Source organism: Oncorhynchus nerka, linkage group LG15, assembly GCF_034236695.1.
Source record: "Oncorhynchus nerka isolate Pitt River linkage group LG15, Oner_Uvic_2.0, whole genome shotgun sequence".
NCBI lineage: Eukaryota > Metazoa > Chordata > Actinopteri > Salmoniformes > Salmonidae > Oncorhynchus > Oncorhynchus nerka.
In genome coordinates this window covers 13,573,954-13,645,507 of record NC_088410.1, presented here as the reverse complement: position 1 = coordinate 13,645,507, position 71,554 = coordinate 13,573,954, and the positions used below count along the sequence as shown (strand labels likewise).

Genomic DNA, 71,554 nt, shown 5'->3' with positions numbered 1-71,554 from the left:
ACCATTACATCTGAGGGGCTTTTCACTTGTTTTCCTCCGTTCTTTCAATCCTCAACTCCCCAGGCCAACACAGCTTCGCCTGTCTGCCTGTCTCTGTCTGTCTGTCTGCTTACTCTGGAAGGACATAACAGGAGGTTCCAGAAGTCTCCCCTGGATGACCCTTGAACCAGAGTGAGTAAAGGCTGTGTAATAACATGGACAGGGTTCAGATAGAAGGGAATGATCATGGCTATTCCCAATATAGTGCACTTCTTTTACCAGAGCCCCATGGGCCCTCCTCAAAACTAGTACACTATAGGGCATAGGGTGCTATTGTTGCTGCAGCCCACAGCTCTACTCACCCACACTAACAAAAACACAGAGATATTCAATACACTATTATCAACCAGGGGACTTCCTCATGTTGTCCAAATTCTCAATGTTCATTTGGTGTGTGTGTGCGTAGGTGTGTGCGTAGGTGTGTGCGCGTGCGATGGATGGTTGAACCCTGCCTGCTCTTCTAACTCAGTAGTTTGAGAACAGATCTCTCCGTCCAGCCCAGCAGAATCCCATTACAAAGCCCAGGACCATTCCACTAGTCAGCAGAACGTCACACCAGGCACTCATATCCTAAATGTTACCCTATTCCCTTCGTAGTGCACTGCTTTTGCTCAGGGCCCATGGGTACTATAGTGCACTATAAAGGGACTAGGGTGCCATTTGAGACGCAGAGGGAGACATTCAAAGAGCTAGATCATCATGTGTTTCACACTCCAACTCAGAAGAACACACTCGGTGTGTCACTGTCAATGTGACAGTTGAGTGTTCTGTTGACATTTCCGTGTTGGTCTCCCACCGACTGTCAGGACAGTGTTTCAGAGAGCTGGACCATCATCCAGACTGTCAGGACAGTGTTTCAGAGAGCTGGATCATCATCCAGACTGTCAGGACAGTGTTTCAGAGAGCTGGATCATCATCCAGACTGTCAGGACAGTGTTTCAGAGAGCTGGATCATCATCCAGACTGTCAGGACAGTGTTTCAGAGAGCTGGACCATCATCCAGACTGTCAGGACAGTGTTTCAGAGAGCTGGATCATCATCCAGACTGTCAGGACAGTGTTTCAGAGAGCTGGATCATCATCCAGACTGTCAGGACAGTGTTTCAGAGAGCTGGATCATCATCCAGACTGTCAGGACAGTGTTTCAGAGAGCTGGATCATCATCCAGACTGTCAGGACAGTGTTTCAGAGAGCTGGACCATCATCCAGACTGTCAGGACAGTGTTTCAGACTGAGCTGTTTCAGATCATCATCCAGACTGTCAGGACAGTGTTTCAGAGAGCTGGATCATCATCCAGACTGTCAGGACAGTGTTTCAGAGAGCTGGATCATCATCCAGACTGTCAGGACAGTGTTTCAGAGAGCTGGATCATCATCCAGACTGTCAGGACAGTGTTTCAGAGAGCTGGACCATCATCCAGACTGTCAGGACAGTGTTTCAGAGAGCTGGATCATCATCCAGACTGTCAGGACAGTGTTTCAGAGAGCTGGATCATCATCCAGACTGTCAGGACAGTGTTTCAGAGAGCTGGATCATCATCCAGACTGTCAGGACAGTGTTTCAGAGAGCTGGACCATCATCCAGACTGTCAGGACAGTGTTTCAGAGAGCTGGATCATCATCCAGACTGTCAGGACAGTGTTTCAGAGATCATCATCCAGACTGGACAGTGTTTCATCATCCAGACTGTCAGGACAGTGTTTCAGAGAGCTGGATCATCATCCAGACTGTCAGGACAGTGTTTCAGAGAGCTGGACCATCATCCAGACTGTCAGGACAGTGTTTCAGAGAGCTGGATCATCATCCAGACTGTCAGGACAGTGTTTCAGAGAGCTGGACCATCATCCAGACTGTCAGGACAGTGTTTCAGAGAGCTGGATCATCATCCAGACTGTCAGGACAGTGTTTCAGAGAGCTGGATCATCATCCAGACTGTCAGGACAGTGTTTCAGAGAGCTGGATCATCATCCAGACTGTCAGGACAGTGTTTCAGAGAGCTGGATCATCATCCAGACTGTCAGGACAGTGTTTCAGAGAGCTGGACCATCATCCAGACTGTCAGGACAGTGTTTCAGAGAGCTGGACATGGATCATCATCCAGACTGTCAGGACAGTGTTTCAGAGAGCTGGATCATCATCCAGACTGTCAGGACAGTGTTTCAGAGAGCTGGATCATCATCCAGACTGTCAGGACAGTGTTTCAGAGAGCTGGATCATCATCCAGACTGTCAGGACAGTGTTTCAGAGAGCTGGATCATCATCCAGACTGTCAGGACAGTGTTTCAGAGAGCTGGACCATCATCCAGACTGTCAGGACAGTGTTTCAAGAGACATCATCCAGACTGATGTTTCAGAGAGCTGGATCATCATCCAGACTGTCAGGACAGTGTTCTATGGATCATCATCTGTTTCAAAGTCTATTCAGATTGATCATCATGAGACTGTCCTGTTTCAGAGACTGGATCATCATCCAGACTGTCAGACAGTGTTTCAGATGCTGGACCATCATCCAGACTGTCAGGACAGTGTTTCAGTGAGCTGGATCATCATGATTTTTTCCATCATCCAGACTGTCAGGACAGTGTTTCAGACCTGGACATCATCCAGACTGTCAGGACAGTGTTTCAGAGATGGATCATCATCCAGACTGTCAGGACAGTGTTTCAGAGAGCTGGATCATCATGACTCTCAGGACAGTGTTCTCAGAGCTGACTCATCTGACTGTCAGGACAGTGTTTCAGAGAGCTGGATCATCATCCAAATGGTACCCTCATTCTGTCAGGACAGTGTATTCAAGAGCTGACCATCATCTAGACTGCACTAGACTGTTTAGACCAGGGCCCTATTCCCTACATAGTCTCTAAAGTAACTACTTTAGACTGAACAGGGTTCCTATTGACATAGTGACGTGTAACTAGTGTTCTCAATGACTCTGTGTGTGTTCCAAATGGTACCCTATTCCCTATATAGTGCACTACTTTAGACCAGGGCCCTATTCCCTACATAGTGTAACTACTTTAGAACAGGGCCCTATTCCCTACATAGTGTAACTACTTTAGACCAGGGCCCTATTCCCTACATAGTGTAACTACTTTAGACCTGGGCCCTATTCCCTACATAGTGTAACTACTTTAGAACAGGGTCCTATTCCCTATATAGTGCACTACTTTAGAACAGGGTCCTATTCCCTATATAGTGTAACTACTTTAGACCAGGGTCCTATTCCCTATATAGTGCACTACTTTAGAACAGGGCCCTATTCCCTACATAGTGTAACTACTTTAGACCAGGGTCCTATTCCCTATATAGTGCACTACTTTAGAACAGGGCCTTATTCCCTATATAGTGTGTAATACAGCCCAGTACATCACAGGGGCCCCGGTCCCTGTCATCCAGGACCTCTATATCAGGCAGTGTGAAAGGAAGGCCCGGTAAATTGTTAAAGACTCCAGCCATCCAAGAAATAGACTGTTCTCTCTGCTCCCACACGGCAAGCTGTACCGATGCACCAAGTCTGGAACCAACAGGACCCTGAACAGCTTCTACCCCCAAGCCATAAGACTGCTGAATATCTAACATAATGGCTACCAGACTATCTGAGTTGACTCTTGTATTTTACTTATTTGTATTCTTGTATTTAATTGTAATTTTATGCACACAGGACTCTACACACTCAAGCACACTGACACTCCAACACACACACTGATTTCATAATTTGCTCACACCCACATAATATGCACTTACATTTATACTGACTCTACACACACACACATATATAAACGGCTGCTACTCTGTTTATCATATATCCTGATGTCTAGTCACCATACCACTATACATATCTACCTCTATAGATCCAGTATCCCTGTACATTATAATATGGTACTGGAACTGACCCTGTATATAGTATGTTTACCCCTATACATATCTACCTCTATAGATCCAGTATCCCTGTACATTATAATATGGTACTGGAACTGACCCTGTATATAGTATTCTTACTTACTTGATTGTGCTCTTAGTTCTTTTTATATCTGTGGGCTTTTGTTCTACCTTGTGTTTCTCAGTATTACATTGTTATTGATTACTGCATAGTTGGGGTTAGAGCTGAGAATGAAAGGTATTTCACTGTACTTGTGACGTTAAAAGTGAAACTAATAATACTGTATGAGAGGGGAGTGGATAGTGAGTCTCTTCTGATGACAACAGCCGAGTCTGTTCTCTCTTCCTTAAAGAACTGCCCTGCCTAACGAACCACCTCTTCTTAATGAGCATCTCTGGGTAATGACTGTTTTGATGTTGCCTCTCCTCCCACACACACACCTCATTACCACAAACAAACTCCCACCGACACACACAAGGCCCATTACCTACTCAATCACAGTAAATTATACGGGTAAACAGTATCTTCACGCTCCGGTGCCTCGCTAAACGCTAATTAAGACAGCTGTCATGACGGGCTGGCGCTCCCGTTCATCACCACCGTTTAACAGCACCGGGAGAGACGGCACATATTACCGTTGAAGAGGAGAACGCCACAGTAGCTACCGTACCGTTAGCATAATGTGAGGAGAGTTAACAGATACAATGCTGTTTGTGGACTTGTTTTCCTATCTTGTCAGGACCAGAATTGAATTTTTTAACATTTTATTTCAATTATATTTAACTAGGTAGAGTTGAGAACAAGTTGTCATTTACAACTGCGACCTGGCCAAGATAAAGCCAAGCAGTGCGACACATCAACAACACAGAGCTACACATGGGAAAAATACATGTAGAGTCAATAACACAATAGAAAAGTCTATATACAGTGTGTGCAAATGTAGTAAGATTAGGGAGGTAAGGCAATAAATAGGCCATGGTGGCGAAATAATTACAATATAGCATTAACACTGGAGTGATAGATGTGCAGATGATGGTGTGCAAGTAGAGATTCTGAGGTGCAAAAGAGCAAAAATAAATAACAATATGGGGATGAGGTAGTTGGATGGGCTATTTACAGATGGGCTGTGTACAGGTGCAGTGATCGGTAAGCTGCTCTGATAGCTGATGCTTAAAGTTCGTGAGGGAGATATATGTCTCCAGCTTCAGTGATGTTTGCATTTCGTTCCAGTCATTGGCAGCAGAGAACTGGAAGGAAAGGCGGCCAAAGGAGGAGTTGGCTTTGGGGATGACCAGTGAAATATACCTGCTGGTGGGCGTGCTATGGGTGGGTGTTGCTATGGTGACCAGTGAGCTGAGATACGGTATGGCTTCACCAAGCAAATACTTGTAGATGACCTGGAGCCAGTGGATTTGGCGACAAATATGAAGCGAGGGCCAGCCAACGAGAGCATACAGGTTGCAGTGGTGGGTAGTATATGGGGTTTTGGTAACAAAATGATGGCACTGTGATAGACTACTTCCAATTTGCTAAGTAGAGTGTTGGAGGCTATTTTGTAAATGACATCGCCGAAGTCAAGGATCGGTAGGATAGTCAGTTTTACGAGGCTATGTTTAGCAGCATGAGTGAAGGAGGCTTTTTTATGAAATAGGAAGCCGATTTTAGATTTAATTTTGGATTGGAGATGCTTAATGTGAGTCTAGAAGGAGAGTTTGCAGTCTAACCAGACACCTAGGTATTTGTAGTTGTCCACATATTCTAAGTCAGAACCGTTCAGAGTAGTGATAATAGATCGCTGTCCCCCCGACTAGCGAAGAGCATGCATTTAGTTTTACTAGCATTGAAGAGCAGTTGGAGGCCACGGAAGGAGAGTTGTATGGCATTGAAGCTCATCTGGAGGTTAGTTAACACAGTGTCCAAAAAAGGGACAGAAGTACACAGAATGGTGTCGTCTGCGTAGAGGTGGATCAAAGACTCACCAGCAGCAAGAGCGACATCATTGATGCATACAGAGAAGAGAGTCGGTCCAAGAATTGAACCGAGGCACCCCCATAGAGACTGCCAGAGGTCCGGTCAACAGGCCCTCCGATTTGACACACTGAACTCTATCTGAGAAGAAGTTAGTGAACCAGGCGAGGTAGTCATTTGAGAAACCAAGGCTGTTGAGTCTGCCGATAAGAATGCGGTATTTGCCAGAGTCGAAAGCCTTGGCCAGGTCGATGAAGACCGCTGCACAGTACTGTCTTTCATCGATGGCGGTTATGATATCCTTTATTATGACCTTGAGCGTGGTTGAGGTGCACCCAGGAACAGCTCGGGAAACCAGGTTGCATAGCAGAGAAGGTACGGTGCGATTCGAAATGGTCGGTGATCTGTTTGTTATCTTGGCTTTCAAAGACTTTAGAAAGGCAGGGTAGGATAGATATAAGTCTGTAACAGTTTGGAGCTAGTGTTACCCCCTTTGAAGAGCGGCAGCTTTCCAATCTTTCGGGATCTCAGACAATATGAAAGAGAGGTTGAACAGGCTAGTAATAGGGGTTGCAACAATGGCGGTGGAAAATTTTAGAAAGAGAGGGTCCAGATTGTCTAGCCAGGCTGATTTGTAGGGGTCCAGATTTTGCAGCTCTTTCAGAACATCAGCTATCTGGATTTGGGTGAAGGAGAAGCGGGGGTGGAGGCTTGGGAAAGTTGCTGCGGTGGGTGCAGAGCTGTTGGCCGGGGTGGGGTTAGCCAGGTGGAAAGCATGGCCAGCCGTAGAAAAATGCTTTTTGAAATTCTCGATTATCGTAGATTTATCGGTGGTGACAGTGTTTCCTAGCATCAGTGCAGTGGGCAGCTGGGAGGAGGTGCTCTTATTCTCCAAGGACTTTACAGTGTCCCAAAACCTTTTGGAATTTGTGCTACAGGATGCAAATTTCTGTTTGAAAAAGCTAGCCTTTGCTTTCCGAACTGACTGTGTATATTGGTTCCTAACTTCCCTGAAAAGCTACATATCGCGGGGGCTATTCGATGCTAATGCAGTACGCCACAGGATATTTTTGTGCTGGTCAAGGGCAGTCAAGTCTGGAAAGAACCACGGGCTATATCTGATCTTAGTTCTTTTTTTTTGAATGGAGCATGCTTATTTAAGATGGTGAGGAAAGCACTTTTAAAGAATAACCAGGCATCCTCTACTTACGGGATGAGGTCAATATCCTTCCAGGATACCCGGGCCAGGTCGATTAGAAAGGCCTGCTCGCTGATATGTTTTAGGGAGCTTTTGACAGTGATGAGGGGTGGTCGTTTGACCGCGGACCCATTACGGACGCAGGCAATGAGGCAGTGATCGAGTTACCAGAATGTCCTGACAAGTCACCAGAATGTCCTGACAAGTCACCAGAATGTCCTGACAAGACACCAGAATGTCCTGACAAGACACCAGAATGTCCTGACAAGTCACCAGAATGTCCTGACAAGTTAGCAGAATGTCCTGAGAAGTCACCAGAATGTCCTGACAAGTCACCAGAATGTTCTGACAAGTCACCAAAATTTCCTGACAAGTCACCAAAATGTCCTGACAAGTGACCAGAATGTCCTGAGAAGATAGGAATGTCGGGACATTTTGCATGTCCTGAAAAGTAAAAGGGTTAGGTTTAGGGGTTTGTGGTGAGGGTTAAGGTTTAGGGGTTTGTGGTGAGGGTTAAGGTTTAGGGGTTTGTGGTGAGGGTTAAGGTTTAGGGGTTTGTGGTGAGGGTTAAAGTTTAGGGCTTTAGCAAAATTGGAATATGAATGGGAATACATTTTTACTCCCCCCAAAAATCGAAAAGTAACGAAAAACTAACTCTAATGTTTACTGAAACAACACAAAATGAAAGTACGCTATTGAAAATCTTTTTTTCCTCCGTACTATGGCTTTTCCCCAGTGTATGTTTTATAGAAGCTTCCACCCTACTCAGCAATAACACTGGAGGGTGTGTGTGTGTGTGAGAGTGATGGGGGAACGGGTGAGACAGGAACAAGTGGACTAAGGGTTGGGTTCACCTCAAGGTCAAAGCACACACACACACACACACACACACACACACACACACACACACACACCTCCACCTGTGCCTCAGTAATCCCTGGTTAGCCCCAGGGGTGAGGGCCTATTCCGGGGAGAGGAAACCAGGGAGGGCCCTTCCCTCTGGGTATCCAACAGACAAAGACTGGCTCTGGGTGTGGAGCTACCACAACACAGACACACACAAAAGACAGGATACACACAGAGAGAGAAAACAACAGGGAGAGGGGATGGAGAGAGAAAAAGGAGAGGCAGAGAGAACGATGGAGGGAGAAGGAAGGAAGAAGGGGGGATGGAAGAAGGATATAAGTGAGGGAGATGTTGTGTGTATTCCTCTCCTCCTCCTCCCCCTCCTCCCTGTGTGTTAGCATGTTGTGTGTATTCCTCTCCTCCTCCTCCTCCTTCTCCTCCCTGTGTGTTAGCATGTTGTGTGTATTCCTCTCCTCCTCCTCCCTGTGTGTTAGCATGTTGTGTGTATTCCTCTCCTCCTCCTCCTCCTCCCTGTGTGTTAGCATGTTGTGTATTCCTCTCCTCCTCCTCCTCCTCCTCCTCCCTGTGTGTTAGCATGTTGTGTGTATTCCTCTCCTCCTCCTCCTCCTCCCTGTGTGTTAGCATGTTGTGTATTCCTCTCCTCCTCCTCCTCCTCCTCCTCCTCCTCCCTGTGTGTTAGCATGTTGTGTATTCCTCTCCTCCTCCTCCTCCTCCCTGTGTGTTAGCATGTTGTGTATTCCTCTCCTCCTCCTCCTCCTCCTCCCCCTGTGTGTTAGCATGTTGTGTATTCCTCTCCTCCTCCTCCTCCTCCCTGTGTGTTAGCATGTTGTGTGTATTCCTCTCCTCCTCCTCCTCCTCCTCCTCCTCCCTGTGTGTTAGCATGTTGTGTGTATTCCTCTCCTCCTCCTCCCTGTGTGTTAGCATGTTGTGTATTCCTCTCCTCCTCCTCCTCCTCCTCCTCCTCCTCCTCCTCCCTGTGTGTTAGCATGTTGTGTGTATTCCTCTCCTCCTCCTCCCTGTGTGTTAGCATGTTGTGTATTCCTCTCCTCCTCCTCCTCCTCCTCCTCCTCCCTGTGTGTTAGCATGTTGTGTGTATTCCTCTCCTCCTCCTCCCTGTGTGTTAGCATGTTGTGTGTATTCCTCTCCTCCTCCTCCCTGTGTGTTAGCATGTTGTGTATTCCTCTCCTCCTCCTCCTCCTCCTCCTCCTCCTCCCTGTGTGTTAGCATGTTGTGTGTATTCCTCTCCTCCTCCTCCTCCTCCTCCCTGTGTGTTAGCATGTTGTGTGTATTCCTCTCCTCCTCCCTGTGTGTTAGCATGTTGTGTGTATTCCTCTCTTCCTCCTCCTCCTCCTCCTCCTCCTCCCTGTGTGTTAGCATGTTGTGTGTATTCCTCTCCTCCTCCTCTTCCTCCCTGTGTGCTGGCGTGTTTCAGAGGAAGAGGTCTGCTGGGACTGAGGCTTTATGATGTCCATCAACACAGCACGGAAACATCTCCCTCCCTGTTGTGTGTTTACTGATTGATTGAACATGCCAAGTCCATCTGGTGATTCCCTGATGGGAGCGACAGTGTGAAATTGCACAATAACAAACAAGCCAACCCAACCCCACCGTCTCCCCCCACACACACCTTTCCCTCTCTCCTTCTCTATCCCCTTTTCTCTCTTTCTAACCCACCTATGTTTCTATCACATTCTCTCCATCTCCCTTTCAACAACTACTCTTCTCTCTCTGAACTCTGTTAGAGCCCATAATCCATCCATCCATCCACACCAACACACACATACACACCTGTCATGCTGGGATCAATCAATCGGATAATTAAAGAGTTACTCTGTGTTTGCTTTTCTCTCTCTCTGTCACTCTCTTTCTCCGTCTGTGTTTGTGTATCTGTCTCCTAGTGTCTCCAAGCAGTAGCACAGAAACCCAAATACCCCCCGTTCTCCTCACCACACACACATAACACATACCCAGACTCGCTGTGTTCACACACACAGCACACACACACACATACCACATATCCAGACTTGCTGTGTTCACACACACAGCACACACACACTGCTTAGCCCCAAAATGCTGCAATAAACCACCATTGGCCAGCAAACCACCATTGGCCAGCAAACAGCAAACCCTCTGGAAGGAAAACTGTAAGACGTAATAGAGTGAAGCTCGAAAACACATGTTGTTGTTGTTGTTGTTTTGGCTCTGTACTCCAGCACTTTGAAATGATACAATGACTATGAGGTTAAATATGCATTTTTTTTATCCATACCAAGTAAACGTTCAGAAATTACAGCCCTTTTTGTACATAGTCCCCTCATTTTAGGGGACCAAAAGTATTGGGACAAATTCACTTATATGTGTATTAAGTATTTGGTTCCATACTGAGAAAGTTACAGACGCCCAAATATCACACCTCTTTTACTGGGCACAAAATAATCTGAAACAACCAAAACAAACAGCAAATGTATCCAACAAGTCTATAGAGTCATAAGCTTGATGTAGTCATTCCATGCTGTGAATATGAGACCAAATACTACACTTTATACTACTTCAATACAGATATAAGTGAATTTGTCCCAATACTGTTGGTCCCCTAGATTGGGAGACAACGTACGAAAACTGTTCACCCGATATGGATGAAAATACCCTTAAATTAAAGCTGACAGTCTACAATTGAACCTAAACGTCATTGTATCATTTCAAATCCAAAACAACAAGAAACGTGTCACTGTTCCAATACTTTGGCAGCTCACTGTATGTAGAGGAGAACCAATATGGAGTTGGACAGGGAGGGAAGTGTGGTCCAGTCCTGTATAGTGTACAGGGTGGTAGAGTAGTGTACAGGGTGGTAGAGTAGTGTATAGTGTGGTAGAGTAGTGTATAGTGTGGTAGAGTAGTGTATAGTGTACAGGGTGGTAGAGTAGTGTACAGGGTGGTAGAGTAGTGTATAGTGTGGTAGAGTAGTGTATAGTGTACAGGGTGGTAGAGTAGTGTATAGTGTGGTAGAGTAGTGTATAGTGTGGTAGAGTAGTGTATAGTGTGGTAGAGTAGTGTATAGTGTGGTAGAGTAGTGTATAGTGTACAGGGTGGTAGAGTAGTGTACAGGGTGGTAGAGGTGTATAGTGTAGAGTAGTGTATAGTGTGGTAGAGTAGTGTATAGTGTGGTACAGGTGTATAGTGTACAGGTAGTAGAGTAGTGTATAGTGTGGTAGAGTAGTGTATAGTGTACAGGGTGGTAGAGTAGTGTATAGTGTGGTAGAGTAGTGTATAGTGTACAGGTGTATAGTGTGGTAGAGTAGTGTATAGTGTGGTAGAGTAGTGTATAGTGTACAGGGTGGTAGAGTAGTGTACAGGGTGGTAGAGTAGTGTATAGTGTGGTAGAGTAGTGTATAGTGTACAGGGTGGTAGAGTAGTGTATAGTGTGGTAGAGTAGTGTATAGTGTACAGGGTGGTAGAGTAGTGTATAGTGTGGTAGAGTAGTGTATAGTGTATAGTGTGGTAGAGTAGTGTATAGTGTGGTAGAGTAGTGTATAGTGTGGTAGAGTAGTGTATAGTGTACAGGGTGGTAGTGTACAGTGTAGTGTGGTAGAGTAGTGTATAGTGTACAGGGTGGTAGAGTAGTGTATAGTGTACAGTGTGGTAGAGTAGTGTACAGTGTACAGGGTGGTAGAGTAGTGTATAGTGTACAGGGTGGTAGAGTAGTGTATAGTGTACAGGGTGGTAGAGTAGTGTAGAGTAGTGTATAGTGTGGTAGAGTAGTGTATAGTGTACAGGGTGGTAGAGTAGTGTATAGTGTACAGGGTGGTAGAGTAGTGTACAGTGTATAGTGTGGTAGAGTAGTGTATAGTGTACAGTAGGTAGAGTAGTGTATAGTGTGGTAGAGTAGTGTATAGTGTACAGGGTGGTAGAGTAGTGTACAGTGTATAGTGTGGTAGTGTGGTAGAGTAGTGTATAGTGTACAGGGTGGTAGAGTAGTGTATAGTGTGGTAGAGTAGTGTATAGTGTACAGGGTGGTAGAGTAGTGTATAGTGGTAGAGTAGTGTATAGTGTACAGTGTGGTAGAGTAGTGTACAGTGTACAGGGTACAGTAGTGTATAGTGTGGTAGAGTAGTGTATAGTGTACAGGGTGGTAGAGTAGTGTACAGGTGGTAGAGTAGTGTATAGTGTGGTAGAGTAGTGTATAGTGTACAGGGTGGTAGAGAGTAGTGTATAGTGTATAGTGGTGAGTACAGTGTATAGTGTACAGGGTGGTAGAGTAGTGTATAGTGTGGTAGAGTAGTGTATAGTGTACAGGTAGAGTAGTGTACAGTGTACAGGGTGGTAGAGTAGTGTACAGGGTGGTAGAGTAGTGTACAGTGTACAGGGTGGTAGAGTAGTGTATAGTGTACAGGGTGGTAGAGTAGTGTATAGTGTACAGGGTAGAGTAGAGTAGTGTACAGGGTGGTAGAGTAGTGTATAGTGTGGTAGAGTAGTGTATAGTGTACAGGGTGGTAGAGGGTGGTAGTGTACAGTGTGGTAGAGTAGTGTATAGTGTACAGGGTGGTAGAGTAGTGTATAGTGTGGTAGAGTAGTGTATAGTGTACAGGGTGGTAGAGTAGTGTACAGTGTACAGGGTGGTAGAGTAGTGTACAGTGTGGTAGAGTAGTGTATAGTGTACAGTGTACAGGGTGGTAGAGTAGTGTATAGTGTACAGGTAGAGTAGTGTATAGTGTACAGGGTGGTAGAGTAGTGTACAGTGTACAGGGTGGTAGAGTAGTGTATAGTGTGGTAGAGTAGTGTATAGTGTGGTAGAGTAGTGTATAGTGTACAGGGTGGTAGAGTAGTGTACAGTGTACAGAGTAGTGTAGAGTAGTGTATAGTGTACAGGGTGGTAGAGTAGTGTATAGTGTACAGGGTGGTAGAGTAGTGTATAGTGTACAGGGTGGTAGAGTAGTGTACAGTGTACAGGGTGGTAGAGTAGTGTATAGTGTGGTAGAGTAGTGTATAGTGTGGTAGAGTAGTGTACAGTGTAGTGGTAGGTAGTGGTATAGTGTGGTAGAGTAGTGTACAGTGTGGTAGAGTAGTGTATAGTGTACAGGGTGGTAGAGTAGTGTATAGTGTACAGGGTGGTAGAGTAGTGTATAGTGTACAGGGTGGTAGAGTAGTGTACAGTGTACAGGGTGGTAAAGTAGTGTATAGTGTACAGTGGTAGAGTAGTGTACAGTGTGGTAGAGTAGTGTACAGGGTGGTAGAGTAGTGTATAGTGTATAGTGTGGTAGAGTAGTGTACAGTGTACAGGGTGGTAGAGTAGTGTATAGTGTACAGGGTGGTAGAGTAGTGTATAGTGTGGGTAGAGTAGTGTATAGTGTGGTAGAGTAGTGTATAGTGTACAGGTAGAGTAGTGTATAGTGTACAGGGTGGTAGAGTAGTGTATAGTGTGGTAGAGTAGTGTATAGTGTGGTAGAGTGTATAGTGTACAGTGTGGTAGAGTAGTGTATAGTGTACAGGGTGGTAGAGTAGTATAGTATAGTGTACAGGGTGTGGTAGAGTAGTGTATAGTGTACAGGGTGGTAGAGTAGTGTATAGTGTACAGTGTGGTAGAGTAGTGTACAGTGTGGTAGAGTAGTGTACAGGGTGGTAGAGTAGTGTACAGGGTGGTAGAGTAGTGTACAGGGTGGTAGAGTAGTGTATAGTGTGGTAGAGTAGTGTATAGTGTACAGGGTGGTAGAGTAGTGTATAGTGTACAGGGTGGTAGAGTAGTGTATAGTGTGGTAGAGTAGTGTATAGTGTACAGGGTGGTAGAGTAGTGTATAGTGTACAGTGGTAGAGTAGTGTACAGGGTGGTAGAGTAGTGTGTACAGTGTGGTAGAGTAGTGTATAGTGTACAGGGTGGTAGAGTAGTGTATAGTGTGGTAGAGTAGTGTATAGTGTACAGGGTGGTAGAGTAGTGTACAGTGTACAGGGTGGTAGTAGTGTACAGTGTATAGTGTGGTAGTGTATAGTGTACAGGGTGGTAGAGTAGTGTATAGTGTACAGGGTGGTAGAGTAGTGTACAGTGTACAGAGTAGTGTATAGTGTGGTAGAGTAGTGTATAGTGTACAGGTGGTAGTGTATAGTAGAGTAGTGTATAGTGTGGTAGAGTAGTGTATAGTGTACAGGTACAGGGTAGAGTAGTGTATAGTGTACAGGTAGAGTAGTGTATAGTGTACAGGTAGAGTAGTGTATAGTGTACAGTAGTGGTAGAGTAGTGTATAGTGTGGTAGAGTAGTGTATAGTGTACAGTGTGGTAGAGTAGTGTACAGTGTACAGGGTGGTAGAGTAGTGTATAGTGTGGTAGAGTAGTGTATAGTGTACAGGGTGGTAGAGTAGTAGTGTATAGTGTACAGGGTGGTAGAGTAGTGTATAGTGTACAGGTGGTAGAGTAGTGTATAGTGTGGGTGGTAGAAGTAGTGTAGTGTACAGGTGTACAGTGTACAGAGTAGTGTATAGTGTACAGGGTGGTAGAGTAGTGTACAGTGTACAGTAGTGTACAGGGTGGTAGAGTAGTGTATAGTGTACAGGGTGGTAGAGTAGTGTATAGTGTACAGGGTGGTAGAGTAGTGTATAGGGTGGTAGAGTAGTGTACAGTGTGGTAGTAGTGTACAGGTAGTAGTGGTAGAGTAGTGTATAGTGTACAGTGGTAGAGTAGTGTACAGGGTGGTAGAGTAGTGTATAGTGTGGTAGAGTAGTGTATAGTGTACAGTGGTAGAGTAGTGTACAGGGTGGTAGAGTAGTGTATAGTGTACAGGGTGGTAGAGTAGTGTACAGTGTGGTAGAGTAGTGTATAGTGTACAGGGTGGTAGAGTAGTGTATAGTGTACAGTGGTAGAGTAGTGTATAGTGTACAGGGTGGTAGAGTAGTGTAGTGTACAGGGTGGTAGAGTAGTGTATAGTGTACAGGGTGGTAGAGTAGTGTATAGTGTGGTAGAGTAGTGTACAGGGTGGTAGAGTGTATGTATAGTGTACAGGGTGGTAGAGTAGTGTACAGTGTACAGGTGGTAGAGTAGTGTATAGTGTACAGGGTGGTAGAGTAGTGTACAGTGTACAGTGGTAGAGTAGTGTATAGTGTGGTAGAGTAGTGTATAGTGTACAGGTGGTAGAGTAGTGTATAGTGTATAGGGTGGTAGAGTAGTGTACAGGGTGGTAGAGTAGTGTACAGTGTACAGGGTGGTAGAGTAGTGTACAGTGTGTGTAGAGTAGTGTATAGTGTAGAGAGTAGTGTATAGTGTACAGGGTGGTAGAGTAGTGTACAGTGTACAGGGTGGTAGAGTAGTGTATAGTGTACAGGGTGGTAGTGTACAGTGTACAGTGTGGTAGAGTAGTGTATAGTGTGGTAGAGTGTACAGGTGGGTGAGTGTACAGTGTGGTAGAGTAGTGTGGTGGTAGAGTAGTGTACAGTGTACAGGGTGGTAGAGTAGTGTATAGTGTGGTAGAGTAGTGTACAGTGGTAGAGTAGTGTACAGGGTGGTAGAGTAGTGTATAGTGTACAGGGTGGTAGAGTAGTGTACAGTGTACAGGGTGGTAGAGTAGTGTACAGTAGTGGTAGAGTAGTGTATAGTGTGGTAGAGTAGTGTATAGTGTGGTAGAGTAGTGTACAGTGGTAGAGTAGTGTATAGTGTGGTAGAGTAGTGTATAGTGTGGTAGAGTAGTGTATAGTGTACAGGGTGGTAGAGTAGTGTATAGTGTACAGGGTGGTAGAGCAGTGTACATTGTACAGAGTGGTAAAGTAGTGTATAGTGTACAGTGTGGTAGAGTAGTGTGTACAGTGTGGTAGAGTAGTGTATAGTGTACAGGGTGGTAGAGTAGTGTATAGTGTGGTAGAGTAGTGTATAGTGTACAGGGTGGTAGTAGTGTATAGTGTACAGGGTGGTAGAGTAGTGTATAGTGTACAGGGTGGTAGAGTGTAGTAGTGTACAGTGTACAGGGTGGTAGAGTAGTGTATAGTGTGGTAGAGTAGTGTATAGTGTGGTAGAGTAGTGTATAGTGTACAGGGTGGTAGAGTAGTGTATAGTGTGGTAGAGTAGTGTATAGTGTACAGGGTGGTAGAGTAGTGTATAGTGTGGTAGAGTAGTGTATAGTGTACAGGGTGGTAGAGTAGTGTATAGTGTACAGGGTGGTAGAGTAGTGTATAGTGTACAGTGTGGTAGAGTAGTGTATAGTGTACAGGGTGGTAGAGTAGTGTATAGTGTGGTAGAGTAGTGTATAGTGTACAGGGTGGTAGAGTAGTGTATAGTGTACAGTGTGGTAGAGTAGTGTATAGTGTACAGTGTGGTAGAGTAGTGTACAGTGTACAGGGTGGTAGTGTAGTGTACAGTGTGGTAGAGTAGTGTACAGTGTACAGGGGTGGTGAGTGGTAGAGTAGTGTATAGTGTACAGGGTGGTAGAAGTGTAGTGTATAGGGTGGTAGAGTAGTGTACAGTGTACAGGGTGGTAGAGTAGTGTATAGTGTACAGGGTGGTAGAGTAGTGTACAGGGTGGTAGAGTAGTGTATAGTGTACAGGGTGGTAGAGTAGTGTACAGTGTAGAGTAGTGTATAGTGTGTAGAGTAGTGTATAGTGTACAGGGTGGTAGAGTAGTGTACAGTGTAGAGTAGTGTAGTGTAGTGTAGAGTAGTGTACAGGGTGGTAGAGTAGTGTATAGTGTACAGGGTGGTAGAGTAGTGTATAGTGTACAGGGTGGTAGAGTAGTGTATAGTGTACAGGGTGGTAGAGTAGTGTACAGTAGTGTATAGTGTATAGTGTACAGGTGGTAGAGTAGTGTATAGTGTGGTAGAGTAGTGTATAGTGTAGTAGAGTAGTGTATAGTGTACAGGGTGGTAGAGTAGTGTATAGTGTGGTAGAGTAGTGTACAGTGTACAGGGTGGTAGAGTAGTGTATAGTGTACAGGGTGGTAGAGTAGTGTACAGGGTGGTAGAGTAGTGTATAGTGTATAGGGTGGTAGAGTAGTGTACAGTGTGGTAGAGGGTGTATAGTGTATAGTGTGGTAGAGCAGTGTACAGTGTACAGGGTGGTAGAGTAGTGTAGTGTACAGTGTGGTAGAGTAGTGTATAGTGTACAGGTGTACAGTAGAGTAGTGTACAGTGTATAGGGTAGTGTATAGTGTACAGGGTGGTAGAGTAGTGTACAGTGTACAGGGTGTATAGTGTATAGTGTGGTAGAGTAGTGTATAGTGTACAGGTGTATAGTGGTAGAGTAGTGTATAGTGTAGAGTGTACAGTGTGGTAGAGTAGTGTATAGTGTACAGGTGGTAGAGTAGTGTACAGGGTGGTAGAGTAGTGTATAGTGTACAGGGTGGTAGAGTAGTGTATAGTGTACAGGGTGGTAGAGTAGTGTATAGTGTGTACAGGGTGGTAGAGTAGTGTATAGTGTATAGGTGGTAGAGTAGTGTACAGTGTACAGGTAGAGTAGTGTATAGTGTACAGTAGAGTAGTGTAGAGTAGTAGTGTACAGGGTGGTAGAGTAGTGTACAGGGTGGTAGAGTAGTGTACAGTGTACAGGGTGGTAGAGTAGTGTATAGTGTGGTAGAGTAGTGTATAGTGTGGTAGTGTATAGTGTACAGGGTAGAGTAGTGTACAGGGTGGTAGAGTAGTGTACAGTGTACAGGGTGGTAGAGTGTATAGTGTATAGAGTAGTGTATAGTGTACAGGGTGGTAGAGTAGTGTACAGGGTATAGTGTACAGTGTGGTAGAGTAGTGTACAGTGTACAGGGTGGTAGAGTAGTGTATAGTGTGGTAGAGTAGTGTATAGTGTGGTAGGTAGTGTATAGTGTACAGTGTGGTAGAGTAGTGTATAGTGTACAGGGTGGTAGAATAGTGTACAGTGTGGTAGAGTAGTGTATAGTGTACAGGGTGGTAGAGTAGTGTATAGTGTGGTAGAGTAGTGTATAGTGTACAGGGTGGTAGTGTACAGTGTACAGTGTACAGTGTACAGGTATAGTGTGGTAGAGGTGTATAGTGTGGTAGTAGTGTATAGTGTGGTAGTGTGTACAGTGTACAGGGTGGTAGAGTAGTGTATAGTGTGGTAGAGTAGTGTGGTAGTGTACAGTGTACAGTGGTGTGGTAGAGTAGTGTATAGTGTACAGGTGGTAGAGTAGTGTATAGTGTACAGGGTGGTAGAGTAGTGTACAGGGTGGTAGAGTAGTGTACAGTGTACAGGGTGGTAGAGTAGTGTATAGTGTAGAGTAGTGTATAGTGTACAGGAGTAGGTGTATAGTGTACAGGGTGGTAGAGTAGTGTACAGTGTACAGGGTGGTAGAGTAGTGTATAGTGTAGGGTGGTAGAGTAGTGTACAGTGTACAGGGTGGTAGAGTAGTGTACAGTGTAGAGGTGTATGGTAGAGTAGTGTACAGGGTGGTAGAGTAGGGTGTAGTGTATAGTGTACAGGGTGGTAGAGTAGTGTACAGTGTACAGGGTGGTAGAGTAGTGTACAGTGTACAGGGTGGTAGAGTAGTGTATAGTGTACAGGGTAGGTAGTGTATAGTGTACAGTAGAGTAGTGTACAGGGTGGTAGAGTAGTGTATAGTGTACAGGGTGGTAGAGTAGTGTATAGTGTACAGGGTGGTAGAGTAGTGTATAGTGTACAGGGTGGTAGAGTAGTGTACAGGGTGGTAGAGTAGTGTATAGTGTACAGGTGGTAGAGTAGTGTATAGTGTGGTAGAGTAGTGTACAGGTGTACCAGTGGTAGAGTAGTGTACAGTGTACAGGGTGGTAGAGTAGTGTAGAGTGTACAGGGTGGTAGAGTAGTAGTGTAGTGTAGTGTACAGGGTGGTAGAGTAGTGTACAGTGTACAGGGTGGTAGAGTAGTGTACAGTGTACAGGGTGGTAGAGTAGTGTATAGTGTGGTAGAGTAGTGTATAGTGTGGTAGAGTCGTGTATAGTGTACAGGGTGGTAGAGTAGTGTACAGTGTGGTAGAGTAGTGTATAGTGTACAGGGTGGTAGAGTAGTGTATAGTGTGGTAGAGTAGTGTATAGTGTACAGGGTGGTAGAGTAGTGTACAGTGTACAGGGTGGTAGAGTAGTGTACAGGGTGGTAGAGTAGTGTATAGTGTGGTAGAGTAGTGTACAGTGTACAGGGTGGTAGAGTAGTGTATAGTGTGGTAGAGTAGTGTATAGTGTACAGGGTGGTAGAGTAGTGTATAGTGTGGTAGAGTAGTGTATAGTGTACAGGGTGGTAGTGTACAGTGTACAGGGTGGTAGTGTAGTGTACAGGGTGGTAGAGTAGTGTATAGTGTGTACAGGGTGGTAGAGTAGTGTACAGTGTACAGTGGTAGAGTAGTGTACAGTGTGGTAGAGTAGTGTACAGTGTACAGGGTGGTAGAGTAGTGTACAGGTGGTAGAGTAGTGTATAGTGTACAGGGTGGTAGAGTAGTGTACAGTGTGGTAGAGTAGTGTACAGGTGGTAGAGTAGTGTATAGTGTACAGGGTGGTAGAGTAGTGTATAGTGTGGTAGAGTAGTGTATAGTGTGGTAGAGTAGTGTAGAGTAGTGTACAGTGTGGTAGAGTAGTGTACAGTGTACAGGGTGGTAGAGTAGTGTATAGTGTGGTAGAGTAGTGTATAGTGTACAGGGTGGTAGAGTGTGTACAGTGTGGTAGAGTAGTGTACAGTGTAGAGTAGTGTACAGTGGTAGAGTAGTGGTAGAGTAGTGTATAGTGTACAGGTGGTAGAGTAGTGTATAGTGTACAGGGTGGTAGAGTAGTGTATAGTGTACAGTGGTAGAGTAGTGTACAGTGTGGTAGAGTAGTGTATAGTGTGGTAGAGTAGTGTATAGTGTACAGGGTGGTAGAGTAGTGTATAGTGTGGTAGAGTAGTGTATAGTGTACAGGGTGGTAGAGTAGTGTATAGTGTACAGGGTGGTAGAGTAGTGTATAGTGTACAGGTGGTAGAGTAGTGTATAGTGTACAGGTGGTAGAGTAGTGTATAGTGTGGTAGAGTAGTAGTGTGGTAGAGTGTATAGTGTACAGGGTGGTAGGTAGAGTAGTGTATAGTGTACAGGGTGGTAGAGTAGTATAGTGTATAGTGTACAGGTGTACAGTGTGGTATAGTGTGTAGAGTAGTGTATAGTGTGGTGGTAGAGTAGTGTATAGTGTACAGTGTGGTAGAGTAGTGTAGTGTACAGGTGGTAGAGTAGTGTACAGTGTGGTAGAGTAGTGTATAGTGTACAGGGTGGTAGAGTAGTGTATAGTGTACAGGTGGTAGAGTAGTGTATAGTGTACAGGGTGGTAGAGTAGTTACAGGGTGGTAGAGTAGTGTATAGTGTACAGTGGTAGAGTAGTGTATAGTGTGGTAGAGTAGTGTACAGGGTGGTAGAGTAGTGTATAGTGTACAGGGTAGAGTAGTGTATAGTGTACAGGGTGGTAGAGTAGTGTACAGTGTACAGGGTGGTAGAGTAGTGTATAGTGTACAGGGTGGTAGAGTAGTGTATAGTGTACAGGGTGGTAGAGTAGTGTACAGGTGTATAGTGTAGAGTAGTGTATAGTGTACAGGGTGGTAGAGTAGTGTAGAGTAGTGAGTAGTGTATAGTGTACAGTGTGGTAGAGTAGTGTACAGGGTGGTAGAGTAGTGTATAGTGTGGTAGAGTAGTGTATAGTGTACAGGGTGGTAGAGTAGTGTATAGTGTACAGGGTGGTAGAGTAGTGTATAGTGTGGTAGAGTAGTGTATAGTGTACAGGTAGAGTAGTGTATAGTGTACAGGTGGTAGAGTAGTGTATAGTGTACAGGTAGAGTGTATAGTGTACAGGGTGGTAGAGTAGTGTATAGTGTACAGGGTGGTAGAGTAGTGTATAGTGTGTGGTAGAGTAGTGTATAGTGTGGTAGAGTAGTGTATAGTGTACAGGGTGGTAGAGTAGTGTATAGTGTACAGGTGGTAGAGTAGTGTATAGTGTACAGGTGTGTGTGGTAGAGTAGTGTACAGTGTAGAGTGTAGGTGGTAGAGTAGTGTATAGTGTACAGGGTGGTAGAGTAGTGTATAGTGTACAGTGTGGTAGTGTAGTGTACAGTGTACAGGGTGGTAGAGTAGTGTATAGTGTGGTAGAGTAGTGTATAGTGTACAGGTGGTAGAGTAGTGTATAGTGTACAGGGTGGTAGAGTAGTGTATAGTGTATAGTGTGGTAGAGCAGTGTACAGTGTACAGGGTGGTAGAGTAGTGTACAGTGTGGTAGAGTAGTGTACAGTGTACAGGGTGGTAGAGTAGTGTATAGTGTATAGGGTGGTAGAGTAGTGTACAGGGTGGTAGAGTAGTGTATAGTGTATAGTCTGGTAGAGCAGTGTACAGTGTACAGGGTGGTAGAGTAGTGTACAGTGTGGTAGAGTAGTGTATAGTGTACAGGGTGGTAGAGTAGTGTACAGGGTGGTAGAGTAGTGTATAGTGTACAGGGTGGTAGAGTAGTGTATAGGGTGGTAGAGTAGTGTACAGGGTGGTAGAGTAGTGTATAGTGTACAGGGTGGTAGAGTAGTGTACAGGGTGGTAGAGTAGTGTATAGTGTACAGGGTGGTAGAGTAGTGTACAGGGTGGTAGAGTAGTGTACAGTGTGGTAGAGTAGTGTATAGTGTGGTAGAGTAGTGTATAGTGTGGTAGAGTAGTGTACAGGGTGGTAGAGTAGTGTACAGTGTACAGGGTGGTAGAGTAGTGTATAGTGTATAGGGTGGTAGAGTAGTGTACAGTGTACAGGGTGGTAGAGCAGTGTACAGTGTACAGGGTGGTAGAGTAGTGTATAGTGTGGTAGAGTAGTGTATAGTGTGGTAGAGTCGTGTATAGTGTACAGGGTGGTAGAGTAGTGTACAGTGTGGTAGAGTAGTGTATAATGTACAGGGTGGTAGAGTAGTGTATAGTGTGGTAGAATAGTGTATAGTGTACAGGGTGGTAGAGTAGTGTACAGTGTACAGGGTGGTAGAGTAGTGTACAGGGTGGTAGAGTAGTGTATAGTGTGGTAGAGTAGTGTACAGTGTACAGGGTGGTAGAGTAGTGTATAGTGTGGTAGAGTAGTGTATAGTGTACAGGGTGGTAGAGTAGTGTACAGGGTGGTAGAGTAGTGTACAGTGTACAGGGTGGTAGAGTAGTGTATAGTGTGGTAGAGTAGTGTATAGTGTACAGGGTGGTAGAGTAGTGTACAGTGTACAGGGTGGTAGAGTAGTGTATAGTGTGGTAGAGTAGTGTACAGGGTGGTAGAGTAGTGTACAGGGTGGTAGAGTAGTGTATAGTGTACAGGGTGGTAGAGTAGTGTACAGTGTACAGGGTGGTAGAGTAGTGTACAGGGTGGTAGAGTAGTGTATAGTGTACAGGGTGGTAGAGTAGTGTACAGGGTGGTAGAGTAGTGTATAGTGTACAGGGTGGTAGAGTAGTGTATAGTGGTAGAGTAGTGTACAGGGTGGTAGAGTAGTGTATAGTGTACAGGGTGGTAGAGTAGTGTACAGGGTGGTAGAGTAGTGTATAGTGTACAGGGTGGTAGAGTAGTGTACAGGGTGGTAGAGTAGTGTACAGTGTACAGGGTGGTAGAGTAGTGTACAGTGTACAGGGTGGTAGAGTAGTGTACAGAATAGTGTGTACAGTGTACAGGTAGAGTAGTGTACAGGGTGGTAGAGTAGTGTATAGTGTACAGGGTGGTAGAGTAGTGTACAGTGTACAGGGTGGTAGAGTAGTGTATAGTGTGGTAGAGTAGTGTATAGTGTGGTAGAGTCGTGTATAGTGTACAGGGTGGTAGAGTAGTGTACAGTGTGGTAGAGTAGTGTATAGTGTACAGGGTGGTAGAGTAGTGTATAGTGTGGTAGAGTAGTGTATAGTGTACAGGGTGGTAGAGTAGTGTACAGTGTACAGGGTGGTAGAGTAGTGTACAGGTGGTAGTAGTGTATAGTGTGGTAGGTAGTGTACAGTGTACAGGGTGGTAGAGTAGTGTATAGTGTGGTAGAGTAGTGTATAGTGTACAGGGTGGTAGAGTAGTGTACAGTGTACAGGGTGGTAGAAGTAGTGTATAGTGTGGTAGAGTAGTGTATAGTGTACAGGGTGGTAGAGTAGTGTACAGTGTACAGGGTGGTAGAGTGTATAGTGTAGAGTAGTGTACAGGGTGGTAGAGTAGTGTACAGGGTGGTAGAGTAGTGTATAGTGTACAGGGTGGTAGAGTAGTGTACAGTGTACAGTGTAGAGTAGTGTACAGGGTGGTAGAGTAGTGTATAGTGTGGTAGAGTAGTGTATAGTGTGGTAGAGTAGTGTATAGTGTGGTAGAGTAGTGTATAGAGTGCAGGGTGGTAGAGTAGTGTATAGTGTGGTAGAGTAGTGTATAGTGTGGTAGAGTAGTGTATAGTGTACAGTGTGGTAGAGTAGTGTATAGTGTACAGGGTGGTAGAGTAGTGTATAGTGTACAGGGTGGTAGAGTAGTGTATATTGTACAGGGTGGTAAAGTAGTGTATAGTGTACAGTGTGGTAGAGTAGTGTACAGTGTGGTAGAGTAGTGTACAGGGTGGTAGAGTAGTGTACAGGGTGGTAGAGTAGTGTACAGTGTGGTAGAGTGTATAGTGTACAGGGTGGTAGAGTATAGTGTACAGTGTACAGGGGTAGAGTAGTGTATAGTGTATAGTGTATAGTGTATAGTGTGGTAGAGTAGTGTATAGTGTACAGGGTGGTAGAGTAGTGTATAGTGTACAGGGTGGTAGAGTAGTGTATAGTGTACAGGGTGGTAGAGTAGTGTATAGTGTACAGGTGGTAGAGTAGTGTATAGTGTACAGGGTGGTAGAGTAGTGTATAGTGTACAGTGTGGTAGAGTAGTGTATAGTGTACAGGGTGGTAGAGTAGTGTGTATAGTGTGGTAGGTAGACAGTAGTGTATAGTGTGGTAGAGTAGGTATAGTGTGGTAGAGGTAGAGTAGTGTATAGTGTACAGTGTGGTAGAGTAGTGTACAGGGTGGTAGAGTAGTGTATAGTGTGGTAGAGTAGTGTATAGTGTACAGGGTGGTAGAGTAGTGTATAGTGTACAGGGTGGTAGAGTAGTGTATAGTGTACAGGGTGGTAGAGTAGTGTATAGTGTATAGTGTGGTAGAGTAGTGTATAGTGTAAAGGGTGGTAGAGTAGTGTATCCTGTGGTAGAGTAGTGTATAGTGTGGTAGAGTAGTGTATAGTGTGGTAGAGTAGTGTATAGTGTGGTAGAGTAGTGTATAGTGTACAGGGTGGTATAGTAGTGTATAGTGTACAGTGTGGTAGAGTAGTGTACAGGGTGGTAGAGTAGTGTATAGTGTGGTAGAGTAGTGTATAGTGTACAGGGTGGTAGAGTAGTGTATAGTGTACAGGGTGGTAGAGTAGTGTATAGTGTACAGGGTGGTAGAGTAGTGTATAGTGTACAGGGTGGTAGAGTAGTGTATAGTGTATAGTGTGGTAGAGTAGTGTACAGGGTGGTAGAGTAGTGTATAGTGTGGTAGAGTAGTGTATAGTGTACAGTGTAGAGTAGTGTATAGTGTACAGGTGGTAGAAGTAGTGTGTATAGTGTGGTAGAGTAGTGTACAGGGTGGTAGAGTAGTGTATAGTGTGGTAGAGTAGTGTATAGTGTACAGGGTGGTAGAGTAGTGTATAGTGTACAGTGTGGTAGAGTAGTGTACAGGGTGGTAGAGTAGTGTATAGTGTGGTAGAGTAGTGTATAGTGTACAGGGTGGTAGAGTAGTGTATAGTGTGGTGGTAGAGTAGTGTATAGTGTACAGTAGTGTATAGTGTGGTAGAGTAGTGTACAGTGTACAGGGTGGTAGAGTAGTGTATAGTGTGGGTGGTAGAGTAGTGTATAGTGTACAGGGTGGTAGAGTGGTAGAGTAGTGTACAGGGTGGTAGAGTAGTGTATAGTGTGGTGGTAGAGTAGTGTATAGTGTACAGGTGTGGTAGAGTAGTGTATAGGGTGGTAGAGTAGTGTATAGTGTACAGGGTGGTAGAGTAGTGTATAGTGTACAGGGTAGAGTAGTGTATAGTGTAGTGTATAGTGTAGGTAGAGTAGTGTATAGTGTACAGGGTGGTAGAGTAGTGTATAGTGTATAGTGTGGTAGAGTAGTGTATAGTGTAAAGGGTGGTAGAGTAGTGTATCCTGTGGTAGAGTAGTGTATAGTGTGGTAGAGTAGTGTATAGTGTGGTAGAGTAGTGTATAGTGTGGTAGAGTAGTGTATAGTGTACAGGGTGGTATAGTAGTGTATAGTGTACAGGGTGGTATAGTAGTGTATAGTGTACAGGGTGGTAGAGTAGTGTACAGTGTGGTAGAGTAGTGTATAGTGTACAGGGTGGTAGAGTAGTGTATAGTGTATAGTGTGGTAGAGTAGTGTACAGTGTACAGGGTGGTAGAGTAGTGTATAGTGTACAGTGTGGTAGAGTAGTGTACAGGGTGGTAGAGTAGTGTATAGTGTATAGGGTGGTAGAGTAGTGTACAGGGTGGTAGAGTAGTGTATAGTGTATAGTGTGGTAGAGCAGTGTACAGTGTACAGGGTGGTAGAGTAGTGTACAGTGTGGTAGAGTAGTGTACAGTGTACAGGGTGGTAGAGTAGTGTATAGTGTATAGGGTGGTAGAGTAGTGTACAGGGTGGTAGAGTAGTGTATAGTGTATAGTGGTAGAGTACAGTGTACAGGTGGTAGAGTAGTGTACAGTGTGGTAGAGTAGTGTATAGTGTACAGGGTGGTAGAGTAGTGTGTACAGGGTGGTAGAGTAGTGTATAGTGTACAGGGTGGTAGAGTAGTGTATAGTGTAGAGTAGTGTACAGTGGTAGAGTAGTGTATAGTGTACAGGGTGGTAGAGTGTACAGTGGTAGAGTAGTGTATAGTGTACAGTGGTAGAGTAGTGTATAGTGTGGTAGAGTAGTGTACAGTGTGGTAGAAGTAGTGTACAGTGTGGTAGAGTAGTGTATAGTGTGGTAGAGGTGTAGAGAGTAGTGTATAGTGTACAGGGTATAGTGTAGGGTGGTAGAGTAGTGTACAGTGTACAGGGTGGTAGAGTAGTGTACAGTGTACAGGGTGGTAGAGTAGTGTATAGTGTGGTAGAGTAGTGTATAGTGTGGTAGAGTCGTGTAGAGTGTACAGTAGAGTAGTGTACAGTGTGGTACAGTAGTGTATAATGTACAGGGTGGTAGAGTAGTGTATAGTGTGGTAGAATAGTGTATAGTGTACAGGGTGGTAGAGTAGTGTACAGTGTACAGGGTGGTAGAGTAGTGTACAGGGTGGTAGAGTAGTGTATAGTGTGGTAGAGTAGTGTACAGTGTACAGGGTGGTAGAGTAGTGTATAGTGTGGTAGAGTAGTGTATAGTGTACAGGGTGGTAGAGTAGTGTACAGGGTGGTAGAGTAGTGTACAGTGTACAGGGTGGTAGAGTAGTGTATAGTGTGGTAGAGTAGTGTATAGTGTACAGGGTGGTAGAGTAGTGTACAGTGTACAGGGTGGTAGAGTAGTGTATAGTGTGGTAGAGTAGTGTACAGGGTGGTAGAGTAGTGTACAGGGTGGTAGAGTAGTGTATAGTGTACAGGGTGGTAGAGTAGTGTACAGTGTACAGGGTGGTAGAGTAGTGTACAGGGTGGTAGAGTAGTGTATAGTGTACAGGGTGGTAGAGTAGTGTACAGGGTGGTAGAGTAGTGTATAGTGTACAGGGTGGTAGAGTAGTGTATAGGGTGGTAGAGTAGTGTACAGGGTGGTAGAGTAGTGTATAGTGTACAGGGTGGTAGAGTAGTGTACAGGGTGGTAGAGTAGTGTATAGTGTACAGGGTGGTAGAGTAGTGTACAGGGTGGTAGAGTAGTGTACAGTGTACAGGGTGGTAGAGTAGTGTACAGTGTACAGGGTGGTAGAGTAGTGTACAGGGTGGTAGAGTAGTGTACAGTGTACAGGGTGGTAGAGTAGTGTATAGTGTACAGGGTGGTAGAGTAGTGTACAGTGTACAGGGTGGTAGAGTAGTGTACAGTGTACAGGGTGGTAGAGTAGTGTATAGTGTGGTAGAGTAGTGTATAGTGTGGTAGAGTCGTGTATAGTGTACAGGGTGGTAGAGTAGTGTACAGTGTGGTAGAGTAGTGTATAGTGTACAGGGTGGTAGAGTAGTGTATAGTGTGGTAGAGTAGTGTATAGTGTACAGGGTGGTAGAGTAGTGTACAGTGTACAGGGTGGTAGAGTAGTGTACAGGGTGGTAGAGTAGTGTATAGTGTGGTAGAGTAGTGTACAGTGTACAGGGTGGTAGAGTAGTGTATAGTGTGGTAGAGTAGTGTATAGTGTACAGGGTGGTAGAGTAGTGTACAGTGTACAGGGTGGTAGAGTAGTGTATAGTGTGGTAGAGTAGTGTATAGTGTACAGGGTGGTAGAGTAGTGTACAGTGTACAGGGTGGTAGAGTAGTGTATAGTGTGGTAGAGTAGTGTACAGGGTGGTAGAGTAGTGTATGGTAGAGTAGTGTATAGTGTACAGGGTGGTAGAGTAGTGTACAGTGTACAGTGGTAGTGTAGTAGAGTAGTGTATAGTGTGGTAGAGTAGTGTATAGTGTGGTAGAGTAGTGTATAGTGTGGTAGAGTAGTGTATAGAGTGCAGGGTGGTAGAGTAGTGTATAGTGTGGTAGAGTAGTGTATAGTGTGGTAGAGTAGTGTATAGTGTACAGTGTGGTAGAGTAGTGTATAGTGTACAGGGTGGTAGAGTAGTGTATAGTGTACAGGTGGTAGAGTAGTGTATAGGTACAGTGTGTAGTAGTGGTACAGTGGTAGAGTAGTGTACAGGGTGGTAGAGTAGTGTATGGTAGTGTGGTGGTAGAGTAGTGTATAGTGTGGTAGAGTAGTGTATAGTGTACAGGGTGGTAGAGTAGTGTATAGTGTACAGTGGTAGTGTACAGGGTGTAGAGTAGTGTATAGTGTAGTAGTGTATAGTGTGGTGGTAGAGTAGTGTATAGTGTACAGGGTGGTAGAGTAGTGTATAGTGTGGTAGTGTACAGTGTGTAGTGTGTATAGTGTACAGGGTGGTAGAGTAGTGTATAGTGTGGTAGAGTAGTGTATAGTGTGGTAGAGTAGTGTATAGTGTACAGGTGTGGTAGAGTAGTGTATAGTGTACAGGGTGGTAGAGTAGTGTATAGTGTACAGGGTGGTAGAGTAGTGTATAGTGTACAGTGTATAGTGGTAGAGTAGTGTATAGTGTGGTAGAGTAGTGTATAGTGTACAGGGTGGTAGAGTAGTGTATAGTGTGGTAGAGTAGTGTATAGTGTACAGGGTGGTAGAGTGTATAGTGTACAGTGTACAGGGTGGTAGAGTAGTGTATAGTGTGGTAGAGTAGTGTACAGGGTGGTAGAGTAGTGTATAGTGTACAGGGTGGTAGAGAGTAGTGTATAGTGTACAGGGTGGTAGAGTAGTGTATAGTGTACAGGGTGGTAGAGTAGTGTATCAGTAGTGTGTGTAGAGTAGTGTATAGTGTGGTAGAGTAGTGTATAGTGTGGTAGAGTAGTGTATAGTGTGGTAGTAGTAGTGTATAGTGTGTGGTAGAGTAGTGGTGTGGTAGAGTAGTGTATAGTGTGGTAGAGTAGTGTATAGTGTGGTAGAGTAGTGTATAGTGTACAGTGTGGTAGAGTAGTGTATAGTGTACAGGGTGGTAGAGTAGTGTATAGTGTACAGGGTGGTAGAGTAGTGTATAGTGTACAGGGTGGTAGAGTAGTGTATAGTGTACAGTGTGGTAGAGTAGTGTACAGGGTGGTAGAGTAGTGTACAGGGTGGTAGAGTAGTGTATAGTGTGGTAGAGTAGTGTATAGTGTACAGGGTGGTAGAGTAGTGTATAGTGTACAGGGTGGTAGAGTAGTGTATAGTGTACAGGGTGGTAGAGTAGTGTATAGTGTGGTAGAGTAGTGTATAGTGTACAGGGTGGTAGAGTAGTGTATAGTGTACAGGGTGGTAGAGTAGTGTATAGTGTACAGGGTGTATAGTGGTAGAGTAGTGTATAGTGTACAGTGTGGTAGAGTAGTGTATAGTGTACAGGGTGGTAGAGTAGTGTATAGTGTGGTAGTAGAGTAGTGTATAGTGTGGGTGGTAGAGTAGTGTACAGGGTGGTAGAGTAGTGTATAGTGTGGTAGAGTAGTGTATAGTGTGGTAGGTAGTGTATAGTGTACAGTGGTGGTAGAGTAGTGTACAGGGTGGTAGAGTAGTGTATAGTGTACAGGGTGGTAGAGTAGTGTATAGTGTGGTAGAGTAGTGTATAGTGTGGTAGAGTAGTGTATAGGGTGGTAGAGTAGTGTATAGTGTGGTAGAGTAGTGTACAGGGTGGTAGAGTAGTGTATATTGTACAGGGTGGTAGAGTAGTGTATAGTGTGGTAGAGTAGTGTATAGTGTACAGGGTGGTAGAGTAGTGTATAGTGTGGTAGAGTAGTGTATAGTGTGGTAGAGTAGTGTATAGTGTACAGGGTGGTAGAGTAGTGTACAGGGTGGTAGAGTAGTGTATAGTGTGGTAGAGTAGTGTATAGTGTACAGGGTGGTAGAGTAGTGTATAGTGTGGTAGAGTAGTGTATAGTGTACAGGGTGGTAGAGTAGTGTATAGTGTGGTAGAGTAGTGTATAGTGTGGTAGAGTAGTGTATAGGGTGGTAGAGTAGTGTATAGGTAGAGAGTAGTGTATAGGGTGGTAGAGTAGTGTACAGGGTGGTAGAGTAGTGTATAGTGTACAGGGTGGTAGAGTAGTGTACAGGGTGGTAGAGTAGTGTATAGTGTGGTAGAGTAGTGTATAGGGTGGTTAAATAGGGTACTCACAGTCGAGCCAGAGCCTCATTCTTCTGGAACAGCAGTTCAGGGAGCTGAGTGAGACGGTTCCTGTTCAGACGACTGTTCAGAAGGACAGAACATATTAGAAACCAGACTCTCTCTCTCTGTGTGTGTCTGTGTCTGTGTGTCTGTGTGTGTGTGTGTGTGTGTGTGTGTGTGTGTGTGTGTGTGTGTGCTCACAGTCTCTCCAGTTCCTTCAGATCATCAAATGCTCCTCTCTCAATGTTGCTTATCTGGTTCTCCATCAGGTGACTGAAGAGAATGAGAGAAGGATGGAGAGAATGGATGGAAGAGAGTGGGAGGAAGGATGGAGGAAGAGAGTGGGAGGAAGGATGGAGGAAGAGAGTGGGAGGAAGGATGGAGGAAGAGAGTGGGAGGAAGGATGGAGGAAGAGAGTGGGAGGAAGTATGGAGGAAGAGAAGGATGGAGGAAGAGTGGGAGGAAGGATGGAGGAAGAGAGAGGGAGGAAGGATGGAGGAAGAGAGTGGGAGGAAGGATGGAGGAAGAGAGAGGGAGGAAGGATGGAGGAAGAGAGTGGGAGGAAGGATGGAGGAAGAGAGAGGGGGAGGATGGATGGAGGAAGAGATGGAGGGAGGAAGGATGGAGGAAGAGAGTGGGAGGAAGGATGGAGGAAGAGAGTGGGAGGAAGGATGGAGGAAGAGAGAGGGAGGAAGGATGGAGGAAGAGAGTGGGAGGAAGGATGGAGGAAGAGAGAGGGAGGAAGGATGGAGGAAGAGAGAGGGAGGAAGGATGGAGGAAGAGAGTGGGAGGAAGGATGGAGGAAGAGAGGGAGGAAGGATGGAGGAAGAGAGAGGGAGGAAGGATGGAGGAAGAGAGAGGAGGAAGGATGGAGGAAGAGAGAGGGAGGAAGGATGGAGGAAGAGAGAGGGAGGAAGGATGGAGGAAGAGAGAGGGAGGAAGGATGGAGGAAGAGAGTGGGAGGAAGGATGGAGGAAGAGAGAGGGAGGAAGGATGGAGGAAGAGAGTGGGAGGAAGGATGGAGGAAGAGAGTGGGAGGAAGGATGGAGGAAGAGAGTGGGAGGAAGAGGAAGGATGGAGGAAGGATGGAGGAGGAAGAGGGAGGAAGGAGGAAGAGAGAGGGAGGAAGGATGGAGGAAGAGAGGGGAGGAAGGATGGAGGAAGAGAGAGGGAGGAAGGATGGAGGAAGAGAGAGGGAGGAAGGATGGAGGAAGAGAGAGGGAGGAAGGATGGAGGAAGAGAGAGGAGGAAGGATGGAGGAAGAGAGGAGAGGAAGGATGGAGGAAGAGAGAGGGAGGAAGGATGGAGGAAGAGGAAGGATGGAGGAAGGGAGGAAGGATAGAGGAAGAGAGAGGGAGGAAGGATGGAGGAAGAGAGAGGGAGGAAGGATGGAGGAAGAGAGGGAGAGGGAGGAAGGATGGAGGAAGATGAGGAAGAGAGGGGAGGAGGATGGAGGAAAGGATGGAGGGGAGGAAGGATAGAGGAAGAGAGAGGGAGGAAGGATAGAGGAAGAGAGAGGGAGGAAGGATGGAGGAAGAGAGAGGGAGGAAGGATGGAGGAAGAAGATGGAGGAAGGAGGGAGGAAGGAAGAGGAAGAGAGAGAGAGGAAGGATGGAGGAAGAGAGAGGGAGGAAGGATGGAGGAGGAAGAGAGGGAGAGGAAGGATAGAGGAAGAGAGAGGGAGGAAGGATGGAGGAAGAGAGAGGGAGGAAGGATGGAGGAAGAGAGAGGGAGGAAGGATGGAGGAAGAGAGAGGGAGGAAGGATGGAGGAAGAGAGGAGATGGGAGGAAGGATGGAGGAAGAGAGAGGGAGGAAGGATGGAGGAAGAGAGGGGAGGAAGGATGGAGGAAGAAGAGAGGGGAGGAAGGATAGAGGAAGAGAGAGGGAGGAAGGATGGAGGAAGAGAGAGGGAGGAAGGATGGAGGAAGAGAGAGGGAGGAAGGATGGAGGAAGAGAGAGGGAGGAAGGATGGAGGAAGAGAGAGGGAGGAAGGATGGAGGAAGAGAGAGGGAGGAAGGATGGAGGAAGAGAGGGGAGGAAAGGATGGAGGATGGAGGAAGAGAGTGGGAGGAAGGATGGAGGAAGAGAGAGGGAGGAAGGATGGAGGAAGAGAGTGGGAGGAAGGATGGAGGAAGAGAGAGGGAGGAAGGATGGAGGAAGAGGAGGATAAAGAGGTAGAAGAAAAAAGAGCAATTAATGATTGACCATATTTTATGGATCTCAACACAGCCCAAACAACATGTTAACGTAACGTATGACTTCTACCTGCTGTCTACACGGGTCAACACTTCATACTTCATCTCCCTGACAGCATCCAGTCTGACAACTGTCTGGACAGACACAGGGACAGACACAGGGACAGACACAGGGACAGACACAGGCACAGACACAGGGACAGACACAGGGACAGACACAGGGACAGACACAGGCACAGACACAGGGACAGACACAGGGACAGACACAGGGACAGACACAGGGACAGACACAGGGACAGACACAGGGACAAGACGGTAACTAACCCAAGGAGATGTGATTAGTAACTATTAGTTTCACATTGAGGGTTTTAACCCACTATCACACACATACGTTGTGTACAGCTAACCTTGTGGGGACACACAATTCAGTCTCATTCAAAATCCTATTTTCCCTAACCTTACCCTGACTTTAACTGAAAAACCTAACCTTAACTCCTAACCTTTAACCTAATTCTAACCTTAACCCCCTAGAAATAGCATTTGATCTTGTGGAATCAAATGTCCCAGTTGGTCAAATATTTGTTTGTTTTCTATTCTGGTCCCCACAGGATTAGTTAAACAAGTCCACACACACACACACACACACACACACACACACACACACACACACACACACACACACACACACACACACACACACACACACACACACACACACACACACACACACACACACACACACACACACACACACACACACACACACACACACACACACACACACACTGTCAGACAGACGGTTGTCTATGTCGAAAACTGTGTCAGTCTAACACAGCAACCTGAGACAACCAATCCCCTACCTTCCCTGGGGTATTGTGGTTCCACCCCAGCTTCACGGTATCTGTAAGAGCAGATGGGAGGCCTGTGTGTTCTGTTGGTAAAGTCAGTCAGTTGCTCTGCCAGCGGTGTAATAAACACTCAATGTGTATGACAACCTCTGTATTAAAGCTGAGATCTGCAGAAGGTGAAACATGTATGTACCCTTGTACAAGGCGCCTAACCCTAATTGCTCCTCATTAAATCACTACACCCTGGTAATCACTACACCCTGGTAATCACTACACTGTGGTAATCACTACACCGTGGTAAAATCACTACACCGTGGTAAAATCACTACACCCTGGTAATCACTACACCGTGGTAAACACTACACCGTGGTAAAATCACTACACCGTGGTAAAATCACTTCACTGTGGTAATCACTACACCCTGGTAATCACTACACTGTGGTAATCACTACACCGTGGTAAAATCACTACACCGTGGTAATCACTACACCGTGGTAAAATCACTACACCGTGGTAAAATCACTACACCGTGGTAATCACTACACTGTGGTAATCACTACACCGTGGTAAAATCACTACACCCTGGTAATCACTACACCCTGGTAATCACTACACTGTGGTAAAATCACTACACCGTGGTAAAATCACTACACCCTGGTAATAACTACACTGTGATAAAATCACTACACCCTGGTAATCACTACACTGTGGTAAAGTCACTTCACTGTGATACAATCACTACACCGTGGTAATCACTACAACCTGGTAATCACTACACTGTGGTAAAGTCACTTCACTGTGATACAATCACTACACCGTGGTAATCACTACAACCTGGTAATCACTACACTGTGGTAAAGTCACTTCACTGTGATACAATCACTACACCGTGGTAAAATCACTTCACTGTGATACAATCACTACACCGTGGTAAAATCACTTCACTGTGGTAATCACTACACCGTGGTAATCACTACACCGTGGTAAAATCACTACACCGTGGTAAAATCACTACACCGTGGTAAAATCACTTCACTGTGGTAATCACTACACCGTGGTAATCACTACACCGTGGTAAAATCACTACACCATGGTAAAATCACTACTCCGTGGTAATCACTACACTGTGGTAATCACTACACCGTGGTAAAATCACTACACCCTGGTAATCACTACACCCTGGTAATCACTACACTGTGGTAAAATCACTACACCGTGGTAAAATCACTACACCCTGGTAATAACTACACTGTGATAAAATCACTACACCCTGGTAATCACTACACTGTGGTAAAGTCACTTCACTGTGATACAATCACTACACCGTGGTAATCACTACACCGTGGTAATCACTACACCCTGGTAATCACTACACTGTGGTAAAGTCACTTCACTGTGATACAATCACTACACCGTGGTAAAATCACTTCACTGTGGTAATCACTACACCGTGGTAATCACTACACCGTGGTAAAATCACTACACCGTGGTAATCACTACACCCTGGTAATCACTACACCCTGGTAATCACTACACCCTGGTAATCACTACACTGTGGTAATCACTTCACTGTGATAAAATCACTACACCGTGGTAATCACTTCACCGTGAATAAAATCACTACACTGTGGTAAAATCACTACACTGTGGTACAATCACTACACCGTGGTAATCACTTCACTGTGGTAAAATCACTACACCGTGGTAATCACTACAATGTGATAAAATCACTACACCCTGGTAATCACTACACTGTGGTAATCACTACACTGTGGTAAAATCACTACACCGTGGTAATCACTACACCCTGGTAATCACTACACTGTGATAAAATCACTACACCGTGGTAATCACTACACTGTGGTAATCACTTCACTGTGATAAAATCACTACACCCTGTAATCACTTCAATGTAATCACTACACTGTGGTAAAATCACTTCACTGTGATACAATCACTACACCGTGGTAATCACTACACTGTGATACAATCACTACACCGTGGTAATCACTTCACTGTGATAAAATCACTACACCCTGGTAAAATCACTTCAATGTGATAAAATCACTACACCGTGGTAATCACTACACCGTGGTAATCACTACACCGTGGTAATCACTACACCGTGGTAATCACTACACCCTGGTAATCACTACACCCTGGTAATCACTACACCCTGGTAATCACTACACTGTGGTAATCACTTCACTGTGATAAAATCACTACACCCTGGTAATCACTTCAATGTGATAAAATCACTACACTGTGGTAAAATCACTTCACTGTGATACAATCACTACACCGTGGTAATCACTTCACTGTGATAAAATCACTACACCCTGGTAATCACTTCAATGTGATAAAATCACTACACCCTGGTAATCACTACACTGTGGTAAAGTCACTTCACTGTGATAAAATCACTACACCGTGGTAATCACTACACCCTGGTAATCACTACACCCTGGTAATCACTACACCGTGGTAATCACTACACTGTGGTAATCACTTCACTGTGATAAAATCACTACACCCTGGTAATCACTTCAATGTGATAAAATCACTACACTGTGGTAAAATCACTTCACTGTGATACAATCACTACACCGTGGTAATCACTTCACTGTGATACAATCACTACACCGTGGTAATCACTTCACTGTGATAAAATCACTACACCCTGGTAATCACTTCAATGTGATAAAATCACTACACCGTGGTAATCACCACACCGTGGTAATCACTACACCGTGGTAATCACTACACCGTGGTAATCACTACACCCTGGTAATCACTACACCCTGGTAATCACTACACCCTGGTAATCACTTCACTGTGGATAGAGCAGCTTTCTATGGACCAGGAAAGCTAGTTGTTTAAACTTTATATACTTGATGGACATACAAGTGTAAGCCACGAGATCCAACTGACATTTTGCAGGTGGGGAGCGAGAGGGGGGTTGGCTTGAAGCACTGGGCATCATGATATGTTTCAAGTTTGCACAAGTACAGTGAAATGCCCTTCTCCTGCTTGGACTTTCCCAACAGTGCAGTAATCAATAGGATGTGTATATAATGTGTTTAGGACATTAGTAGTAGACCTGTCATTACTTCACCAGAAAGTATTCAGAACCTTCACATTTTGTTACGTTACAGCCTGAAGGACAACCATCTCTGTAGCCCTCCACCAACCAGACCTTTATGGTAGAGTGGCCAGACAGAAGGACAACCATCTCTGTAGCCCTCCACCAATCAGGCCTTTATGGTAGAGTGGCCTGACAGAAGGACAACCATCTCTGGAGCCCTCCACCAATCAGACCTTTATGGTAGAGTGGCCTGACAGAAGGACAACCATCTCTGTAGCCCTCCACCAATCAGGCCTTTATGGTAGAGTGGCCTGACAGAAGGACAACCATCTCTGTAGCCCTCCACCAACCAGACCTTTATGGTAGAGTGGCCTGACAGAAGGACAACCATCTCTGTAGCCCTCCACCAACCAGACCTTTATGGTAGAGTGGCCTGACAGAAGGACAACCATCTCTGGAGCCCTCCACCAATCAGGCCTTTATGGTAGAGTGGCCTGACAGAAGGACAACCATCTCTGGAGCCCTCCACCAATCAGGCCTTTATGGTAGAGTGGCCTGACAGAAGGACAACCATCTCTGTAGCCCTCCACCAATCAGGCCTTTATGGTAGAGTGGCCTGACAGAAGGACAACCATCTCTGGAGCCCTCCACCAACCAGACCTTTATGGTAGAGTGGCCTGACAGAAGGACAACCATCTCTGGAGCCCTCCACCAACCAGACCTTTATGGTAGAGTGGCCAGACAGAAGGACAACCATCTCCGCAGCCCTCCACCAATCAGGCCTTTATGGTAGAGTGGCCAGACAGAAGGACAACCATCTCTGGAGCCCTCCACCAATCAGACCTTTATGGTAGAGTGGCCAGACAGATGGACAACCATCTCCGCAGCCCTCCACCAATCAGGCCTTTATGGTAGAGTGGCCAGACAGAAGGACAACCATCTCTGTAGCCCTCCACCAATCAGGCCTTTATGGTAGAGTGGCCAGACAGAAGGACAACCATCTCTGCAGCCCTCCACCAATCAGGCCTTTATGGTAGAGTGGCCAGACAGAAGCCACTCCTCAGTAAAAGGCACATGAAAGCCCGCTTGGAGTTTTCCAAAAGGCACCTAAAGATTAAACAAGATTCTATGTTCTGATGAAACCAAGATTGAACTCTTTGGCCTGAATGCAAAGCGTCATGTCTGGAGGAAACCTGGCACCATCCCTATGGTGAAGCATTGCGGTGGCAGCATCATGCTGTGGGGATGTTTTTCAGCGGCAGGAACTGGAAGACTAGTCAGGATTGAGGGGAAGATGAACAGAGCAAAGAACAGAGAGATCCTTGATGAAAACCTGCTCCAGAGTGCTCAGGACCTCAGACTGGGGCGAAGGTGTGCCTTATACACCGCAGGAGTGGCTTCAGGACAATTCTCTGAATGTCTTTGTGCGGCCGAGCCAGTGCACAGTCATGAACCCGATCGAACATCTCTGGAGAGACCTGAAAATAGCTGTGCAGCGATGCTCCCCATCCAACCTGACAGAGCTTGAGAGGATCTGCAGAGAAGAATGGGAGAAACTTCCCTGTATACAGGTGTGGCAAGCTTGTAGTGTCACACCCAAGGCTGTAATCGCTGCCAGAGGTGCTTCAACAAAGTACTGAGGGTCTGAATACTTATGTAAATGTTATATTTAATTTAAAAAATTATCCATTTGCAAAAAAATAAATGTAAACCTGTTTTTGCTGTGTCATTATGGGGTGTGCAGATTGCTGAGAATATAGTTTAAAAAAAATCAATTTTAGAATAAGGCTGTAATGTAACAAAGTCAAGGGGTCTGAATACTTTCACACAACACATCTTACCCTGTTGAAGTTAATGAAGCCCATGTGTAATGTGATACCTGTATCCTTAAGCCTAGAAAACATACCGGCAGGCAGACACTGGAAGGAGGTGTTTCTGAGCGACAGAGGGACTGCTTTGCATTGGCACTTTGCTTGTGTTTCATGTGGGACAAAAACATTATCTCAACCTAAAAAAAGTCATTAACCGGTTCTCATGCTTTTAAATAATGGTTCTGTTCCGGACCACTAGAGATCACTTTGGCTCCCGGTTCTGTTTCCGTTCCTTGAAAAATGTCATTATTTCCCGATTCTGTTCCTTGAACCAGTTCCAACTCCTGGTAACAGTAATATTGAGTGTAGTAAGACCTCACTGAGGTGAATAGTAGTGTAGTGAGGGACGGGACTTACAGAACTCTGAGGTGTTTGAGGCCAGAGAAGTCTGTCTTGCTGATGGTCGTCAGGTTGTTCCCATTTAGATCACTGGATGAGAGGAAAAAAACACACAGAATATTAGCAAACATGTTGGTCAAGATTGAACTCTTTGGCCTGAATGCCAAGCGTCATGTTTGAAGGAAACCTAGCACCATCCCTACGGTGAAGAATGGTGGTGGCACTCCCCAAAACTCCCCAAATACAGGTGTGCCAAGCTTGTAGCGTCATACCCAAGAAGACCTGAGGCTGTAATCGCTGCCAAAGGTGCTTCAACAAAGTAATGAGCAAAGGGTCTGAATACTTATGTAAATGTGATATTTCATTTTCTTTGCAAACATTTCTAAAAACCTGTTTTTGCTTTGTCACTATGGAGGAAAAAAACGTTTTAATCCATTTTAGAATAAGGCTGGAACGTAACAAAATGTGGAAAAAGTCAAGGGGTCTGAATACAATCCGAATGCACTGTAAACACAATAATACTATACTCTATCTCCTTTATCTAGGACTGGCCTTAGCTACAGGTAGAGCAGACTGGTTTCAGCGACAGTTCAGAATACACGACAGAAGTCAGTCTCTCTCTCTCCTTCTAGCTGTCTCAATCGCTCTCCTTCCCTCCCGCTCTCATTCACACACAGACACAGGTGCTGTGTGACAGGGGAGCTGCAAATGTGTTGGTGTTGTCTTGCCTGGGGCTACAACGTCTCTTTCAAACACCCACACAGTGTCCTCAGAGCAGCAGCCCACAGGGGTGCTGATTGGATGCAGCAGGCGGTCAACCAATCGCAGGGTGGTTTTATTAAGCCACAGCAGGTTGACTGGCACAAAACAGGAATTAACAGCTCCTCTCCAGAGGACAATCTGCTTGTGTCCCAAATGGCACCACTTTTGACTAGAGCTCTGGTCAAAAGTAGTGGACTATATAGGGAATAGGGAGCAGCAGTAGGATGAGATGTGTCATTGGTAAGCATCTGTGGCTATGTCATCACAAATAACCTGACAGCATGATCTCAACCTAAAGTTTCTGAGAGTCTGAGGAATCCAATGTGAGAAAACACAGAGAATCCTGGTTAAACCAGACAATGCTATTCTCACCATTGTTCTACTTCATGGTGAGCTGCAGCGTTCAGTCTAAGAGAACCGTAGCTTGCTATCAAACATCCTTGGTTATTGATCAACCAGGTCGCTCAACATCCACTGAAATTCGACGTCCGTCCAGGTCCCCAGGTCGTCGGGAGATGCCTTCATACCCCGCCACTAGGGGCAACGCTGAGCTCTATTACCACCAAGTAGGCTTGGGTTTTGCTAGGGAATTGTGGACAGGGATGGCAGATGGGCGGAAGCCACGAGCTCCAGCTCAAGAGGGTTGAACGTTCAATCCCTGTACAAGGCACTTGTTATTTATTGTTTTGTTTTAACCCAAAACCTGAACCCTTACCTTAACCATTCACACTGAATGCCTACACTTAACCTTCAAAACCTGAACCCTTACCTTAACCATTCAGACTGAATGCCTAAACTTACCCTTCAAAACCTGAACCCTTACCTTAACCATTCAGACTGAATGCCTAAACTTACCCTTCAAAACCTGAACCCTTACCTTAACCATTCAGACTGAATGCCTACACTTAACCTTCAAAACCTGAACCCTTACCTTAACCATTCAGACTGAATGCCTAAACTTACAAAACCTGAACCCTTACCTTAACCATTCAGACTGAATGCCTACACTTAACCTTCAAAACCTGAACCCTTACCTTAACCATTCAGACTGAATGCCTAAACTTAACCTTCAAAACCTGAACCCTTACCTTAACCATTCAGAGTGAATGCCTAAACTTAACCTTCAAAACCTGAACCCTTACCTTAACCATTCAGAATGAATGCCTAAACATAACCTTCAAAATGTTAGGTTTATGGACAAACGTCGGGATTCTGCAGTGAGTCTGTGAGCATGCTGGTCACAAGAAAGAGCGGTCGATTTCGGATGTTTGAAAAGGTCCTAAGGACGTCGATACTTAACCATTTGAGTTGTTTGTGTTTTAACCCTGTAACCAAATCAAATCAAATCTTACTGCTCACACACACACACGGTTAGCAGATGTTAATGCAGTGTAGCGAAATGCTTCTAGTTCCGACAGTGCAGTAATATCTAACAAGTAATCTAACAAGTCCCCAGCAGCTACCTAATACACAAAAACCTAAAGGGGTGAATGAGAATATGTACATATAAGTGAGATTTCCTGGGGTAACAATGTAAGAAATATTACATAAAACAACTAAATACTGCATTGTTTCCTAAGAACTCGAAGCGAGGCAACCATCTCCACTCTGAAGTAATGGGTGAAAAATCGACGTTCATCCGTTTAAGGCAAAGTCTGAAGTGAAACTATGAGATCAGGTTGCAGGCAGGGCTGTGAGAGCTTGTTGTTTAGACAGGGTTATTATATTTTGAGATTTCTGGAATTCCATTTTTCCCCATTTTTTTTTGGGGGGGTGGAAATTCTTCCGCAACCCCATTTTCAAATCAGTCGCGACCCCTAGTTTGGGAACCGCTGCTTTACAATATGACCTCATTGTCTTTGGTTTAATTGACAGCCAGATAGGAGAAGATGATGTCACCTTTCCCACAGGGCTCTGTGGTGAGAGCCTGTAAGACGGTGTGTGTGCGGTATCAGGTTGCTGTACTACAGTAAAGAGTGAGGTAGAGGATGACCTTGTCTGGCCCAAAGAGCAGTATAACGTGTGTGTGAGTGAGAGAGTGAGAGAGAGTGCAAGTGAGAGAGTGAGAGTGAGAGTGAGAGTGAGAGAGAGAGAGAGAGAGAGAGAGAGAGACACTGGTTTCGGTGTGTGATCTTGACCCAGACTTCACCCATGGAGCAGTGAGAGAAATGCTGAACGGTTTGAGAAAGAGAAAGAGATGTGGAATTACAGGGGGTCTATAATCCCTCTCATGATGTGTGTGAAATTGCTCTGACAGTGAGTGGACCTGGGCACCAGAAGAAGGTTGTGTTTGACCTATATACTGTATAAGTACACACACAATGTTCTCTTCCTAGTGTTTCAGAGAGCAACTCCAACATCATCCCTAGAGAGACACTTGTAATTGTGTCACTGTTACAAACAAGGAGGCTGTATTTACAACAACTGAAATCACTGATGTGGTTTCCCAGGTTACGTGACTGGAGCTTGGAGAAGAGTCTTAGCTAACAGGGTCCTGGAAAAAAAGAGAGCGAGAGCGAGTAGGTCCTAATGACGTCGAGAGAGAGAGAGATGACGGATAGGAGGGGGAGATGAACACACACACACCTTGTGTGCTGATGAGATGTGGATAATTGGGTTTTGTGGAGCATGGAGAGGTCAGGGGTCAGGGAAGCCTGAAGTAGAGAGAAACTTCACCAGACAAAGGCTTGTTACAGCAGAACGCGTCTTACACACTTACACAGCGCAACACACACAGTACACATTGACACATTCATCCTTCCAGCCACCTGCACACTCTCTCTCCCTCACACACACACACACACACACACAGCAAATTACTCCGCAATAGCAGCTTCAGTGGGCAGTCAAGCAGCACAAGTTCCACTCAAGTTCCCCCTTATTAGCTGGGCTATGGAAGGAAAGGCCACAGAGAGAGAGAAAAAGATAGACAGATGAAAAAAGAGAGAGAGAGAGAGAGAGAGAGAGAGAAAGAGAGAGAGAGAGAGAGAGAGAGAGAGAGAGAGAGAGAGAGAGAGAGAGAGAGAGAGAGAGAGCGATGGAGAGAGAGAGAGAGAGAGAGAGAGAGAGAGAGAGAGCGATGGAAAGAGATATATGGCATTATAAAATCAATGTACACAAACAACAAATGTGAAGTTCAAATTGACAATAAAACTAACACATTTCTTTCCACAGGGCCGTGGGGTGAGACAGGGATGCAGCTTGAGCCCCACATACATTTGAAGTCATAAGTTTACATACACCTTAGCCAAATACATTTAAACTCAGTTTTTCACAATTCCTCACATTTAATCAGAGTAAAAAAGTTAGGATCACAACTTTATTTTAAGAACTTGAAATGTCAGAATAATAGTAGAGAGAATGATTTCCAGTGGGTCAGAAGTTTACATACACTCAATTAGTATCTGGTAGCATTGCCTTTAAATTGTTTAACTTGGGTCAAACGTTTCGGTAGCCTTCCACAAGCTTCTCACAATAAGTTGGGTGAATTTTGGCCCATTCTTCCAGACATAGCTGGTGTAACTGATTCAGGTTTGTAGTCCTCCTTGTTCTGCCCACATATTTTCTATAGGATTGAGGTCAGGGGCTTTGTGATGGCCACTCCAATACCTTGACTTTGTTGTCCTTAAGCCGTTTTGCCACAACTTTGGAAGTATGCTTGGGGTCATTGTCCACTCGGAAGACCCATTTGCGACCAAGGTTTAACTTCCTGACATATGTCTTGAGATGTTGCTTCAATATATCCACATAATTTTCCTACCTCATGATGCCATCTATTTTGTGAAGTGCACCAGTCCCTCCTGTAGCAAAGCACCCCCAAAACATGATGCTGCCACCCCCGTGCTTCACCAAACATAACGATGGTCATTATGGCCAAACAGTTCTATTTTTGTTTCATCAGACCAGAGGACATTTCTCCAAAAAGTACAATCTTTGTCCCCATGTGTAGTTGCAAACCGTAGTCTGGCTTTTTTCATGGCGGTGTTGGAGCAGTGGCTTCTTCCTTGCTGAGCGGCCTTTCAGGTTATGTCGATATAGGGCTCATTTTACTGTGATTTTACTGTGACTTTACTGTGACTATTTACTTTGACTATTGAACATGTTTCCTCCAGCATCTTCACAAGGTCCTTTCTGTTGTTCTGGGATTTATTTGCACTTTTTGCACCAAAGTACATTCATCTCTAGGAGACAGAACGCATCTCCTTCCTGAGTGGTATGATGGCAGCGTGGTCCCATGGTGTTTATACAGTACTTGCATACTATTGTTTGTGCAGATGAACGTGGTACCTTCAGGTGTTTGGAAATTGCTCCCAAGGATGAACCAGACTTGTGAAGGTCTCAAATTTCTTTTCTGAGGTCTTGGCTGATTTCTTTTGATTTTCCCATGATGTCAAGCAAAGAGGCACTGAGTTTGAAGGTAGGTCTTGAAATACATCCACAGGTACACCTCCAATTGACTCAAATGATGTCAATTAGCCGATCAGAAGCTTCTAAAGCCATGACATAATTTTCTGGAATTTTCCAAGCTGTTTAAAAGCACAGTCAACTTAGTGTATGTAAACTTCTGACCCACTGGAATTGTGATACAGTAAATTATAAGTGAAATAATCTGTCTGTAAAGAATTGTTGGAAAAATGACTTGTGTCATGCACAAAGTAGATGTCCTAAACGACTCGCCAAAACTATAGTTTGTTAACAAGAAATTTGTGGAGTGATTAAAAACGAGTTTTAATGACTCCAACAGAAGTGTATGTAAACTTCTGACTTGATCTGTATATATCAACAAATTGGCAAAGACACTAGAACAGTCTGCAGCACCCGGCCTCACCCTATTAGAATCTGAAGTCAAATGTCTACCGTTTGCTGATGATCTGGTGCTTCTGTTCCCAACCAAGGAGGAACTACAGCAGCACCTAGATCTTCTGCACAGATTCTGTCCCCAACCAAGGAGGGCCTACAGCAGCACCTAGATCTTCTGCACAGATTCTGTCCCCAACCAAGGAGGGCCTACAGCAGCACCTAGATCTTCTGCCCAGATTCTGTCAGACCTGGACCCAGAAAGCAAATCTCAGTAAGACAAAGAGCACACAACAAACTATACCTACTGTACCTCGGCCTAAACATCAGCGCCACGGGTAACTTTCACAAAGCTGTGAACGATCTGAGAGACGATCTGAGAGACAAGGCAAGAAGGGCCTTCTATGCCATCAAAAGGAACATATAATTCGACATCCCAATTAGGATCTGGCTAAAAATACTTGAATCAGTTATAGAACCCATTGCCATTTATGGTTGTGAGGTCTGGGGTCCGCTTACCAACCAAGAATTCACAAAACGTGACAAACACCAAATTGAGACTATGCATGCAGACTTCTGCAAAAACATCCTCTGTGTAGAACGTAAAACACCAAATAATGCAGAGAAGAATTAGTCCGATACCCGCTAATTAACAAAAAGTTGTTAAATTCTGCAACCACCTAAAAGGAAGTGATTCCCAAACCTTCCATAACAAAGCCATCACCTACCGAGAGATGAACCTAGAGAAGAGTCCCCTAAGCAAGCTGGTCCTGGGGCTCTGTTCACAAATGCAAACACACCCCACAGAGCCACAGGACAGCAACTCTATTAGACCCAACCAAATCATGAGAAAACTAAAAGATAATTACTGGATACATTGGAAAGAATTGACCAAAAAACAGAGAACTGGAATCTGTCTCAGGGAAGCTCGTCATCCTCACCAAGGTCTTGATCCGACTGCAGTTCGATGCAGCGTTGTGAACAGAGTGTCCCATGGTGGCGGTGGGGTTATGGTATGGGCAGGCATAAGCTACGGAGAACAAGCACAATTATATTTTAATCGATGGCAATTTGAATTCACAGAGATGAGATCCTGAGGCCCATTGTCGTGCCATTCATCTGCCGTCATCACCTCATGTTTCAGCACGGCCCCGTGTCGCAAGGATCTATACACAATGTCCCAGTTCTTCCATGGCTTTCATACCAGACGTCACCCATTGAGCATGTTTGGGATGCTCTGGATGGACGTGTACGACAGAGTGTTCCAGTTCAAGCCAATATCCAACAACTTTGCACAGCCATTGAATAGGAGTCGGACAACATTCCACAGGCCACAATCAACAGCCTGATCAACTCTATGTGAAGGAGATGTGTCGCGCTGCATGAGGCAAATGGTCACACCAGACACTGACTGGTTTTCTGATCCACACCCCTACCCTTTTTTAAGGTATCTGTGACCAACAGATGCATATCTGTATTCCCAGTGATGTGAAATCCATAGATTAATGCCTTTATATGAACTCAGTCAAATCTTTGAAATTGTTGCATGTTGTGTTTACATTTTTGTGCATTCTACAACAAACACAAAATAAATTTGACAATAAATAGAATACCTGAATTCCTACTAAAATCCCTGAGCTCCATTATTTGTCCGTGCCAGTAAAATGTGCTAATATTCAGTCAATATCTGATGGATTTTTAAAATCCGGTTTCACGAGCGCCCAGATGCTAGATTGATTAGTGGATTAAAACGAGTTGTCTGCACTGATTGGCCACACATGGGTCCTCTGCAGTGTGTGTGCGTGGGTGTGTGTGTGTGTGTGTGTGTGTGCGTGGATGTGTGTGTGTGTGCATGGGTGCGTGTGTGTGTCCATGTGTATTACCATCAATCTTCAAGATAAACACAATGAACTAACTGTTAATGTGTTATCTCTGTGGTTGTCTCTCCTTCAATGGTCTGTGATGTGTGTCAGATGCAGCAAGTCACAGCTGCTCCTAAATACACTGGAACTACATGGAGCAGCTGCATAATCATTCTGCTGTTAGCACACTGACTAAACACACACACACGATGATTACAGGAGACAGTCGAAATTGAGATCTGTCATACTTGAGTAAAAGTAAAGATACTTTAACAGAAAATGAAAAAACAAGTTAAAAAGTAAAAGCAAAAGTCACCCAGTAAAATACAACTTGAGTAAAAGTCTAAAAGTATTTGGTTTTAAATATACTTAAGTATCAAAAGTAAATGTAATTGCTAAAATGTATAAGTCTAAATGATTTGAAATTCCTTATATTAATCAAACCAGACGGGTCTATTTTCTTGTTTTTTTTTAAATGGATAGCCAGGGGCACACTCCAACATTCAGATATCATTTACAAATGAAGCATCTGTGTTTAATGAGTCTGCCAGATCAGGTAGGTATGACCAGGGATGTTCTCTTGATAAGTGTGACAATTGGACAATTTTCCTGTCCTGCTAAGCACAAAAAATATAACTAGTACTTTTGGATGTCAGGGAAAATGTATGGAGTAAAAAGTACATTTTTTTTTTAGGAATGTAATGAAGTAAAAGTAAGTACAGATACCCATAAAAACGACTTAAGTAGTACTTTTTACTTAAGTACTTTACACCACAGGGATAGAGTGAGCGTCTAAGAAGTCATGTGACGGAGTGGAGCCAGAGGTATCAGCCCCCCACGGCGTCTCATCTCTGTCTAATCTATTTCCCTTTATCTCTCTTACCCCCTGCTAGCCGCCACCGCGCGCTAACCGCTAATCCACTCTTGGCCGGGTTGACGATACAGCGGCACGGTGAAAACATGGGAAGCCATTCATTTTGAATGGAAGGAAAGCGAGAGAAGCAGAGTGGGCGGGGTACTGTTTGGTGAAGTGAGCATGGTTGAGGGAGCTGAACGGAGTGGGACAAAAGTTAGGGAAAGCTTCATTCTATGCAATTCCTCCGCGATATCTCGGCGCGAGTGACCAATCGAAGCTTACTATAGCCTCCACCCCCTACTGGATTGGCTTGCAGCGGCTGTTGATATGTAGCACTACTTAGCATGCTTGCTAGCTTGTTAGCACCCACGTGAGGGCGAAGCTAATGTGGCGAGGAGAGTTACCGCTGTATAGTTAACCTCGGCCGTCAAACCTGTTTAGCAGCTCCGCCAACAGCCAGAGCAGATAACACATACTAACATCACTTCTGGCCCCTAAATGAACACCCAAACCAAATAACACATACTAACATCACTTCTAGCCCCTAAATGAACACCCAAACCAAATAACACATACTAACATCACATCTGGCCCCTAAATGAACACCCAAACCAAATAACACATACTAACATCACTTCTAGCCCCTAAATGAACACCCAAACCAAATAACACATACTAACATCACTTCTAGCCCCTAAATGAACACACAAACTCAAAAACACAAATGCACATGTATGAACACACAGAGAGCCAAGTGTCTATACATCAGAAAAACACAGACAGATAAATAAAAGACAGAGACATCTCAGAGTCACTACAGAAACATAGACACACACACACACATACATACATACATACACACACAGTGTGTGTTTTCCGTCTGGTGTGTGTGACTGCCGCCGGTGGCTCCAAGCCTTACAGAGATTTGTTTGGGTTTAAACTTCCAGGAGCTGAACAGAGATCCCCTTCTCTGATATCAAACACACACACAAACCGGAGGGATTTATTTAAGTTTCCCATAGTGGAGAAGGACAGGGGTCCAAGTCTCAGACTCAGAGTGGGGGTCCATGAGCTCTGACCTCTTAATGACATTACAATAAGCTGGTGTCAACACACAAACACTACAAGAAATCCCATTAGCTAGAGCAGACACTCTCTGTTAATAATACTGTAGTCCTTAACAAGAGGTAGAGAGAAATGGTCCCACTTTATAGAAAATGTCCAAAAACCTACAGCAGACACACTGGGATAGTCCTACAGTAGACACACTGGGATAGTCCTATAGTAGACACACTGGGATAGTCCTACAGTAGACACACTGGGATAGTCCTACAGTAGACACACTGGGATAGTCCTACAGTAGACACACTGGGATAGTCCTACAGTAGACACACTGGGATAGTCCTACAGTAGACACACTGGGATAGTCCTATAGTAGACACACTGGGATAGTCCTACAGTAGACACACTGGGATAGTCCTATAGTAGACACACTGGGATAGTCACACTGGGATAGTCCCACAGTAGACACACTGGGATAGTCCCACAGTAGACACACTGGGATAGTCCTACAGTAGACACACTGGGATAGTCCTACAGTAGACACACTGGGATAGTCCTACCGAAGACACACTGGGATAGTCCCACAGTAGACACACTGGGATAGTCCTACAGTAGACACACCGGGATAGTCCTACAGTAGACACACTGGGATAGTCCTACAGTAGACACACCGGGATAGTCCCACAGTAGACACACTGGGATAGTCCTACAGTAGACACACTGGGATAGTCCTACAGTAGACACACTGGGATAGTCCTACAGTAGACACACTGGGATAGTCCCACAGTAGACACACTGGGATAGTCCTACAGTAGACACACTGGGATAGTCCCACAGTAGACACACTGGGATAGTCCCACAGTAGACACACTGGGATAGTCCCACAGTAGACACACTGGGATAGTCCCACAGTAGACACACTGGGATAGTCCTACAGTAGACACACTGGGATAGTCCTACAGTAGACACACTGGGATAGTCCCACAGTAGACACACCGGGATAGTCCCACAGTAGACACACCGGGATAGTCCTACAGTAGACACACTGGGATAGTCCTACAGTAGACACACTGGGATAGTCCTACAGAAGACACACTGGGATAGTCCTACAGTAGACACACTGGGATAGTCCTACAGTAGACACACTGGGATAGTCCTACAGTAGACACACTGGGATAGTCCTACAGTAGACACACTGGGATAGTCATACAGTAGACACACTGGGATAGTCCTACAGTAGACACACTGGGATAGTCCTACAGTAGACACACTGGGATAGTCCTACAGTAGACACACTGGGATAGTCCTACAGTAGACACACTGGGATAGTCCTACAGTAGACACACTGGGATAGTCCCACAGTAGACACACTGGGATAGTCACACTGGGATAGTCCTACAGTAGACACACTGGGATAGTCCTACAGTAGACACACTGGGATAGTCACACTGGGATAGTCCTACAGTAGACACACTGGGATAGTCCCACAGTAGACACACTGTGATAGTCCCACAGTAGACACACTGGGATAGTCCTACAGTAGACACACTGGGATAGTCCTACAGTAGACACACTGGGATAGTCCCACAGTAGACACACTGGGATAGTCCCACAGTAGACACACTGGGATAGTCCCACAGTAGACACACTGGGATAGTCCTACAGTAGACACACTGGGATAGTCCCACAGTAGACACACCGGGATAGTCCTACAGTAGACACACTGGGATAGTCCTACAGTAGACACACTGGGATAGTCCTACAGTAGACACACTGGGGTAGTCCTACAGTAGACACACTGGGATAGTCCTACGGAAGACACACTGGGATAGTCCCACAGTAGACACAATGGGATAGTCCCACAGTAGACACACCGGGATAGTCCTACAGTAGACACACTGGGATAGTCCCACAGTAGACACACTGGGATAGTCCTACAGTAGACACACTGGGATAGTCACACAAGGATAGTCCCACAGTAGACACACTGGGATAGTCACACTAGGATAGTCCCACAGTAGACACACTGGGATAGTCACACTGGGATAGTCCCACAGTAGACACACTGGGATAGTCACACTGGGATAGTCCCACAGTAGACACACTGGGATAGTCACACTGGGATAGTCCCACAGTAGACACACTGGAATAGTCACACTGGGATAGTCCCACAGTAGACACACTGGGATAGTCACACTAGGATAGTCCCACAGTAGACACACTGGGATAGTCACACTGGGATAGTCCCACAGTAGACACACTGGGATAGTCCTACAGTAGTCAGGGAAAGCCCAACAGTAGTCAGGGAAAGCCCAACAGTAGTCAGGGAAAGCCCTACAGTAGTCAGGGAAAGCCCTACAGTTGTCAGGGAAAGCCCTACAGTAGTCAGGGAAAGCCCTACAGTAGTCAGGGAAAGCCCTACAGTAGTCAGGGAAAGCCCTACAGTTGTCAGGGAAAGCCCTACAGTAGTCAGGGAAAGCCCTACAGTAGTCAGGGAAAGCCCTACAGTTGTCAGGGAAAGCCCAACAGTAGTCAGGGAAAGCCCTACAGTAGTCAGGGAAAGCCCTACAGTTGTCAGGGAAAGCCCAACAGTAGTCAGGGAAAGCCCTACAGTAGTCAGGGAAAGCCCTACAGTTGTCAGTGAAAGCCCTACAGTCGTCAGGGAAAGCCAGGACTCTGACATAATGAAGATCTTCTCAAATAAATGTGTGTGTAATAGTTAGATATTTCTAAATTACAGCAGATGTGTCATTCTGTTTTGCATGTCTGACTACAATACCAACCATCTATAATATATACCCCACTTGAACCTAACAATACCAACCCTCTATAATATCTACCCCACTTGAACCTCACAATACCAACCCTCTATAATATCTACCCCACTTGAACCCCACAATACCAACCCTCTATAATATCTACCCCACTTGAACCCCACAATACCAACCCTCTATAATATCTACCCCACTTGAACCCCACAATACCAACCCTCTATAATATCTACCCCACTTGAACCCCACAATACCAACCCTCTATAATATCTACCCCACTTGAACCTAACAATACCAACCCTCTATAATATCTACCCCACTTGAACCTAACAATACCAACCCTCTAGAATATATACCCCACTTGAACCTCACAATACCAACCCTCTATAATATCTACCCCACTTGAACCCCACAATAAGGTTCAGTTTAGGTCCCATTTCAAATCAAACCAGCCTTTTGTTGTCAGCACTGCTTTGTTCAAAGTTGGAAGCATATTGCCGGCTGGTATGGACAATATTGTCCCCCTCCCTCCCTCCACCTCACCCCTCCACCCCACTCAAATAACGGTTCCCGGGAGCCCAGGGCGTTAGCCATTTTTCACCGTTGCCTTGACAATACCCCAGGGAGTGGGGAGGAATATTGTTTGACTGGTGGAGTTACCATGATGAATCACCCTCTTATTGCCCCGGGACCCCACGGGACCCCATGTGTGTGTGTGTGTGTGTGTGTGTGTGTGTGTGTGTGTGTGTGTGTGAGAAGGAGAGAGAGTTAGTGTGTGTGTGTGTTCCCAATCTACCTCCCTGACACACAGATCACTTTACACTTGACATGCTAATTATCAGACAAGAGGTTTAACATACCCCATCCTGTAATGACCTACTACTACTACTACTAGACTGACCCGTATTCACAACGCTTCTCACAACAAGACTGCTGATCTAGGATCAGTTTGGCTTTTCAGGTCATAATGAATAAGAGTTGAAACCTGATCCTTGATCAGCACTGCTAGATGAACCCTGGTTCAGTTCTGTTGGAGATTGAACCAACTATCAGACAACGACATGACTATGGCTGTCGTGGATGTACTGAGCTACTGTATTAGGGGATATCTTGTAGCTGGATCACCAACCCCCTTAGAGACCACAGTGTCACCGGCACATAGTCTAACCTCCTCTGACTGTAGTCTAGTGGGTCAGGTCTTCATGCATGGCTAGACGAGGACAGGTGTTTGTATCTGACACAGGTCAGCTACTGTATCACTGAACAACACATCAGTGTTTCTGAATCCTGGTCCCGGGTACACAATGGGGGGGCAGATTGTTTTGGTTTTCCCCTAGCACTACACATCTGATTCCACGAATCAACTCATCATCAAACCTCTGATTCGTGGATTCAGGTGTGTAGTGCTGCTAGCGGAAAAACTCAAACGCGACCCCCGGGATGAAGAACCTCTGGAATACAGTCATCACACTATGACATCATCATAGTTGTGATTCCGCTACAGAGAGAGGAATAGGGCACTGTGTCTACAATACCCACTCAGAGGCTTCACTGACCCACAGACACACACTGCCCCCTGGGACCATTAATAATTCACACACATGCACTCCAGACCTGAGACAGACAGTACATGATGTTAAGCCTCCCCAAGATCCCAACCCTCACACACACCAAGAGGGACACAAACAAACACACAGAAGGAGGGGGAGAGAGTGAGTGAGAGTGACACAGAGAGACAGAGTGTGAGTGAGAGAGGGAGAGGAATGAGCCTGACTGTGTGTTCAGCTAGTGTGATTGGTGGGCATTGAGTAAGTGCACTAGGGCAGTGGTTCTCCAACCTCTCCTCACGGACCCTCAGACGCTTCACCCTTCTGTTGTAGCCCTGAACTATCTCACCTGATTTACCTAGTCGACGGTCTGATGATTAGTTGAATCAGCGGTGCTCTGGAATAGATTTAAAAAAACAAGGAACGACTTGGGGGTCCCTGAGGAGAGGTTGGAGAACCCCTGCACAAGGGTTGACAGTACATGGGGTGACTCTAGCTGGATATTACTGGTGTTGTAGACTATAGTAGAGAGTCTCTAGCTGGATATTACTGGTGTTGTAGACTATAGTAGAGAGTCTCTAGCTGGATATTACTGGTGTTGTAGACTATAGTAGAGAGTCTCTAGCTGGATATTACTGGTGTTGTAGACTATAGTAGAGAGAGTCTCTAGCTGGATATTACTGGTGTTGTAGACTATAGTAGAGAGTCTCTAGCTGGATATTACTGGTGTTGTAGACTATAGTAGAGAGAGTCTCTAGCTGGATATTACTGGTGTTGTAGACTATAGTAGAGAGGGTCTAGCTGGATATTACTGGTGTTGAAGACTATAGTAGAGAGTCTCTAGCTGGATATTACTGGTGTTGTAGACTATAGTAGAGAGTCTCTAGCTGGATATTACTGGTGTTGTAGACTATAGTAGAGAGTCTCTAGCTGGATATTACTGGTGTTGTAGACTATAGTAGAGAGTCTCTAGCTGGATATTACTGGTGTTGTAGACTATAGTAGAGAGTCTCTAGCTGGATATTACTGGTGTTGTAGACTATAGTAGAGAGTCTCTAGCTGGATATTACTGGTGTTGTAGACTATAGTAGAGAGTCTCTAGCTGGATATTACTGGTGTAGACTATAGTAGAGAGTCTCTAGCTGGATATTACTGGTGTTGTAGACTATAGTAGAGAGTCTCTAGCTGGATATTACTGGTGTTGTAGACTATAGTAGAGAGTCTCTAGCTGGATATTACTGGTGTTGTAGACTATAGTAGAGAGTCTCTAGCTGGATATTACTGGTGTTGTAGACTATAGTAGAGAGTCTCTAGCTGGATATTACTGGTGTTGTAGACTATAGTAGAGAGAGTCTCTAGCTGGATATTATTGGTGTTGTAGACTATAGTAGAGAGTCTCTAGCTGGATATTACTGGTGTTGTAGACTATAGTAGAGAGTCTCTAGCTGGATATTACTGGTGTTGTAGACTATAGTAGAGAGAGTCTCTAGATGGATATTACTGGTGTTGTAGACTATAGTAGAGAGTCTCTAGCTGGATATTACTGGTGTTGTAGACTATAGTAGAGAGTCTCTAGCTGGATATTACTGGTGTTGTAGACTATAGTAGAGAGTCTCTAGCTGGATATTACTGGTGTTGTAGACTATAGTAGAGAGTCTCTAGCTGGATATTACTGGTGTTGTAGACTATAGTAGAGAGAGTCTCTAGCTGGATATTACTGGTGTTGTAGACTATAGTAGAGAGTCTCTAGCTGGATATTACTGGTGTTGTAGACTATAGTAGAAAGTCTCTAGCTGGATATTACTGGTGTAGTAGACTATAGAGATAGTCTCTAGCTGGATATTACTGGTGTTGTAGACTATAGTAGAGAGAGTCTCTAGCTGGATATTACTGGTGTTGTAGACTATAGAGAGAGTCTGGTCAAAAGTAGTGCACTAAATAGGGAATAGAGTGCAATTTGGGATGCTGACTATATAAGGGACAAGGGGTCAAGTGGAAAGGCACTGGTATTGTTACAACCCTGAGCTGAGTGTGTTTGAAGTTAACCAGACTGGCATACACCATGACATGATATGCCACACAGGAACCCACACACACACAGGCAATAAGTCACATTGATAGTTTGTTACACACACTACGACACGCTCATAACCAGGAACACACACACTACGACATGCTCATAACCAGGAACACACACACCCCGCCAGTACTCACAGTCTCTCTGTGCTCCTGGGGATATTCTTGGGGATGTTCCGGACCCCCAGGCCGTGGCAGTCCACCGTGGCTCCCACACAGGTACACAGAGAAGGGCATGCCTCCACCCCGCCAGCCCCCACCAGGCACCCCCACAGCAGCAGCCACAGCCCAGCCCGGGCCACACCAACGTGGTCTAGCCTGGCTCCACAGCCCCCTGACCCGGCTCCAGCCATGGATCTCCTTGGCATGTCCATCCTCTCCTCCAGCCCCAAAGCACCAGCAACCAGAGACAAGGCTCCTCCACCTCAACCCCACTCAGGGCTCCAGAGACCTGGGTTACTGCGGCTAGCAAGATCCCCTGACCAGAGACCAAGTGGAGGGTTGACAATGGTCCAAATGTTCCTAATGGAAAAGGGAAGATCAGAAAACCACCTTGTAGAAAGAGAGAGGTGAAGTAGTCAGTCCTCAGATGACCGGTCACTGATACTTCATCCCAGCCTGGCTTTAAAACCAGACGTTCTCTTTATTATCTGGTTTAGACCTCTGTCCAAAAAGCTTTCCTTCTTTCTATCTCTCTCTCGTGCTCTCGTCTTCTTGGTTCTGCTCCCCCTCTCTCTCCTCTCTGCTGTACAGTACTCCTCTTCCCTTCAGCTTTCATTGACTCATTGTGCTCTCTGCCTGTAGAAGAGGGAACAGTGAACGACCAAAAAAAAGGACTCTCACCCTCCCTCTCTCTCAGCAATCATCCATCAAAAGGTTCTACAAATAATAGCTGAGACTCCTCCCACACAACACCCCCCCAAGCCACACACACACAGGCACACACCTCCCAGAACCCTGTGTGAACTCACATCCATTCTTTCTCTCCTGGCAGCAGCAGTAGTAGTGAGAGAGACTTCCAGTGACAGTAGCCGCTCTCCCTTCCTGTGCTGCCTGCTTTTGGTCTCCTCCCCTGGGGGGAACACAGCCCGAGGCTGCATGGGCCTGGATGTAGAGGGGGGAATATCCTACTCTCTCAATTATCTCTATTTTTCCTCTCCCATGGAATGGTGGCTTCGATAAACGTTTCATGTAGTTAACTGTATAAATGATTTGTATTACTGTATTTAGTTACTGTATTGCAGGATTGGAAAGTGGTCGGCTTCTTTTGACTGGCACCAATGGATGCTCCCTGCTGGACAAAGAGCCTGCTTTTAATTCAGAATAATGATCATGAGTCTTTGAAATTCAAACAAGGGGACAGGTTTTTAATTTAGTGTGTATATAACTACCAGATACCAAACCCTCTAGAATTCAATATTACATATATGATTCTGTCTTTTTCTCTAGCATGGAATTCTCTATTATGTTAGTCCCTCCCATGGTCTGTAGTCTGTTTGATTTCACAAGGCTACTCTCCTCTCACACGCATAAACAAACACAGTAAACTTTATCGAATACAAACTGGCCGCGAGTAAAACGCGCCACAGCGGCTCTATTGTGCATGATGAATAGAATGAGTCACTGCACCCAGACCGACAACAAAAGAGAGAACCTCGATGTTTACATGCGCGGGAAGGACCCCCGTTTGAGCTCCTAATACAAATTAGGTTTCTGAGTGCGCGGGGACGCCGGTGGGTCGCTTTTCATTTCATCAGAGGCGCGTCTGAATTGATCGCGCGCTGGAAGGGGAGCAGATGCGACGCCAAGGGGCGCAAGGTAGAGCGCGCAGAGAGCCTTGATGTGCGCTAGGTTCAATCTTACTGCGTTTCCGCTTCGCTCGGCAGAGTTAACGGTGAATCGAAGAGACAGGTTGGAATTAAGAAAAAACCGCTCAATTTCTACAATGAACAATTACGAAAACGGCAATATCAATGGCACCGCGCGCCTGCGGTAGTCAAATACGCGTGGGGCGTCTGCGGAAAAATCATCAGGACTATGAATATCACAGCCAATGTTTACATTATAGACCGTTATGAGATAATTACATACATAGGGAGGTGGTTCCCTGGAATATCAATTGCTTCTGATATTAACCTACCCCAAACAAGAACAGGATAGGCCTATACTACAAAATATCAAGAATTTAGGCTAAAGCTGCTATAAATTACTCCTTCAATTGCATGTGCGTTCTAAACAGACAAGGCAATGGAAACTTGACGTCCGTGACAGCTGGGCAGGTGAAATCATACTTAATATTCTTTCAAAAACGGCCTATTTAAGAGTAGACTGCATTTAAACTGCATACATAACACACTCAATAAGTATGTAGTGGTCTATAGCAGGGTTTCCCAAACTCGGTCCTGGGTCCCCCCTGGGTACACGTTTCGGGCTATGCCTTAGCACCACACAGCTTCCTTAGTCATAACACACTCAATAAGTATGTAGTGGTCTAGAGCAGGGTTTCCCAAACTCGGTCCTGGGTCCCCCCTGGGTACACGTTTCGGTCTATGCCTTAGCACCACACAGCTTCCTTAGTCATAACACACTCAATAAGTATGTAGTGGTCTATAGCAGGGTTTCCCAAACTCGGTCCTGGGTCCCCCCTGGGTACGTTTCGGGCTATGCCTTAGCACCACACAGCTTCCTTAGTCATAACACACTCAATAAGTATGTAGTGGTCTATAGCAGGGTTTCCCAAACTCGGTCCTGGGTCCCCCCTGGGTACGTTTCGGTCTATGCCTTAGCACCACACAGCTTTCCTCCTGGGTCCCCCTGGGTAGTCATAGCACCACACAGCTTCAATAATAAGTATGTAGTGGTCTATAGCAGGGTTTCCCAAACTCGGTCCTGGGTCCCCCCTGGGTACACGTTTCGGTCTATGCCTTAGCACCACACAGCTTCCTTAGTCATAACACACTCAATAAGTATGTAGTGGTCTATAGCAGGGTTTCCCAAACTCGGTCCTGGGTCCCCCCTGGGTACACGTTTCGGTCTATGCCTTAGCACCACACAGCTTCCTTAGTCATAACACACTCAATAAGTATGTAGTGGTCTATAGCAGGGTTTCCCAAACTCGGTCCTGGGTCCCCCCTGGGTACACGTTTCGGTCTATGCCTTAGCACCACACAGCTTCCTTAGTCATAACACACTCAATAAGTATGTAGTGGTCTATAGCAGGGTTTCCCAAACTCGGTCCTGGGTCCCCCCTGGGTACACGTTTCGGTCTATGCCTTAGCACCACACAGCTTCCTTAGTCATAACACACTCAATAAGTATGTAGTGGTCTATAGCAGGGTTTCCCAAACTCGGTCCTGGGTCCCCCCTGGGTACACGTTTCGGTCTATGCCTTAGCACCACACAGCTTCCTTAGTCATAACACACTCAATAAGTATGTAGTGGTCTATAGCAGGGTTTCCCAAACTCGGTCCTGGGTCCCCCCTGGGTACACGTTTCGGTCTATGCCTTAGCACCACACAGCTTCCTTAGTCAATGACTCGGGATGCCACCTAGTGGATGTTTAAGAAAGGTGCAGCAGTGTATGTAACATTTTATGTTCTGCAGTGAGACTTTCCACATGTAGAAAAATAGTTTTAATCCATAGCACCAGTAGTAAATCAATGCATCTATTTGACAGGGTAATAAAAACAAACATCTTATTTTACACAACAAAAACACAACAGGTGAAGGTAGGCTAAAATGTCCTTACATTAAAAGGCACTGACTGGTAACAGGTTTATATGAACAGAGGAAGATGCATGGTAGGCAATCTAGGCAGCAATCTGAGATTACAGTATACTATGTTTATTTTAGTAGACATTAATGTAACTCCATGCCTGCGTCTCAAATTGCACCCTATGTAGTGCACTACTTCTGACCAGGGCACAGAGCTCTGCTCCAAAGTAGTGCACTATATAGGGAATAGGGCCCTGTTCTAAAGTAGTGCACTATATAGGGAATAGGGCCCTGGTCTAAAGTAGTGCACTATATAGGGAATAGGGCCCTGGTCTAAAGTAGTGCACTATATAGGGAAGAGGGCCCTGGTCTAAAGTAGTGCACTATATAGGGAATAGGGCCCTGGTCTAAAGTAGTGCACTATATAGGGAATAGGGCCCTGGTCTAAAGTAGTGCACTATATAGGGAATAGGGCCCTGTTCTAAAGTAGTGCACTATATAGGGAATAGGGCCCTGTTCTAAAGTAGTGCACTATATAGGGAATAGGGTGCCATTTGGGACACAGACAACAGGGCAGAATGAAAATGAACAAAAATAAACAAGACCATGGTCAACATTGGCTGACAAAACCAAAGACTTTCAACATACACACGTTAACACAAAAATAATAAGGGAGATTAAAAGATAATGCCCACATGTTGTATCATGTAATCTAGAACTGACTCACATCATAAAGATGATCGCACATTAGCAAAACGGTTTCCAGCAAGACCCAGTGTGTATCAACCACTAATGGCCAGGTGACCCTTCAGCTTTTCAAAATGACACGTAAAAAATGTGTTGGGCCTTGATTGTCTGAAAACCTTCAGGTAACAGAGAAAAGCAGGGACAAACTAACATTTAAAATAGGTAGGCTACTTGACCAGCACAGATAAAATAACAAGAGTAAAAAAAACAAATCCATCTTGATAACCTCAGCACAAGCTTCTAGTGTCTTTCATTTCATGTGTAGAAAAAACACACCCATCTCTTTAAAACGTACCACAAACCCATTCTCACACATTCCCCATTAACACTTCCTCTAAAAACAGCCCCATTAAAACCAACGTCATGTCATGTCCATTAGGGTACACTACAAAATCTTTTCAAAACATTCTGCAACGGAAAGTGAAAATAAGGGTTCCTTATTGGACAAAGTCCAGGTAGTCCCTCCCAGTTTGAATCCGTCCTGTTCTATTTGGTGCCTAATGAACATGACCCAGAACAAAATGTCCCAATCCACGCTCAATAAAGAAGACTTGTATCAGACCAGGCAACACTGAAGGTAATGTAAGAGAATCCTCTATCGACACCGTCACTACAAATGTCCTTCTCCAACAAAGCAAAAACCATCTCAGACTTCCAGAAAATCTTTCAACGTTAGCGTCCCAACCAATATCCACCCAAATCCCATTCCAGTTAAAAAAAATACAATTATAATCACTTCATTGTACTATTAAACCTCAAAAGGCCAAACCAGGCAGTTGAAATATGACATTGTACACATTGAGGAGTTCGATCAGTTAATACACAAATCTCAGACAATAAAAAGAAAGTCGTCCCAAAATGAAGCCCTACCTACATCTCTCCCAAACACAAATACCATTACAGAAAGGTTGGTTTGTTCAGCTCGTATGTGTTCTCATCATCCAATATGTATCGACCTGTATTTGTATGATATAGATTCAAGAAAACCCTGAGCCAGTGTTTCTCCAACACCACCACATGCACTACTATAAAGTGTAGTGCACTACTTTGGCCAATTGTGCACTATATAGGGAACGGGGGCATCATTTGAGCTACCAGACAGTATCAGTAAACCCACTGGCCTTTAGACACCATAAGAGCTGTGGGGTCTTCCAGAAGGCAGGGTTAATACATCAGACAGCTAACTTTGATTAACAGCCTTTGCCTCATATCTCTTGATTTCCTGGTTGATTAAAATAATCTACATTTGTACAATAGTTGTTTCTGTTGTTGTTGAGTCATTTCAAACCATTTCAAGCAATTTGGGTCAGTTTGCTGGCTAACTCATTGATCACGCTTTTTGGAACAGGCCCCAGACGAATGTGACTGGTGCTAATCAGCATTTTGTAGGAGGATATAATCATCCCATCAGTGTGCTGTGTGTGTAGGGCAACCATTTGGGACTTAAAATATTAGTACAATTAGTACCACATTTTCAGATGAGTAGTACAAACACCAGATTCAGAAAACACAAACAAGATACTTACATATAGTACAATATAGGCTCAGCTAGCGGTCAACGGTAAAAGTATTCATATAGGCTCAGCTAGCTAGCGGTCAATGGTAAAAGTATTCATGTAGGCTCAGCTAGCTAGCGGTCAACGGTAAAAGTATTCATGTAGGCTCAGCTAGCTAGCGGTCAATGGTAAAAGTATCTATGTAGGCTCAGCTAGTGGTCAACTGTAAAAGTATCTATGTAGGCTCAGCTAGTGGTCAACTGTAAAAGTATCTATGTAGGCTCAGCTAGTGGTCAACTGTGAAAGTATCTATGTAGGCTCAGCTAGTGGTCAACTGTGAAAGTATCTATGTAGGCTCAGCTAGTGGTCAACTGTAAAAGTATCTATGTAGGCTCAGCTAGTGGTCAACTGTAAAAGTATCTATGTAGGCTCAGCTAGTGGTCAACTGTAAAAGTATCTATGTAGGCTCAGCTAGTGGTCAACTGTAAAAGTATCTATGTAGGCTCAGCTAGTGGTCAACTGTAAAAGTATCTATGTAGGCTCAGCTAGTGGTCAACTGTAAAAGTATCTATGTAGGCTCAGCTAGTGGTCAACTGTAAAAGTATCTATGTAGGCTCAGCTAGTGGTCAACTGTAAAAGTATCTATGTAGGCTCAGCTAGTGGTCAACTGTAAAAGTATCTATGTAGGCTCAGCTAGTGGTCAACTGTAAAAGTATCTATGTAGGCTCAGCTAGTGGTCAACTGTAAAAGTATCTATGTAGGCTCAGCTAGTGGTCAACTGTAAAAGTATCTCTGTAGGCTCAGCTAGTGGTCAACTGTAAAAGTATCTCTGTAGGCTCAGCTAGTGGTCAACTGTAAAAGTATCTATGTAGGCTCAGCTAGTGGTCAACTGTAAAAGTATCTATGTAGGCTCAGCTAGTGGACAACTGTAAAAGTATCTATGTAGGCTCAGCTAGTGGTCAACTGTAAAAGTATCTCTGTAGGCTCAGCTAGTGGTCAACTGTAAAAGTATCTATGTAGGCTCAGCTAGTGGTCAACTGTAAAAGTATCTATGTAGGCTCAGCTAGTGGTCAACTGTAAAAGTATCTATGTAGGCTCAGCTAGTGGTCAACTGTAAAAGTATCTATGTAGGCTCAGCTAGTGGTCAACTGTAAAAGTATCTATGTAGGCTCAGCTAGTGGTCAACTGTAAAAGTATCTATGTAGGCTCAGCTAGTGGTCAACTGTAAAAGTATCTATGTAGGCTCAGCTAGTGGTCAACTGTAAAAGTATCTATGTAGGCTCAGCTAGTGGTCAACTGTAAAAGTATCTATGTAGGCTCAGCTAGTGGTCAACTGTAAAAGTATCTATGTAGGCTCAGCTAGTGGTCAACTGTAAAAGTATCTATGTAGGCTCAGCTAGTGGTCAACTGTAAAAGTATCTATGTAGGCTCAGCTAGTGGTCAACTGTAAAAGTATCTATGTAGGCTCAGCTAGTGGTCAACTGTAAAAGTATCTCTGTAGGCTCAGCTAGTGGTCAACTGTAAAAGTATCTATGTAGGCTCAGCTAGTGGTCAACTGTAAAAGTATCTATGTAGGCTCAGCTAGTGGTCAACTGTGAAAGTATCTATGTAGGCTCAGCTAGTGGTCAACTGTGAAAGTATCTATGTCGGCTCAGCTAGTGGTCAACGGTAAAAGTATCTATGTAGGCTCAGCTAGTGGTCAACTGTTAAAGTATCTATGTAGGCTTAGCTAGTGGTCAACTGTGAAAGTGTCTAACAAAACTGTTTCAAGTTATGAGTGGCACTCAGACCCCAAACAGACCAAAGAAAGCTCCCTTCTGTCCCTGCCTCCACACTTAACAGAGTTGGTCTTGTACTTTCCTGGGTTACGTCCCAATAATCTCTCCCCCTGAAGTGTGCACTCATTCACTACTCCCCACACAATGTAAAAGTCTTGGATTGTGTAGGCATGGGCTAGAAGGAGTTTCCATATAGGTATTCCAGTCATTTCCTTTCAAACACATTGAGGGAAGTGAACAAGTGCACACTTCAGGAGAAAGAAGAGATTATTGGGATGCAACCCATGTCTGGCTGGGGACTAATGTTGTATTCGTCACAGATTTAGAAAGTTACAATATAGTTTACTTGATAAAAGAAGAAAAAAAGGACCAAAAAAAGTCAAGTCCAGTGTTGCTAGTACCAATCCTCTACATCGCCGTTTCTAGGGAGGGAGACCAACACATTCTGGAGATGGATGGAGAGTCCTGGAGGGAGACGGAGAAATCAAGAGAAAGAAGATGAATGAGACATGGGACAAAACAGACAAAGTTCACAAGATGTGGCTGTATTGTAATGTTGAATGATGACATTGAAGTGTATCAGGAAAGACATACAACATATGCAAAAACACATGTAAATGTCTATAGAAAAAGTGGGAATTGCCATGTTATCAATTCAAAAGCATCATACCTTTGATAGTTTGAGTCCCCTCTCTCTATTGAGGGCCATGCTGTCAGAGGCCTTGACCCCGACTGGAGTACTATTATTCACTGTCACCGGACTGTTCCCCTGGAGACACACACACACAGACAGACACACACAAACTATGAACATCTAGAAAAAACAAGGAATCTGTGGACAAGGGAGTGTGTTTGTGTGGTCTCCTTGTCTGTCAATGTCGCTCACCGACTGCAGGACGACGTTCTCCTTTCCCAGCCGTCCCATCGCCGCAGCAACCATCTCCGGGGAGATCTGTCTACCCCGCCTCTCCAACGCCTGTTGGTCCCCCTTATGTCTCCTCTGTTTTCATTGGTTCATTTGATCAGGAGGGTAGGATAGTTGACAGAACAGTTATTTAACCTTCACTTTACCAGGATTTTTTTTTTGTTGATAATGTCATAGATAACTTTTTAATCTATAGAACGTAGAAATGCCCGTTTTCACTGGTGGTGCTTGGCATAATGAATAGGAGGTTGAAAAGGGGAGGAATTGTCCTTAAAGATCCTCATATACAATAGACAGAACAGTTATGATTTAGCAGATGGTGACTACAACATACTAAGTTGGATACAAAGTAACACAATTACAAAATACATCAACAAAGTATGTTGATTGGATATTACACTTGTAAGTGAAATACACATAAACACAATGACACACACCTTGATGAATCCACCGAAGGAGCGGGAGCGGGGGTGTTTCTTGCTCTGGGCCGGGGGGGGCTGATAGTTGTTGATGGGTGTCCCTGGGGCGGTCTGTTTAGCAAGCTGCAGGAGGAGGAGAAAGATGTAGGATGAAGAGACAGGATACTGGGATTTAGCCAGTCATTCTAATCTACATGAAATGTGAAATCTGCCTCGTATGGAATATGGAGACGAGGACAGAGAATATTAAGAAGCAGTCCTGCAGTTAGTACCTGTCGTAGGAGTTTCTTCTTCTTGGCAGAGTTGGGCATGTTGTCATGGACGTGTCTGAACAGCTCCTTCAGGGACTCCTCTGTGTGGTGCTGCTGGCCCTGGGACGACGAGGAGGGGGACAGGTACTGAGACGGGTCAGCACAACACCTCTTCCAGGGAACAGGGAAACCAGTCACAGATAACAGGTCCATATCATCCTGAGGGAGGGGGGTGAGAAAGGAGCTATTAGTTTCCATCCCAACATGAGTCTATGGATACATACCAAATGGCACCCTATTCCCTATATAAAGTAGTGCACTATAAAGGGAATAGGGTGCCACACGGGACAGAACCTATTTCAGCTTAGAGGGAGATTAGGTTGATCTACGCCCCTAAACCACAGCTAGACAAGTCCAAACCGCAGCTAGACAAGTCCAAACCGCAGCTAGACAAGTCCAAACCGCAGCTAGACAAGTCCAAACCGCAGCTAGACAAGTCCAAACCCCAGCTAGACAAGTCCAAACCCCAGCTAGACAAGTCCAAACCCCAGCTAGACAAGTCCAAACCCCAGCTAGACAAGTCCAAACCGCAGCTAGACAAGTCCAAACCGCAGCTAGACAAGTCCAAACCGCAGCTAGACAAGTCCAAACCGCAGCTAGACAAGTCCAAACCGCAGCTAGACAAGTCCAAACCGCAGCTAGACAAGTCCAAACCGCAGCTAGACAAGTCCAAACCCCAGCTAGACAAGTCCAAACCCCAGCTAGACAAGTCCAAACCCCAGCTAGACAAGTCCAAACCCCAGCTAGACAAGTCCAAACCCCAGCTAGACAAGTCCAAACCGCAGCTAGACATGTCCAAACCTCAGCTAGACAAGTCCAAACCCCAGCTAGACAAGTCCAAACCCCAGCTAGACATGTCCAAACCCCAGCTAGACATGTCCAAACCCCAGCTAGACAAGTCCAAACCCCAGCTAGACAAGTCCAAACCGCAGCTAGACATGTCCAAACCCCAGCTAGACAAGTCCAAACCTCAGCTAGACATGTCCAAACCCCAGCTAGACAAGTCCAAACCCCAGCTAGACAAGTCCAAACCACAGCTAGACATGTCCAAACCTCAGCTAGACAAGTCCAAACCTCAGCTAGACATGTCCAAACCTCAGCTAGACAAGTCCAAACCCCAGCTAGACAAGTCCAAACCCCAGCTAGACAAGTCCAAACCCCAGCTAGACATGTCCAAACCCCAGCTAGACATGTCCAAACCCCAGCTAGACAAGTCCAAACCCCAGCTAGACAAGTCCAAACCGCAGCTAGACATGTCCAAACCGCAGCTAGACATTTCTAGCACCTAGACACTTATAATAGGCCCTGGTAGATCTGAAGACTAGAAAGGTGTAAACAAGTTGGGCAAAAGCTCCACCTAGCCTTCTGGTAAACTGGGATGCTTACACCTATACAGGGCCTGTATTCATAAAGCATCTCAGAGGAGTGCTGATCTAGGATCAGTTTGGCCTTGCAGATTATAATAAATGGAAAGGGGGAGGATCTGAACCTCGATCAGCACTCCTGCTTTGAGACTCTTCATGAATACTTGCCTTGTTTGATCTAATATGGTCATTTGTTTGAGAGAAGTGCAACATCCTTTAATGGCATAGATGATGTAAACCCAGCAGGTGAAAGAGTCCTACTACTAACCTTGGTCTGCAGGGTCTTAGATCCTGTGAAGTGCGTTCTGGCATGCTCCCTCACGTACATAGGAGCCTGAGTGGAGACACACACACTAAGTATCCATCACAACACACTAAAAATAATGATTCTATTTCTCTTCTGTGCTTGACACAAATCATGACCTTATTGTAGCCCATGTTCCACAGACCTTATAAAATAACACTGACAACTGGGCCGGTTTCCCAGACACAGTTGAAGCCAATAGTATGAGGTGTTCTCAATGGAGTGTTGTAGCCCAGTGTGGCATAGTACAAAGCAGGATTAATGAGTTAGCCAGCGAACATTGAAAAGCAACCAGAAATAACTACAGACTTTCTAGTTTTAAAAAAAGAAAGAAAAGCTCAACTTAGATATGTGTTTTTGTTTGTCGAATCAATTAGACCATCTTCATTTCAAGATTATCTTTCAAAAAAATAAAAAGTGAACAGAATATTTAGGCAAGTTAGCTGGCTAACTCTTTGATCCTGCTTTATAGAAAGTCCCCCTCTGGACTAGGCTTATTCTGGGTTGGGAAACTGGCCAAGAGTGTGAAGTTAGTCTCTCTGACCCTGAATAGTTTCTGGGAGTGTTTGATGAGGAAGGCCATGCCGTTGTTAAGCTTCTTCAGATTCTCCTGGAGGTCACTGGCCACCATCTGGATGAAACACACACAAATTACTGTAGAAGAATGAAAATCAATCAGTCAGAGGCAGCCTAGTGGTTAGAGCGTTGGGCCAGTAACTGAAAAGTCCCTTGTTGAAATCCCAGAGTCGACAATGTGAAAAATGTGTTGATGTGCCTTGAGTAAAGCACTTAGCCCTAATTGCTCCAGGGTCGCCGTTGATAATGGCAGATCCTGGCCGTGACCCCACTCTCCGAGGGTCTCGGGGGGTATGCAAAAAATACATAATTCTAATTCATACATGAGTAACATTACATGTGTGAAATAGGACAAATATAACCACCCACCTAATTATTTCTATTCACATTAAATTTAATGCATTTTTATTTTATCACATTTCTGATCCTACAATTCATAACACAGTGCATTGTGAGGATAGACTGTACCCGAACAGAACACTGAGCACAGAACACATTTCTGGGCCAGTGTGTATGTCTGAGGTGCTACTAGGCAAGCCAAGTCAATCAATCGTCATGACTACAGGACAGTATAGCCTATATTTAACAGTGTACAGTACATACATACGGTGCATTCGGAAAGTATTCAGACCCCTTGACCTTTTCAAAAAAAATTAAACACGACAGCCTTATTAAAAATAAATAAATGCCTAAGAAAAAAACCAAGCTTTTAGAAATCTTGGGAAATGTGTAAATAACCCCCCTAGAAATATCACATTTACATAAGTATTCTTGGCACGCCTGTATTTGGGAATTTTCTCCCAGTCTTCATGCAGATCCTCTCAAGCTCTGTCAGGTTGGATGGGGAGCATCACTAAACAGCTATTTTCAGGTCTCTCCAGTGATGTTTGATCGGGTTCAAGCCTGGGCCACTCAAGGACATTCCCAGACTTGTCCCAAAGCCACTCCTGCATTGTCTTGGCTGTGTGCTTAGGGTCATTGTCCTGTTGGAAGGTGAACCTTTGCCCCATTCTGAGGTCTTGAGTGCTCTGGAGCAGGTTTTCATCAAGGATCTCGCTGTACTTTGCTCTGTTCATCTTTCCCTCGATCCCAACTAGTCTCCCAGTCCCTGCCACTGAAAAACATCCCCACAACATGATGCTGCCACCACCATGATTCACCGTAGGGATGGTGCCAGGTTTCCTCCAGACATGACACAGCATTCAGGCCAAATAGTTTAATCTTGGTTTCATCAGACCAGAGAATCTTGTTTCTCATGGTCTGAGTCTTTAGGTGCCTTTTGGAAAACTGCAAGCGAGAGATGGTTGTCCTTCTGGAAGGTCATCCCATCTCCACAGAAGAACTCTGGAGCTCTGTCAGAGTGACCATTGGGTTCTTGGTCACTTCCCTGACCAATACCCCCCCCCTGACTGCTCAGTTTGGTCATGAGTCTTGGTGGTTCCAAAATTCTTCCATTTAAGAATGATGAAGACCAGTGTTTTTGTTGGAACCTGGTACCCTCCCCAGCTCTGTGCCTCGACACAATCCTATCGTCTCAGAGCTCTACAGACAATTCCTTTAACCTCATGGCTTGTTTTTTGCTCTGACATACACAGTCAACTGTGGGACCTTATATAGATAGGTGTATGCCTTTCCAAATCATGTCCAATCGATTGAATTTACCACAGGTGGACTCCAATCAAGTTGTAGAAACATCTCAAGGATGATCAATGGAAACAGGATGCACCTGAGCTCAATTTCAACTCTCATAGCAAAGGGTCTGAATACTTAGGTATTATGCACTACACAGCTGATTGAAATAAGGAAGTCATGGTCAAGCTGTAATGATCTAAATCAGCTGTGCAGTGCTAGGACAACAAGCTTCAGGACAGAGTTTGGGAAACTCTGATCCACATGATAAATGATCATGGGCACAGTCCAGCTTCAGACCTGTGCTTCTGCCTCGGCATTGCTTTCTCTGAGGTTTTATGCTGGGTATCTGTAAGGCACTTTGTGTCAACTGCCGATATAAAGACGGGCTTTATAAAACACATTTGATTTGAGTTACAGTACATACATCTCTGGGCCACACGACGTGGGGGGCAAACATGAGGGCGAGGTTGAAGGCGGACATTTTGTTCTTGTCCTGCTGCTTGGCGGTGTGGTAGAGCAGGTCCAGGATCAGTTTGAGGAGGCTGCGGTTGGCCTGGGGCAGCAGCAGGAAGAGGAGCTGCAAGGCCTCAATCTGACGCTCCTTATCAGGTACTGACGTCTTGTTGCCTTTTTCATCAAACAGAGTCATGTCTGGGGGAATAGAGGGAGAGAGAAGAGGGGAAGATGGGACAGAAACAGAACACAAGACACTTCAGTATGGGTCTCATGGGGTACAGGTGAACATCAATGACACTTATTTTTGAGCGCCAGGGTGTGACTTTTTTTGTAGGTTTTTGAAAAATAAAAAGTGCTACAGGAGAGAGAGTGGGGAGGGCCTCAGACAGGGGTACCTGCTATTTTGAGGTGAGCATGGAAGTGTTGGTGCGTGAGGAGGGGTTCAGGTAGCTCTCCCAGGAAGGTCTTGAGGAGGGTGGCCACGTCGTTGGGGTGGAAGCCCCCTGCCTCCAGGTCGATGTCTGCGCCACTGTTCAGCTGCTCCTTCAGGGCCTGCTGCCGCACACTGTTACCTGGCACCCTGAACAGACCCTCTACCTGCAGGTCTGATCAGCAATTAATCAAACAATCAATAAACCACCTAGCACCCTGAACAGACCCTCTACCTGCAGGTCTGATCATCAATCAATCAATAAACCACCTAGCACCCTGAACAGACCCTCTACCTGCAGGTCTGATCATCAATCAATCAAACAATCAATAAACCACCTAGCACACTGAACAGACCCTCTACCTGCAGGTCTGATCATCAATTAATCAAACAATCAATAAACCACCTAGCACCCTGAACAGACCCTTAACATGTAAGTCTGATCAATCAATGAATCAATCAATAAATCAAATATGTAGTGAATCAATCAGCAGTGTTTCTCCAATAGTCATTTAGCAGCGGCGGGTCACCGCTGATACATCATTCCCGGCACTCCAAAAAATATGATTTTATTATATTTTTTTTTAATGGAAATTATTTTAGGGTTGGTAAAATGTTTTCAGTGCAAACTTAAACCAGATATAAAGTATGTACACTGAACTAAAATATAAAGACAACATGAAACAATTTCAAAGATTTTTACTGAGTTACAGTTCATATAAGGAAACCAGTCAACTGAAATGAATTAATCAGGCCCTGATCTATGGATTTCACATGAATGAGAATACAGAGATGTATCGGTTGGTCACAGATACCTTAAAAAATGTAGGGGTGTAAAATCAGAAAACCAGTCAGTATCTGGTGTGACCACCATTTGCCTCATGCAGCGCAACACATCTCCTTTGCATAGAGTTGATAAGGCTGAAAAATAAATAAAAAATCAGATTTATCTGTTATTTTACCAGGTAAGTCGACTGAGAACACGATCTCATTTACAGCAACGACCTGGGGAATAGTTACAGGGGAGAGGAGGGGGATGAATGAGACAATCGTAAACTGGGGATTATTAGGTGACCGTGATGGTTCGAGGGCCAGATTGGGAATTTAGCCAGGACACCAGGGTTAACACCCCTACTCTTACGATAAGTGCCATGGGATCTTTAATGACCTCAGAGAGAGCCAGTACACCCATTTAACGTCACATCCGAAAGACGGCACCCTACACAGGGTAGTGTCCCCAATCACTGCCCTGGGGCATTGGGATCTTTTTTAGACCAGAGGAAAGAGTGCCTCCTACTGTAATGCCAGGACAAAGAAGAGAGAATAACATTCAGGGATCATGCCTCAGATGAGAACTGTAACAACATGATCAACTCACTCTTGCTGAGGTATTCGATGAGCTGGTAAATCTGGGCGATGCCTCCCTCTGTCAGAGGAGTCCCAAACACCACTTCCTTATCTGTGAAGATGACAACGGCCAAAGGACCAGAATCTGATTGCTGTACATTTATATTATTATTCAACATTATTGCCACCCAGGGCCACATTCAGTAGCCAAACATTGTTAAACGTTGCAGATAAAAATTCCACGAGTAAAGCCATCGTGATACCTTCTTCTACATTTCAGTCATGGATGTTTGTTCTACATTGCATCCTGCTGAACACACCCCAGGCGAAGACAACCTTGGTTGATCTTCATGGCAGTTCTCTCACCTTTACGTTTGAGGAAGTTGAAGGAGCGGAAGAATCCCCCTCCGGCCCCTGTGGGTGTCTTGGGCCCTCCCTCGTCCCCTAACAGCAGAGAGAACTCAGCACCGGGAAGGTCGATGAGGCGGCTGATGTTGCTAAGCACCAGCTCTTGAAATACCTCAGATCTCTCGTGACGTAGCTTCTCCACAAAGAAGTCTGGGTTGAAGATGACGGGCGGGCGGCCACCAACCCCACTGCCTCCCCAAGATCCCCCTGCATCCTGGCTGATCACCACGTTACATACCGTACCCCTGATGGAACACACACAGATGCTGAAGATCAAATCTTTAAACAACCGCTTTATCTTTACACTGACTCTCTCACACACACACCAACTCTCGCTCTCCCTCTTACACACGTATGATGATGGTGTGGTGGTTGGCTAGCCCAATAATGGACTAAAGGAGACTAACGTTACAATAGTCCAAGGACCTTACATGTTTTGTTGAGAGGCGAATTGGCTCTGGCAGCCGAAACAGCAAAATACTCCATCTAAATGTGAATCGGTTCTCAATTGCGGTACAGTTCTAGAAACATAAAGCCCTCTACTTTCATATCACATCAACATCATTTCACTTACTGTAGACTGTTTTAACAGTTGCAGCCAAAAGTATTTTCCTCTGTCCTCCACTCATTACCTGTATTAATGGCACCTGTTTGAACTTGTTATCAGTATAAAAGACACCTGTCCACAACCTCAAACAGTCACACTCCAAACTCCACTATGGCCAAGACCAAAGAGCTGTCAAAGGACACCAGAAACAAAATTGTAGACCTGCACCAGGATAGGAAGACTGAACCTGCAATAGGTAAGCAGCTTGGTTTGAAGAAATCAACAGTGGGAGCAATTATTAGGAAATGGAAGACATACAAGACCACTGATAATCTCCCTCGATCTGGGGCTCCACGCAAGACCTCAACCCGTGGGGTCAACATGATCACAAGAACGGTGAGCAAAAATCCCAGAACCACACGGGGGGACCTAGTGAATGACCTGCAGAGAGCTGGGACCAAAGTAACAAAGCCTACCATCAGCAAGGGCATTGAAGATGAAACGTGGCTGGGTCTTTCAGCATGACAATGATCCCAAACTCACTGCCCGGGCAACGAAGGAGTGGCTTCATAAGAAGCATTTCAAGGTCCTGGAGTGGCCTAGCCAGTCTCCAGATCTCAACCCCATAGAAAATCTTTGGAGGGAGTTGAAAGTCCGTGTTGCCCAGCAACAGCCCCAAAACATCACTGCTCTAGAGGAGATCTGCATGGAGGAATGGGCCAAAATACAAGCAACAGTGTGTGAAAACCTTGTGAAGACTCACAGAAAACATTTGACCTCTGTCATTGCCAACAAATGGTATATAACAAAGTATTGAGATAAACTTTTGTTATTGACCAAATACTTATTTTCCACCAATTTGCAAATTAATTAAAAACCCTACAATGTGATTTTCTGGATTTTTTTTCTCTCATTTCGTCTGTCATAGTTGAAGTGTACCTATGATGAAAATTACAGGCCTCTCATCTTTTTAAGTGGGAGAACTTGCACAATTGGTGGCTGACTAAATACTTTTTTGCCCCACTGTATAACCTTGTGGGAACCGTGACCCTATAAAAAGGTGTAGAAAGCTACGTTCATTATGTTTCTCCTCCGGCCAGAGGATGCTATCGTTCATAGGCGCTAAATGTAGTTAGCGTCGATGAATGGGTTAGTGGTTGGACAGACAGGAGAAAACCAACTTTTATGCATGCTAGAGTTTTACTTTGGGTCCATTGTGCTGAAGATCAGTGAACTCATAGGTCTGAAGATCAATGAGCTGAAGACACCTTTTTCACACAAGTACACACTCACTGGCAATTTAGAGCAGCTTGACTTGGCATAATGGTGGAGAGTTGCTTTTGCATGGCCTGGTGCCTCAGGTGAGTGGAGATTTCACT

At 44.9% G+C, this 71,554-nt stretch overlaps 2 protein-coding genes across 2 annotated transcripts in view; both read right to left on the bottom strand.

Moving 5' to 3' along the window:
* Positions 1–29,654: 29,654 nt before the first annotated feature.
* Positions 29,655–54,524, bottom strand: LOC135560330 (slit homolog 2 protein-like). The gene is made up of 4 exons (XM_065002198.1): positions 53,860–54,524; positions 38,007–38,078; positions 29,851–29,922; positions 29,655–29,730 (listed from the first exon to the last, which is right to left on the bottom strand). The coding sequence occupies exons 1-4, from the start codon at positions 54,093–54,095 to the stop codon at positions 29,655–29,657; spliced, it is 456 nt and encodes a 151-aa protein (XP_064858270.1). The 5' UTR covers positions 54,096–54,524.
* A 6,629-nt stretch (positions 54,525–61,153) lies between these two features.
* The window catches only part of LOC115120069 (rho GTPase-activating protein 19-like), a 10,905-nt gene continuing 504 nt past the window's right edge, over positions 61,154–71,554 (bottom strand). The window contains exons 2-12 of the mRNA XM_065001038.1: positions 69,587–69,873; positions 69,252–69,332; positions 67,839–68,048; positions 67,412–67,638; positions 65,324–65,410; positions 64,744–64,809; positions 63,073–63,270; positions 62,819–62,923; positions 62,343–62,456; positions 62,127–62,225; positions 61,154–61,921 (exon numbers count right to left, since the gene is read on the bottom strand). Of these exons, the coding sequence (XP_064857110.1) occupies positions 61,865–61,921; positions 62,127–62,225; positions 62,343–62,456; positions 62,819–62,923; positions 63,073–63,270; positions 64,744–64,809; positions 65,324–65,410; positions 67,412–67,638; positions 67,839–68,048; positions 69,252–69,332; positions 69,587–69,873 (1,531 nt within the window). The 3' untranslated portion in view covers positions 61,154–61,864. The remainder of the gene's footprint in view (positions 61,922–62,126; positions 62,226–62,342; positions 62,457–62,818; positions 62,924–63,072; positions 63,271–64,743; positions 64,810–65,323; positions 65,411–67,411; positions 67,639–67,838; positions 68,049–69,251; positions 69,333–69,586; positions 69,874–71,554) is intronic.

What these genes read in the sequence shown, in the direction of transcription:
- LOC135560330 (XM_065002198.1), bottom strand. Translation starts at nt 54,095, where the DNA reads ATGGACATGCCAAGGAGATCCATGGCTGGAGCCGGGTCAGGGGGCTGT. An exon ending in CCCAGGAGCACAGAGAGACT is followed by an intron (nt 38,079 to 53,859) that starts GTGAGTACTGGC and finishes CCTCTCATCCAG; the next exon opens with TGATCTAAATGGGAACAACC. An exon ending in CTGAAGGAACTGGAGAGACT is followed by an intron (nt 29,731 to 29,850) that starts GTGAGCACACAC and finishes CCTTCTGAACAG; the next exon opens with TCGTCTGAACAGGAACCGTC.